Source organism: Pantherophis guttatus, chromosome 4 (genome assembly GCF_059756535.1).
Source record: "Pantherophis guttatus breed Tessera chromosome 4, ASM5975653v1, whole genome shotgun sequence".
Lineage (NCBI taxonomy): Eukaryota > Metazoa > Chordata > Lepidosauria > Squamata > Colubridae > Pantherophis > Pantherophis guttatus.
Window position 1 is genome coordinate 72,972,559 of NC_142066.1, and position 60,948 is coordinate 73,033,506.

At 42.1% G+C, this 60,948-nt stretch overlaps 2 long non-coding RNA genes across 2 annotated transcripts; both read left to right on the forward strand.

Moving 5' to 3' along the window:
• The first annotated feature begins 24,924 nt into the window (after positions 1 to 24,924).
• On the forward strand, positions 24,925 to 39,971 carry LOC117664989 (uncharacterized). Its single transcript, XR_015734338.1, has 3 exons — positions 24,925 to 25,079; positions 35,621 to 35,694; positions 39,700 to 39,971. It is a non-coding gene; the product is annotated as an uncharacterized LOC117664989 (long non-coding RNA).
• A 10,330-nt stretch (positions 39,972 to 50,301) lies between these two features.
• Positions 50,302 to 51,666, forward strand: LOC117664988 (uncharacterized). The gene is made up of 2 exons (XR_004591220.2): positions 50,302 to 50,649; positions 51,518 to 51,666. It is a non-coding gene; the product is annotated as an uncharacterized LOC117664988 (long non-coding RNA).
• Positions 51,667 to 60,948: the final 9,282 nt, after the last annotated feature.

The following is a 60,948-nucleotide window of genomic DNA, read 5'->3' on the forward strand; positions in this document are numbered from 1 at the left end:
CATCCGGCTTCTAATGGTTTGACTGAACGTTTCATAAGAACGGCCAAAGAAGCATTGTCCAGACTAGATAATGGGGACTGGCAGGCCAGGATAGATCAATTTCTAGCTGTCCAGCATGCCACACCATGCACGGCCACAGGGAGAAGCCCAGCCGAACTCCTCATGGGCAGGAAGCTTCGGTGCGTGTTAGACAGGCTTCACACCAATTATACACATGAGAATTTCAAGGGGGAGACCACCGGACTAAGACAGTTCCAGGTGGGGTCCCCGGTGTTCGCTCGCAATTATGCTAGCGGACCTCTATGGGTTGCAGGAACCATAGTGGGCATAACAGGCCCAAAATCATACACGGTAGACGTAGGGGTGGACAGACTCTGGAAACGCCACATAGACCAACTTAGAAAAAGAATAGTCGGCGAAGCAAATATCAATTTAGACATCTCCGAACCTAACTACAACAACTTTCCCAAAACAGCTAACTCAAGCCCGGGTTCGAGAGAATACTTAGCTGACAAGCCCTGGTTCCAGCGCTGCCCCAGCGAGTCGCCACTCCCAGCCGGGGATAACCATGCCCCAGACAAAATCCAGGAGGTTCCATTGGCGGAGCCGGGAGAGACAGAAAGTCCCTCCGACCAGCTCGACGCCCCACCAAATACTGAACTGCGCAGGTCAACTAGAACGAGAACTCGGCCAGGGCACCTGCGAGATTTTGTGTGTACTTATGTAAATATTTGAGTATTAGTGCCTTCTGGGAAGGGAGGGGTGTTATGTATTGATACTTTTCAGTGGGAGATTCAAACCTGCTTAAGTTTCTGATTGGCTGACAGTCCCTCCAGGATTGTATATAAGGAGGGCTGCAGCCTCTGAGTTTTTGCTGAAGTCTCACTGTATATTAAAGAGCTGTTGTCACTTGCCTGCTTGTGCCTCTCATTATTCCCGAACTACTTCACCCTTCCCCTGCCATGCCCACCAAGCCACGCCAAGCCCACCAAGCCACACCACAGAACCGATAGTAAAAATTTTTGAAACCCACCACTGATTTGCTGTTTGCTGCAACAAGGCCAAATTGGGAGACAGAGACAGAGGCAGAGGCAGATTTCTTTTTCTTGTTTTCCTCACCAAAAAAGGAAGGTGCGTCTTATATTCTGGAGCATTTTATACTCCAAAAAATATGGTATTTTGAGATTGCATCAAAGGCAGCTACTACCTAAATAACCTGATTTCTGCCACAGTCATTCTTCTTCTATTTGCAGTCTTTATTGTTATTTTCTTTTTACTATTTTTGCTCTTCTATTCTGTTGCCTCCAAGTATTGCCATGTCTGCTATCCAGATTTCTTTGTCTTACTTATTGACAATTGTTGAGTCGCATGTTATATGACAAGTGCTTATCTAATTATAAAGTCTTAAAACACTTTAGCTTCTTCATTTTCTTGTCTCAGAGAAACAGCTACCACAAATATTAAAATATACCAATACTGGTATATTTTAATTAAATATAAGCATCAGCTCAATGCAACAAACAAACCAATATATAGTATGGTTGCAGTTATAACTGAATATCTAAGATGCAAAATCAGCAAACAAGGGCTAGGGGGAAAGGGGGACTTAGAGTTCCATACTGAGTGTTCCATTATAATTGCTATTTGCTTTTAAGTTGCTTCTTCCCTCTGAGTGAATTCCCCATTCCTGACTACAGTTATAAAAAAAAAGAGCTAAGAAGGAATAAGTAATTTCTTAGCAAGTTTACAAACTGTTTACATACATTTGTTTGCCATTTAAATGAAGTAGAGTAAATTTAGTTGGGAGCAGTTTCCAGATTTAAAACTGAGTCCAATTTCTTGCTCATTTTGAATCTACTATGTTCTTGTATCATTGGGAACATAGTAACTTATTTTTCCTGTTCAATTTGTAAAAAGTTCTCATGCAGTTACATGGCTTTGGTGGTGTGGACATAGCAATAGAAGTCTTTTGTGGAATTTGGGATAATATTAATATAATATTAACCATATGTTTCAAATGGAGTAATAAAAATTAAGCAACAAAATAAACAGAAAATAAGTAGCAGTGTGCAAGTAATAGGCCTTTAATTTCCTTCTGGGAAGTTTTAAGCATGTGTATTCTGGCAAAGCAATATAAGTGAGTAAGCATTTCCAAAATACATGCAAAATGTATTTTTGTATACCAGGTTCTGAATAAAGTTAATGAATGATGTGCTTGATCATCGATTTTTTTGGAGTGACATGAAGATGAGTTTAAGTTTAACAGCAAGTTAAATATTTTCTTTATTTTAATTTTAACTTTATTTACTCAGATTATAATTTGGCTTGCCACATAAAGAAAAAAGGCATAATAAATCATTAGTGGTCTGAAACAATCCCATATTAGGGTTAAAAACCTGAACATTCAGCAAATTCATATGGTGGACTTTTTCTTGAACTTTACTATTTTAAAATGCAAGATGGATTTTTTTAAAAAAATATTTCCACATCTGGGAATATTTAAACTGTGGGTTTAAAGCAATACTTTAGGGATAAAGGTTTAATCAGTCTTTTTCAGATGATATTAATATCATGCAACCTCTAAAATGAAATTTCTCTCTGCATTTTTAAATGTCTATATTCCTGGTTTTCTGTTAGACTCCTTTACTTGCCGTGATACAGTAATATATAGCCAAATATAAATCATTAGCAAATTCTAAACAGTGGCATTGCAGATAGTCTTACTTTGTTCAGATTTTTATACTTTCTTTCTGTTTACATCATGAAACTATACCATTATTCAAGGGAATTATGAATTTCAGCTCTTCCTGCAATTTATTAAAGGGACTGGAGACGTTTCAAAATCAGAGTGTTATATGAAGGTTTGGTGTTTCTGTAAGAGCATATAGAAAGAAGTAACAAATTGTATTTGACAAGTACTCCAAATTTTTGTATGTGTAAAATGATTGTTTATATCTCAAATTTTCAGTAGTAAGCTATAATATACTGTACACCAGCAATCCCCATTTTTTTTTCTCTACTGATTTATAGTGGCGATGGCAGCAGGAGGGAGGGGATGCTTTCATGCATGAAATCTAATCCTACACATGCACAAATGAAGCTCTGTGCACTCCCCCAACTGCTTGCAAGGACTGGTTTATTTATTAGTCCAATTTATATGCCGCCCTTCTCTGTAGACTCAGGGCGGCTTACAATGCATTATAGCAATAGCCTGCATCCTTTTTTGTATATACTGCTTATTAGGGCTTTCGGCCCCCCTAAGCGGTGTTGTTCTATACAAAGTTGGCTTATTGCCCCCACAATCCGGGTCCTCAATTTACCTATCTCAAAAGGATGGAAGGCTGAGTCAACCTTGAGCCTGGTGAGATTCGAACTTGCACTAATTGCAGGCAGCTGGCAGCTGTTAAGTGCTAGCACTTAACAGCACTTTAGTCCACTGCACCATCGAGGCTCTTAACTGGCTGTGGACCTGGGTGTTGGGACCATATACAGGGCTTAGCAAATATAGAACTGGGCAAGAATTCCCAATCAGCTGACATCCAGGTCCGAAAACTAGGCCTACTCATTTTATGTGAATATGGGGGTAGTTTGTTGCAATTCACTCTCCAGTTCTCGAGTATTATTTGGGAAAACTACAGTATTTCTTGGAGTGACTAACCTAGATTCTCAAAAGAAGCAAGTACTCTGAGCATGCACACTGGCTTTGAATGAACCCCATTACTGGAGATTCTGATGGTTGATAGGTCACCGTACAGTGTAATTGGTGCAGAAAAATTCTCTCACTGATTCTCTCTCATCATCATTCTAAATAACAGTAAAAGGCCATTCTTGAAATATAATTGGATTAAATGAAATATAAATGTGTATAAATAATATTTCCACCTATAGCATATTACCTTATTATTTCTGTTTGAGTAACTATGGTAAAATTTTAAGGTTCTTTTTATTGATATACACGTCATGTCTTACAGAACAGTTCATAAACACAAAAAGAGTAATAATGTGTTTGAAAAACAGAATAGTTCCAAATACATTTTATCATCATCATCATCATTTTATCCAACACTTCTATTGTTATTTTTCCAAATTCTAGTTATTTGAAGCATAAAACCAGGTGTAATTTGGCAAAACAATGAACAGTAATTTTTAAGCTTGCTTTTTCCATTCTTTAATTGAAGTGAGTCAGTCCAGAAGATTAATGGTTAATCCTGGCTATTTTCTTACTGATTTTTTGAGAACTAGAATTTCATCATCTTATTTTATGTTTGTGTGTTTGCTTTTTACTGTCCTGGAATCAGAGTTCTAGTACTTCACTAGAAAAGAAACAGTGTTTTTAATCAGAAACTAATAATATTTAACCTGCTAATCCTTCAAGAATACACAAAAGGGAGATAAAGTTAATGAACTCAACAAATGAGAGACAGAATGGAGTAGCCGTGATTGGATATGTGCATGAAACAACATATTTAAGATAAACTCTCATTCCAGTCTATTATACTTTGGGATTAAGAATCAGAGCCAAAAATGAGGCCTTGCAAGCTTTTAATTACATTACTGTTAGGAGATACAGCATGATAGCCATGTATTCAATATAAGTCAGTTCTTCAGAATTAACATTATTGCATAACAACATAATAAATTATAGTCCAAAAACAAATGATATATATAATATCACAGATACTAATCAAGATGTACAGATTCTATCACATTCTTTCTTATTTCCAAAGCCATCCTTAATTAATGCTTCCTTTCTCCCTTTATGCTCACCTTCTTTTGCATAGGCACAGATAGATGGCAAACCTAGCTAATCTTGGCTGAACTCACAAAACTAGGAAAGCCGGGCCTAGTAATTGGAGCAACTAGGAAATTCATGGCTGCAGGCTATCTGCAAAGTTGAGATCTTGACTGCCCATACTTGGCAGATTGTGAGTAGTACCCTTCTGTTTTCCCTTTTTCACATACACTTCACAATAATGTAATTTCATTTTATCAGATTAAACAAAAGCATAATTTCTATAATCATGGTTTATTTTAATAAACTAAAATTAACTGTTTGCATAATACATTGATGAAATTATTCAGATTCACATTCACTGGCTTAATACATACACTAATCATAATGAAACAGATCACATTTTTGGTCAATCCAGTGTGTGAACCAGCCAATATCACTAAACCATTTCTATTTCTTTACCACAATGAAAAGTTCCCCGGCAGTTAAAACTGTTTATTCCAACGAAATAGGAGTGGGACTCTTTCAACTTCCAATCAAGCCTCATCAACCCCATCAAACTGTAAAGAGAAGAAGTAACTAAAGAGTAATTTTTAAAAAAAGAAAAATGGTCAATGTAGACAGAAGGGGCGCTGGTCCTACCTGACACGCACCTTCTCGTTGGGTGGAGACAGCAACCAGAAGTGGGTTCAGCTCATGCAATCAGATGAAGGACTGTGCCTGTCAAACCTAAATCCCGCCCCCATTGCTAGGGGCTCCCAGCTTTGTGAAGGATGAAGACAGGCTAGACGTGTGGAATAAAAAACAAGAGAATAAACACATTAATGTCCAGACTGACAGGGTGGGACTGGCTGCTGTCTTCACCCAACGAGAAGGTGCGTGTCAGGTAGGACCAACGCCCCTTCTCCATTGTGGGGTGGAGACAGCAGCCAGAAGTGGGACATACCCAAGATCAGTGTCCCAAGTCTAGGGAAGGTACAGTCTGGGCAAGCAACTCCCCGTCCCCTCGAACTCCTTGGAGAACTCTCCGCCCGAAGGCAGCCTCTGCAGAAGCAAATTTGTCTATCTTATAATGATGAATAAAGGGGGAAGGAGAGGTCCAGATAGCCACTCTGCAGATTTCAAGTAGCGAAGACTGCGTGGACCAGGCCACTGAGGTTGAAGCACTTCTCATCGAGTGTGTCGTTACCGTGGCAGGAGGCAGTAAGGAATGAAGTTCATATGCTGTAGCAATTGTGCACCGGATCCAACGGCCAATCATCGACGATGACACCTTGGCACCTAGCGAAGCAGGGAGAAAGGACACAAATAATGACTCAGACCGACGAATGTCCGCAGTCCTTGTCAAGTAGATCCGAAGAGCCCTCCGGACATCCAGCATGTGCCATCGACATTCTAACGGATGAGACGGATGAGGGCAGAAGTCTGGGAGAACCAGTTCCTGTAAACGGTGAAAAGGAGAGTTAATTTTGGCACAAATGTGGGGTCGAGTCGAAGGACAACCCGGTCCACATGAAAGACACACAAATCGTCCCCCATAGAAAGTGCAGCGATCTCTGAAATACGCCGAGCAGACGTTATAGCCACCAGGAAAGCTACTTTGTATGACAAAAGACGTAGACTGACCATCCGCAAAGGTTCATATGGTGGCTCAGTAAGAGAGTTCAACACAAGGGAAAGGTCCCAAGTGGGATATCTATGAAGAACCAGGGAAGACAAGTTGGTGGCCCCCCGTAGGAAACGTCGTATAAGCGGTTGGTGAGACAAAGGCTGGAGAGAGTTGGAAGTCAAAACAGACGAAATCGCTGCCACCTGCCTCCGTAAGGTATTGGGCAAGAGCCCCTTGTCCAAGCCCGCCTGAAGAAATCTCAGGACTTGCATCACTGAAGTCTCCAGCGGTGAGATGTCCTGGGAGGAGCACCAAGTACAAAATGCCCACCACGTTGATGAATAGATTCGATTTGTGGAGGGACGGCGAGAAGCCTGGATAGTTCGGATTATTGAAGGAGGGACGTCTCGTTGAAGATCGCACCGCTCAACCTCCAAGCGGTCAGTCTCAGCCACAGTGGGTCCGGATGCAGAATCTGTCCTTGATGAGGCAATCGGAGGGGCACAGAAGTGTCCAAGGAGGAGCCACTGATAAGTGCATGAGGTTGGCGAACCATGACCTCCGTGGCCAATGAGGGGCGATGAGAATGATCTCTGCCCATTCCAGAACAATCTTTCGGAGGACCCTCGGAAGGAGGGGAATTGGCGGGAATGTGAAAAGCAGACCCGGAGGCCACGGGGAGCACAGAGCATCCACTGCCTCCACCTGAGGTGTCCGGAAATGGGAGAAAAATCTGGGGAGCTGTGTATTCTGAAGCGAATAGGTCCACAATAGGATTGCCGAAGTGACTCGTCAACTTCTGGAAGATACAGGGATTCAGATGCCACTTGGAATGGTCTATAGACTGGCGACTGAGCCAATCCGCTCGTACGTTCGCCTCCCCCGAAATGTATTCCGCCTTCAGGGAGATCAAGTGGCGTTCCAACCAAAGACAAAGTCGTCTGACTTCCAACATCAGCAACCGGGACCTGGTGCCCCCCTGGCGATTTATGTGGGCTTTTGTTGAAACGTTGTCAGTGAGAAGCAACACATGTGTTCCGGCCACCAGATGACGAAAGGCCCAGAGAGCGAGAACGACAGCTCATAGTTCTAGCCAGTTTATACTGCGGGAGGCTTCAGTGGCCGACCACGTGCCCTGAGCCACCTGTGTTCTGCAGTGAGCGCCCCAGCTGACCATGCTGGCGTCGGTGGTGACAACAACCCAGAGACGGTCCAGGAAAAAACAGCCCTTGGCAATGGCCTCGGAGCGCCTCCCTGGGAATGGAGATTCTGGTCGACGAGGTGCCTTTCCCCACCTTCTGCAAAGGCAAAAGAAACCACTGAAGGTCTCTCAGGTGCAGTCTGGCCCAGGGAACAATACCAATGGCCGAAACCATCTTCCCTAACAATTTAGATAGAAGCAAGGGTGAAGCACGTTTTTCCCGACTAACCTGAGCCGCTAGAGTCCTCAGCCCCTCCTGGCGTTCCCCGGATAAATAGACCTTGCCCTCGACAGAATCAATGATTGCCCCCAGGTGTGTAATTCTAGTAGAGGGGACGAGATGGCTTTTTTCCACGTTAATGGAAAAACCGTGGGCAGCCAGGGTCTGAATGGTGAGGCAAAGGTCTGAATAGGCCTGAGGAGTAGAAGGGGACATGATAAGGATGTCATCCAGATAACACTGGAGACGAATTGACCTAAGCCTAAGGGAAGTGGCTAAAGCCGCCAATATCTTGGTGAAACTACGGGGAGCTGAAGAAAGACCAAAGGGCAAAGCCCTATACTGAAAATGATTCCCTGCATAGTAGAAGCATAAGAATTTTCTATGGGAAGGTCGAATGGGTACATGAAGGTATGCTTCAGTTAAATCAATTGAACAGAGGAGGTCGCCCCTCCGAATGCTATCTAAGATAGAACGTAAAGATTGCATTTTGAACCTTCTATAGATAACAAAATGGTTCAAACGTTTAAGGTCCAGAATAGGTCTCCACCCACCTGAAGACTTAGGTACCAGGAAAACCCGAGAGTAGAATCCCTGACCCAATTAATTCTGGGGCACAGTTTGGATGGCCCTGATGGAGAGGAGATGATTTATAGCCGAATCCATAAGGGATCTACACTTGGGGTTACCCGACCGGGGACAGCGGAGAAAAACAGAAGGAGGGGTGGAGACAAATTCGATGGCCAGTCCAGATCGAATGGAAGCCCGGACCCAGCAATCAGATGTAGTGCGATCCCAAAGAGCAGCAAAGAGGCCCAATCTGCCGCCCACGGGAGGATCGGGAGCACTATTAACGATGGCGATGGATGGAATGACCCCCTCCCCCTGGAAAGGGCCATCTAGTCATAAAGGATCTGCCCCTCCCAGGTCTATCCTGAAACCCCCTCTGCCTGGGAACAAAATTATTCGTACCATGAGAGGATCCCGAACCCCCATCTGAAGGACAAAATTGGGCGTGAGAGGAATAAGGTGAGTATCTGGACTCCCCCCCTACGGTAGGCCATGGGTAATACTTTTCTCTTGTCCTTGGTTTCTATTAGGAAGGCCTCCAATGGATCCCCAAACAACTTCTCCCCCAGAAAAGGAACGGAGGCCAACCGCCATTTATGCTGGGCGTCAGCTGGCCAATGACACAGCCAAACCAGGCAGCGGGCTGCCACAGTAGAAGCTAACAATTTGGATGCGAAGCGAGCTGCATTCAACGTCGCATCAGCCAAGAACTGTACTGCCGCCACAATTTTGTTGATGTCTTGTCTGAATTTGTTATCCTCGGCAGATAGCTTGTCTTGGATCTGACGAAGCCAGAGAAGGGTCGATCGGTTAAAAAAGGAGGCCGTCGTAGCGGATCGAATGGCCCAGGCGGCTTCAAGATGAGCCCGTTGGAGAACTTGGTCGGAGCGACGTTCTTCAGGGCAAAGGTTTTCTTCAGGATCCCCTGGAACCATAGAATGAGAAAGCAATGCCGCGACAGGGGCATCCACAGTTGGAACCTGAAGCAGGGAGGCCAATTCGGATGAAACAGAGAAGTTCTTCCTATCTGTGGTGGATGGTACGGGAGCAGTAGCAGGAGAGGACCATTGCCTCCGTATAACGTCCAGAAAGAGAGGGGGTGTAGGCACAGCTGTTACAGGTTTAGGTGGTTCTGTAAATAAGGGATTTAGCATGCCCTCAGACGTAGGCGGAGTTGGTTGAGTGGAAGTCCCAAGTTGAGCCGTATTCATGGCTTTAAACAGGAGAGACTGATTGATTGATTGATTGATTGATTGATTGATTGATTGATTGATTTGATTTGATTTGATTTGATTTGATTTCTATACCGCCCTACTCACGGCGGTACACAGCCAAACAATAAAACATATACATACAAAATTTAAAAGTAGAATTAAAATCAAATTAAATAATTATACCGAGCCTGCGGAAAAAGGCCCGTAAAGGGAGGTTGATCCGGAGGGAGACCCTCATCTTCGGACAACTCTGGTTCTTGGAGATCAGCATCACCAAGGCTGAAGGTCGGCTCACACAGGACGGAGCAGGAGAGTAAGATTCCGCTATAGACGACAGCTCGTCCTCCTCTTCCTCGGCCGAGGAGGCGGAGGAGTATGATGCTACCGACAAAGAAGCAGAATGTTTGGATCTGGAAGATCTATGTGCAGCCAAAGACTGTTGCACAGCTGCTGCAATCATCTTTTGAATGTCCTCAGCATGAAGAACAGTCTGTATATGGTCAGTAGCCGGTCTGACTTCCATAGAAGTATGAACCGGAGCAGAAATTGAGACAGGAGGAGACTGAGCAGGTGGAGCCTGGGATGAAGGAGCAGGTGCCAGAGAGGAAGCCACTGGGCCTGAGTCCCACAAGTCCGCACTATGAATGTCCAAAGGGCAATCTTGAAGTGAGACCTGATCCGATGTAGAAGGAGACTGATGAGGCCTTGCTTCAGGGAGTAGAGAGTGAGGCACTGATGCTGGTGAATGTAGGCTGCTGGTGTTATTACCCAACTGCTTCAGAACTTTATCCCTGTGTCGTTCAGTACGCGATGGGATGGAAAAAGAGCCCTTTTCATGTGAACAGGCCTTTTTGGACTTGGAAACAGTCAGGTTGTCAGCCTCAGAAAGGGATTTGGTCCCCAAATCTCTATGGATGTCTAGGGACTGTTGTTGTACCGCAGCCTTGCGCCCATGCTTGCTCTTAGCCACTGCCTTAGGCATGTTGGCCAGAAAGAAGGGAGGGCCTCGATTAAAGAGAGCCTTTGGGGAGTACAAAATGGCCGCTCCCGAACTGCCCTCAGCTATGCCTCAATAAAATGGCCGCCAGCCACAGAAATACAAATGGTCTCTAAGCAGGACACCTCAGTGTCGCAGTGTTAAGGATATAGAGGGCGCAGTAGTGATATAAAAGCCCTGGAGGCAATAAACTTGGCCAAGCCTCTACAGAGACCAGTGGCACGTTCAGAGACTGGGGACCGCAGTAGAAAAACGCCTCACCAGAAACCACGATTTGCGTGGTGAATTAAAATGGCGGATGCGCCCCAGCAGCAATGGGAGCGCGAAGCTCCACAGGAGAGCCCAAAAGCCGACCAAGCGACAGAGGAGTGAAAACGCTGCTCTAGCCGGTAAGGGCGAGCGAAATAGGCCAGGGATCTGCTAATTAAAGCCGGTCCGACAATCAGCTGAGGCTGCGAAAGCCGACAAGCGGCAATTCAAACTGCAAGAAATTTTCCCTCAGCAAGGGTGGCTCTCAAAATGGCGGTCCGACCAGCGTTAGGGAGCATAGCAACTCCACAGCAATAATGAGGCTAGCTCAGTAGAATCAGGGCAGAAAGATGACAAAGCAAGTGGCGAAATCGCCACCTCCCCCACGGGAGCGCGAGGCTCCACAATCCCCACTTACTGACCAATGGAAGGATGATCGTCAACAGTCCAGGGGGGAGGAAACAGGCAAGGAGGCAAATTTACCTCACTGTTCAAATAAGCAGGAGTCCAGCAAGCAGAAGAATAGACAGTATCACAGTCCAATTTTTAAAGCCAAAGGAATCCAAATGAATTAAGAAAGGGTAAAAAAACTATGGAGAGAAATTCCACACTGCAGTCCAGTCTGAAGGACTGAGCAAAGCTGGGAGCCCCTAGCAACAGGGGCGGGATTTAGCTTTGACAGACTCAGTTCTTCATCTGATTGCACGAGCTGAACCCACTTCTGGCTGCTGTCTCCACCCCACAATGGAGAAAAGTAAGATCACTCTGATTCTCATGTAAGAACTGCACAGTGAAAGGCACTCCATCCCCAAGGAAAGTTGCTGATGGACAGCTTGGCTAAAACTCAAAATTTCTATTGCTTTATGGAGCTGAGCTGAATAGCCCAAGCATGTGTGCTAAGTTGCTGTGTTCAGACTCACTAAATCATTTCATGTGTTGTAGCAGATCTGTTGCCTCTATAGGTTCTGCCAAATGAGGTTGGTGAGCAAATGGCACCAGAACTAACCAACAATTTGACCACAGCAACTGTATAAAACCCTTTGCAATAGACTATTTTGTCTATTCAGAAACCCAAGTGCCAATGCAGCACTATGTGTCAAGCACAGTTATAAATACAGAGAAAATCTATTAGCTGAATGCCAATTTAAATCAGTCTATGTTAATTGCTGTTAATTGAGCAGTTGGAAAATTTTTATGGGTGGCATGGCTGAGGCTGGCAAACTGGGGGATGAAAGGAAACTATGTGCAATGCAGGTTAATGTTTCTATTATAGTTTAAAGACAAATGTTCTGAGGTTTTTAAACTGAGAAGCATCTCACTGGGATTCAATTTTAGGACAATACTATTATTTCCTTCTTTGGATAATTTTATTTTCCATGTCTCTCATGTCTCATATGGCTATGTGCACACATGATTAATGCTATTTTCAGAGTCAGGTGAAATCTTTGTGTCAGTGGTGTTTTCCATGTAATAAAATGTAACTCACATAAACCATGAATCAGATTGGAACTGTGCTAAAAATGCTTCTAAATAAATCCAGGAAGGAAAAAATGTAATCTCTGGCACTGTTGCACCCAACTCTTCAGTACGAAGTAATGCTTTAAAATCTTACTTTTGTTGTTGTTTGGAAGCTTTCTGAACTCTTTTGTCAAGAAAGAAAGAAAGAGAACTTTCTTTCTTATTTTGGTTCCAGCCAAAACAAAAACTAATCTTCCCTTATCGGGGACTAGAATTGTCATTGCTAGGAGATGCAGTCATAAAGCGGCACCACATGATCATTGCTTAGCAACAGCAACCTAGGCAGTTATGATTGTAGTCATAACCTCAAGACATGCAGGGAGCCCCAGGTAAGGAGTATGAGCAGGCTTCAGGAAACGAGGGAGGCTCTGGCACATGCTGTGCAGGAGTTCGGGAATTGCCGCAGTGCAGTCTGAATACAAGGAGGCCAGAGAAAGAAAGTGTGGATTATATACAAATGTGTGTGCTAGTGCAGGGATCTCGGTGAAGGAAGGTGCTGCTGGGTGCATGTATGTACAAGGTCAAGGAGATTGGGGAAAGAAGGCATTTGTGTGTGTGTGTGTGTGTGTGTGTGTACAAGAAGGCCTAGGAAAAGAGGGCAATGGTGGTTGTATGAGAGCAAAGGGGGAAGGAGAGCACAGTACATACTATCAAAGAAAGACCAGGGGAAAACTTACTGTAGCCCGTTGTGACTTTCCCCTCTGGCTTGACTTTGCTTTTTAGGAAGCCAGTTGAAATGATTGGCAGCATTGATAACCTGACTAAAGATTCTGCAATTGACCATAATTGCTAGATGGTTGCAAAAAATCTGGATTAAGTTCACTTGACTGAATAGGCATTGCAATGACTAGAATTTTGAAGATAGATCATTCCGTACCATGATAACCTTGAACAGTCGTTAAATAAATGGTTGTTAATCAAGGATTACCTGTACACATTAAATAAATTCATGTGACAAAAATTACAAGGAGGCACCTCTGTATGACGGCAGTGAAAACGGATGTTGTCTTACCTGAACGTCCTTTCTCGGCGCGCTGCTGGAGAATCCAAATCTTGGGGGAGTTCCTCAGCTTGATTGCCAGATTGGGTGAATGTTTCTTTAAGAAACGTCCTTGGCCACTCCTCCCTTGCTTGGCTAAGCTCCAGTTCATTCGCAAGGTCAAACAGAAGATGGTGCTGATGGTGCTGTCAACAATAAACAATAAGAAAAAATAGAACAGTCCTGGCCAGAAGCAGCCGAAGGGATGGGTTGGATTCTCCAGCAGCGCACCGAGAAAGGACGTTCAGGTAAGACAACGTCCGTTCTCCAGCGCGCTGCTTGGAGAATCCAAATCTTGGGATATACCCAAGCTAGTCAGGAGTAGGGTGGGTGGCTGCGTCATCCCGGAGGGGAACAGCCAGGACAGACTGCAGCACTCGACGACCAAATAAAGCTTCAGCCGATGTGAAGGAGTCAATTTTGTAATGTCGAACAAAAGGTGTTAAGGTAGTCCATGTTGCAGCCCGATAGATGTCAAGGATGGATGCCTGGGTAGCCCAAGCAGCTGAGGTGGCTGCGCTATGGGTAGAGTGAGGGAGGATCCTCCCCGGAAGAGGAGTCCGTTTGGTGTGATACGCCATCACGATGCAGGCCTTGATCCAACGACCAATCGTGGATGATGAGACTTTCATGCCCAATGTAGATGGATTGAAAGACAGGAACAAGGCTTCAGACTTACGGAACGAAGCCATTCGCTTGATATATTGACGGAGAGCCCTCTTAATGTCCAAGGTATGCCATTGGTATTCAAGATGATGACTAGGAGCCGGACAAAAGTCAGGTAGAATCAATTCTTGGGCTTGGTGGTACAGAGAGTTTATCTTGGGCAGAAAAGAAGGATCCATACGGAGCACCACTTTGTTGGGGTGGAACACACAAAGATCGGATCGCACAGACAGAGCCGCCAGTTCAGAAACCTGTCTTGCCGAGGTAATCGCCACTAGGAAGGCAACCTTGAGAGTCAGACATCAAAGAGATATAGATGCCAGGGGCTCAAAGGGAGATGACATGAGAGCGGTAAGTACTAATGGCAAGTCCCAAGTTGGGTATCGATGTACAGTAGGAGGACGGAGATTGGAAGCCCCCTGTAAGAATGTCCAAATATGGGGATGCTGGGGCAAAGGCCGATCATCGACAGAAGATAAGACGATGCTAAGGCCGCCACCTGACGCGTCAGGGTATTAGGAGCGAGTCCACGGTCCAAACCCTCCTGCAGGAACACGAGAACATCAGAGGGAGACGCTGCTGTATGGTCCCGATGGGTCTTGGAACACCAGGAGCAAAAGGAGCGCCAGGTGGCATCGTAGATACGGTTTGTTGAGGCACGTCTGGCGGATTGCATAGTGTGGATCACGCTAGCTGGGATGTTGTCCTTCCTCAGGCGGATCCTCTCAAACGCCAGACGGTCAACTGCAACCATTGTGGGTCTGGGTGCAGGATGACCCCCTGGCTGAGAGATATCCTGTCATTGGGAATGTGCCAGGGGCGCTCCACCGAAAGGCTCAGGAGGTCCGCGTACCAGGGGCGATGCGGCCAATTGGGGGCGACCAGGATGAGATCCACCTTCTCCTCCAACAGCTTGTGAATCACCCGAGGGATGAGCGGTAGAGGGGGGAAGGCGTAGAGCAAGCTCTGGGGCCACTTGCTTCGAAGTGCGTCACAACCTTCTGCTCCGGGACAGGGAAACCGGGAGAAGAATCAGGGAAGCTGGGAGTTCAGTTGGGTTGCGAATAGGTCGACCATTGGTAGGCCGAACCACCTTGACAGATCCCTGAAGAAGGATGGATCCAGGCACCACTCCACCTGGTCTATTTAAGTCCGGCTGAGCCAATCCGCCCTGACGTTGTCAACGCCGGATATGTGCTCGGCTGTCAGGGACAGAACATTCTTCTCTGCCCAATGGAGCATCCTCGTCGCCTCTTCCATCAGTTGCCTGGAACGGGTTCCCCCTTCCCTGTTCACATGGGCTTTCATTGTTGTATTGTCCATTAGGACTAGTACATGACGCCCCTTCACAGATGCTTGGAAATGAAGTAGAGCGAGGTGGTCTGCTTGAAGTTCTAACCAATTTATTTCATGTTGTAAGTCCCGAGTGGACCAGCGGCCCTGGGCGACCGATGACAGCAGATGCACGCCCCAGCCGAACTGACTTGCGTCCGTCGTTAGTGTTATCCAATTGGGTTCCAGGAAATAGGAGCCCTTCCGTATGGACGGGGAGATCCACCATCTCAGAGACAGCCGGAATGCAGCCGGGAGGACCATTGTGATTTTCAAACATGCTCGGAGGGATCTCTGATAGGGCAGCAGGAACCATTGCAGAGGACGACTGTGAAGACGAGCCCACGGGACAATCGAGATGCAAGAAATTAGTTTGCCGAGAAGCAAACACAAGGTGATCAAGGGAACAGTTCTGAGAGATAGTACCTGAGTCACCAAGGACTGAATGTTGTGAATCCTGTCGGGAGACAAGAAGACATGACAACTGACCGAGTCTATGACAGCTCCTAGGTGGAGAATGTGAGTGGTGGGCGAGAGCTGACTTTTGTCTAGGTTCAGGGAGAACCTGTGCTGTTGTAGAAGACGAGAAACTGTCCTGAGATCGTGGACAGCTTGGTCTCGAGTGGCGGATAGAATAATGATGTCGTCCAGATAGCACATAACCCTGATCGGGACCTGTCGCAGGGATGCAGCCAAGGTCGCTAGCAGCTTCGTGAAGGTCCGAGGGGCAGACGAGAGGCCAAACGGCATGGCCCGATATTGGAAGTGCCGATTGGAATAGGCAAACCGAAGGAACCTTCGATGTGAAGGACGGATCGGGACATGCAGGTAAGCTTCCCATAGGTCGATTGACGTCATAAAGTCACCCCGTCGGACGCCCTGCAGAATCGACTTGAGCGACTGCATTTTGAAGTGGTGATACCTGACGAACTTGTTTAGGGCCTTCAGGTCTAAGATCCCTCTCCAGTCCCCGGAAGACTTTGGCACGAGAAAGAGGTGCGAGTAGAAACCGAATCCCCGTTGTTCCACCAGCACAGGTTCAATGGTGCAGATGTTGATCAGATGTTGTATCTATGTGTCCATCAACACTCTCTTCTCTGGGTTGCCAGGCACCGGGCATCTGAGAAAACGGTTCAGAGGACTGGAGAAGAAGTCCAAAGTGAGGCCGAGGCTCACAGTCTGGAGAACCCAAGCATCTGTCGTAGAAGAGACCCATTGGGGCAAGAAGTGGAGAAGACGACCGCCAATGGGAAGATCTGCAGTATAGTCACTTGCCCCTTCGGAATGGCCGGCTGGAAGCCCCATGGAATTGCCGCCTGGTGTTAGATTGACCTCTGCCCCGATCCTGGTAGGTAGTCGTTCGGCTGATCGATCGACTCCGCGAGAGTATTGCCTGGAAAGGTAGGACCCACTAGTCTGGACTCCGTCCGAAAGGGCTGTCTTTGGTTATAAGGAGCAAATCTCCTATCTTGGCGTCTGTAAGAGGAACGCATAACTTTCTGTTTATCCTTATCCTCCACAAGTATAGGGTCTAAAGCTTCTCCAAAGAGAAGAGAACCCTTGTAGGGAGCAGATGCCAGCTTCCACTTTGACTTAAGATTGGCCCTCCAGTGGCGGAGCCAAAGGAGGTGCCGAGAAGTAACATTGGAGACAAGGGCTCGAGAGGAGAACTTAGCCGCATTCAAAGACGCATCTGCACAGTACTCAGTGGCTGCCACAATTTTATTTATGTCATGATGGAGCCTGCTGTCATCAGGCGGAAGCCGCTCCTGCAACTGGTGCAACCAGATAAGAGATGCGCGAGCAAAGAATGAAGTAGATGTAGCTGACCTGATGGCCCAGGCAGCTGCTTGATGGGTTTTGCGGAGAGACAGCTTAGACTTCCTGTCCTCGGTCCAGAGACCATCGAGGACATCGTTGGAAATGACAGAAGATGACATCAATTGGGCCACTGGGTTGTCCACAGAAGGCAATTCGATGAGATCCTGTAAAGAAGGATCTGAACAATATAACCGCTTGTCGAGTCCGGTAGGAGCAGAAATGTAAGTAGGATGGGACCAAGATCTTTGAACCACGTCTGTGAATAACTCCGGGCACAGAATAAAATCCTGGTCCGGCTTTTGCAATTGAAAAATATCGTCATGAGGATTAAGAGCTGTCTGCTGAGATGTCTGAGAGGTTGTTAACCCCATGTTCGTGGTAATCTTAGCCTTGTGGAGCAAGGACTTAAACATGGAAGGACAGAAGAGTCCCGTGAAGGATGGCCGTTCTGGAGGAAGATCCTCATCCTTAGACAACTCCATCTCATCCGGCTCCTCTTCCTCCCAGAAAGAATCCTCAGTCAGAAGTGATTCAGGGCGATGGGAATAGCCACGTCACGGATCGCCATACAATGGAGCCAAGGGCGGAGGAGCCATGACAGGGGCTTGAGTCCCCTGGTGAGGGGCAGAAGTCAGGATGCGAGAAATAGTTTGAGATACGAGATCCTGAATGTCCCGGGAAAGAGCGGGCTGAAGGCCCTCCGATGGACAAAGACCAGCAGCCGTAGGCATGAAGGTTGCCTCAGGAACAGACCGACTGGAAGGATGATCGATTGGAACACTGGGTCCTGGAGCAACAGATGGGAATGCCGCCTCCCTAAGGTGTTGGACATCCCAAACGCATTGAGAAACCACAGACTGATCTTGTGTCACCTGAGTAGGCCTGTCCGGTGACATCTGGTGATGAGATGGTTGAGCCCTCTGCTGGGCAAGAAGGTATTGCTTCTCAAAGGCCTTGCGCTTCCTTTTCTCAGCCCTATCCGCAGCAGCAGAGCGAGTGGTAGGATGAGGGCTGGCAGACCTTGCTCTCACTTCTCGATGTTTAGACGCCTTGGCGGGTGCTTTGGAATGTTTCCTAGCCTCAGGGGGGCTGTTGGCTTGCTCAATGTCCGATGACATGTCCAATTCCGACATTGCGAGTGATTCAGACCAGGTAAGTCAATGAGGAAATTAATAGTGAGAATTGAAGAATCAATTGATTCTTCAATGATTAATTATTGTCCTTTTTTTTTTTATGTAAACAGGTACAACAACAGAAGCAGGAACTAAACTGTAATGGAGGTAAGTAAAAGACTTGAACAGGCAGCAATTAATTGATTGCGATAAATCAAGGTGGCCAAGAAGGTGTAAAAACACCTTAGAGCCGCTTCGCCACAGCAGACTCCTCACACAGTCACATGCAATGCCTCTGGACAATGGTGTAAGTCGCAGAACGCCACAGAAAAGATGAAACTGGAGCGGCTGGGATCACTGGAAAGTGGCACGCGGCTCGGCTTCAGTCGCCGATCCAACCGAGCGCCCCTGTTGTATAAGTCAGCGGGATGCAGAAAACAGTTTGAAAATGGCGTGCAGCTTTAATTTAGCCGCCGAGCGCTGTTGCCGCCGAAATCTCAGTGAAGGAAATTTGGCGGGAGGCTGTCAACTGATTCAAAATGATGCGTGGCTCGAATTTAGCCGCCGAGCGCCATTACTGTGTGAGGGAGCTGACAGAATTTGAAGCAGATGGCACGCGGCTCACCCTTTTAAGCCGCCCAGTGCCACAATTAAACAGGGAAGCGAAGCAAAGATGATAGGAGTTTGCTGAGCTATGCAGGGACTCCTGGCCACCAAATCTCAAGTTGGAGCGGTGTGGATGGTGGAGGTGGGAATTCCGGCGATCCAGACCCCAACTCAACCGCCGGCGGCAAATTTCAATCACTCGGAGTTGCCTGGAAAGGTAGTGCTCCGAGGAATCAGAGAAAGCAACGGAGGGGAGCCTCCTAGAAGATCCCCAGGGCTTACTCACCCCCCGCAGCAATAACAAAGCTGGAAACGTGCAGACAGCCAAACTAATGAAAGAGGACCACACCGCTCGTATAATTGGGTAATCAGAGGAAATTGGAAAATGCAAATTTTGGAGAATTCTTCAGCCAAATTGCCAGAGCCAAGGACAAAACCAGTCTCTTGTTTGATTGAGTGAATGAACTGGAGCTTAGCCAAGCAAGGGAGGAGTGGCCAAGGACGTTTCTTAAAGAAACATTCACCCGTCTGGCAATCAAGCTGAGGAACTCCCCCAAGATTTGGATTCTCCAAGCAGCGCACTGGAGAACATTGTGAGTCCATTCAGAGGGAAGATAATGAGATCCCAGACTAGAACTTCAACCACAATAGACTTTATCATCAAGTACATTAACTAAATCGAAGTTTGGCTTGGGGTTTGGTGCATCAATGTAAATTGTTCTCCTGTAGTTTTTTGTTTGCAGATTTATTCTTTTTAAGATTAGAAAAGACTAAAGATTTATCGAAGAGTGGATTTATCAAATTGTGAATACAGACAATCAAAATGATTTAAGTCAAAATATCAAAGATTTGTCAAGTTACAGAAGAAAATAATATCTGTATCTCCAATATCTCAGAGGCTGCCACAAAGAAGAGGGAGTATTCTCCAAACTGAGGGCAGGACAAGAAGCAATGGGTGGAAACAAATCAAGGAAAGAAGCAACCTAGAACTAAGGAGAAATTTCCTGAAGTTAGAACAATTAATCAGTGGAACAACTTGCCTCCAGAAGTGTGAATGCTCCAACACTTTGGAGCACATTGTAAGCCGCCCTGAGTCTTCGGAGAAGGGCGGCATATAAATCAAAATTAAAAAAAAAAAAACTGGAAGAAGATGAAGATTTTAAAGAAGATATTGGATAACCATTTGTCTGAAGTGGTGTAGTATTTCCTGCCTAGGCAGGGTTTTTTTTTCTTTTTTTATTATTTTATTTTATTTTATTTTATTTCGTTAAGCATGTATTTTATGACAGATACAAGTGTAAACCTAATTATAAATACATGAAAAGGATACAAATAAAAGAAAACATTAGGACAGGGAAGGTAGGCACACTGGTCCGCTTATGCACACTCCTTACAGACCTCTTAGGAACGGGGTGAGATCTACAGTAGACAGTCTAAGGTTAAAGTTTTGGGGATTTGGGGAAGAAACCACAGAGTCAGAAACCACATTCCAGACGTTGACAACTCTGTTACTGAAGTCGTATTTTCTGCAGTCTAGTTTGGATCGGTTTACCATGAGTTTGTATTGTATTGTATTGTATTGTACCAGAAGACCTCCAAGGTCCCAAATCTGTTATTCTGTTATCTGTAGCTCAGGATTGAACTGTGGAGTCCCTGATGTTCTCTGAGATTGGTCGTTTGCGTGCAGATGTTGCAATACCCAACTAGGCAACATCATCAGTGTTAGTGGGATGGGGTTTACTCCCTGTTTATATGAAGTGCTTGCCATGCTAGTGTTGGTGGAGGTATGGTTTTCTTTCTCCTTGGTAGATCCTTGTATAAAAAGATCCTTGTATATAGACCCACACTCGATAATGATGATGATAGCTATTACTCAGCTGATTGGTCCTATGAAGTAATGAGGGATAAAGCTTTATGCTTTTTATACAACGTGATGGGATAGAAAAGGGTCTGCTTATGGCAACTTTTATATGCAGCTAATAAAAATTTTGAGGCCTTTGAACTGTGGGGCTGGAGAAGATTCCTGCAAGTCCCTTGGACTGCAAGGCAATCAAATCAGGGGTGCTATTCAGCAGGTTCCGACAGGTTCTGGAGAACCAGTAGCAGAAATTTTAAGTAGTTTGGATAACCGGCAAATACCACCTCTGGCTGGACCCAGAGCGGGGTGGAAATGGAGATTTTGCAATATCCTTCCCCCAGAAGTGGGGAGGGAATGGAGATTTTGTAGTATCCTTCCCCTGCCACGCCCACCAAACCGCACCATGCCCACCAAGCCACACCCACAGAACCAGTAGTAAAGAAATTTGAATTCCGCCACTGAATCAAACCGGTCAGTCATAGAGGAGATCAACCCTTTAGAAGGTCAGATCAACCTCTTTAGAAGGTCAGATCCTGAAGATGAAATTCAAATACTTTGGCCACCTAATGAGAAGGAAGGACTCACTGGAGAAGAGCCTAATGCTGGGAATGATTGAGGGCAAAAGAAGGGGACGACAGAGAATGAGGTGGCTGGATGGAGTCACTGAAGCAGTCGGTGTGAGCTTAAATGGACTCCAGGGGATGGTAGAGGACAAGAACGCCTGGAGGAACATTGTCCATGGGGTCGCGATAGGTTGGACATGACTTCTCAACTAACAACAACAATAATTTATGGCTCTCTGACACATCAGTTGCTGATGAGAGAAAGACAGTGCTGTGTGAATGAGGCAGAAAATGGGTTTTGTCAAGATATGTTTGGGCAATGCTTGTTGACATGCTGAGTTCTGTTATGCACCCAGTTGTAAACCAGAACAATTTTATAGAAAATAACTGTGCTGTATTTGATCGGTGAGAGCTATCTAGTTTTATTTCCTTGGCAAATAGCTTAGTTGCAGTATATAGAAGTTATTCCTTAAACATCATAGGAATGAACAGTGAAATGTAGTTTGTATTCTGATAGTTTGTCATGTACATTCCAGGGAAAGTTAACTACTAAAAGTTTAACAATTTCAATCCAGATTTCTGGACTTTGGTTATTCTGTTAAAACTTTGCTCACAAACAGTTGAAAAAAAATGTGTGTATTTTAAAAGAATGTAAAAACTAAGCATACCCTTATTACATTATGTGCTAAAAATTACCTCAATACAATTTGGAGTTTGCATTAAATCTGGTTAATTAAACTTCCTGTAAATTATCATTAAAGCTCTCCAGGATGCAGAGGAAATATGCAGCAGTCGTGCCTGAGTCCACTTCATAATTCCAACAGATTTGACTCTTGCCCATTAATGTTTGACTATGAAAAGCAACCCAATAACAATAATAGTAATAATAGTAATAATAGTAATAGTAATAATAATAATAATAATAATAATAATAATAATAATAATAATAATAATAATAATAGTAGTAGTAGTAGTAGTACAATACAGATTATGTACAGCAACCCAAAAAGACTTAGGCTTTGGTAAACACTATATAATTGCCAAAACCTCACCCTCTAAATCTCATAAATGGCTCAAAGCATTTTTTTCTGCTTTCCTCATCAGCCATCAGCCTTATCCAGACTTCCCCATCAGCTTTAATTAGGGCCAGCCATCTCATTCCGTATTTTTGAATTTATTAAATTTAATTAATTTATATTTACCAAATTTACCAAAACTAAAGCAAGGGGAATGGGACCTTTAAATAATATACATATCTTAAATATAATTCAACAATCACAGATGGTGATCTAATATACAGATCCGGTTTGCAGATCACATTGTCATTGTTATGTATTGTATATTTATTTATTTATTTATTTATTTTATGTGATTTGTATGCCGCCCTATCTCCGTAGACTCAGAGTGGCTCACAACACTATATGGTGTATAGTTGTCAATTGAAGTTCTCATTCTGGTCCTCTATTGGAGCAGTAAAATACTCTCTCCTAATTGGTTGTTGGCTGATCGGTTTCATATAAAAGGAGCCAGGGAGGGTGGTTGCCTCACAGGCAGTATTGAATAAAGAACTGTAGGAAATAGCTCAGGCCTCACCTCCATTCTTCATCCAGAACATAACAGTCATAAATTTGTTTTTTCATATTTTATCAAATAATTCATATATATATTAAGTTAGAAACAATGGTCCATAAACCAGTTTGTACCACACGCTATGCCATAATGAATGTTGGGCATGTATAATAAAATATATTTGTAACTGAAAGTTGACTAAATACATTTTAATCCATATATAGAATTAGTTGTTCACACACACACACACACACACACACACACACACACACACACGATTTGCCTTAACTTACTTCAAATGTATACCTCCTGAAATTACTTACACATGTAATAAAACTACTTAATTATTACGATATATTTACAGTTGTTCGATTTTTACAGATTAACATAGTTGAAAGGCACTTTGTATTGTAGGTCATCTAGTCCAACCTCCCACCCAAGCAGGAAACTCTACACCATTTCTGACAAATGGCAATCAGTCTCTTCTTGAAAGCTTCCAGTGATGAAGCTCCTACAACTTCTGAAGGCAAACTGTTCCATGGGTTGATTGTTCTCACTGTCAGAAAATTTCTCCTTATTTCTAGGTTGAATCTCTCCTTGATCAGTTTCCATCCATTATTCCTTGTCTGGTCTTCAGGTGCTTTGGAAAATAGATTGACCCCCTCCTCTCTGTGATAGCCCCTCAACCTGTACCACTGCAAATTACTTCCTGATGATGGATATACTTCCAATATGAAGTTATCTGGGGGAGAGATGTAATCTCCATTTCAAGGTTAGCAAACAGCTTGAGGTTCAGCAGCAGCTTAAATAATTTGTCAATGATTGCTTCAGTGACAAATAGAACATAATTTGGAAAGTATATTTGATGTTATTAAGTATAAGAATGAATTAAAGATGAATAACTGAATGCATTCAATCTTGCAAAGACAAAAGGAAAATAGGAATATAAAAGCAAAAAAACTGGCTAGTATAATCCTTGATTAGAAGCTCAAGTAGACTAAATCAGGCATGTCTTTTCCTTATTTGGTAAAAGAACAAGAGCTGCTCAGCTATTCCATCCCCTTCAAGAAAATGTCAGGCAGATCCTGCTGCACAAACATCAACGGAACCCGTTTATTATGCTTGTTTCTCCTACCCCCTGCTACTGCTAGAGCAGCTAAACCAAAAATATACATTCTTTTTTTTTTTTCAATCCTGCATTCCTTCTCCTTTCACCCCCTTCCTAGGAAGGATATGCAAGCCATTCAAGATCTAACACAATCCTTAATTCACTACCCATACAATTATTCTTATTTTTACTATACTACCATTTGATCTTCTTTAAGCTTTCTTACTTTCTAAATATTCACAGAGCCTCTCTAGAGGTTGTAGCTCTGTATCAGCCCCATACTGATTATTCTTACAGTATTCAAATTTAGGTCATTTGCTCACCAAAATTATTCACCCCACAGTGCTTTTCAGGAACCCAAAACTTTATTTTAAATAAAATAAACATTTTTTGGGGAAAAGTACCAGCTCCATCACCTGCATGTAGCCTTAGTTCTTAGAAAACAATTAATAGTTGCAGCTCAGTCTTAGAAACAGAGAACTTAGTTCTCACATCATAAGGTACAAAATTATTTATATAGTTTGAATATTGTAATATTAGGTAGGTAGAACACTAAGAGAAGACAGAAAGTTTATTTATTAGCTGTTGATTGAGAAAAATACTATTAACAGATTTCCTTAAATCTTTTCAAGCAAGCAGCAGCAGAAATGTAAGTACTTATTAATGAAAGCTTAAATGCAATTCTTTTAAATGAAAAGGTTCTAAAAGAATTATCTTAATTGCAAAAAACATATGTGTTGGAGCATTTAAGAATCATATGTGATCATATTTATACGATATAATAATACATATTGTTTTTACTGAATTTTCTATTTTGTTTTATTTTATAAAAGACTGGCAGATCGGAAAGCAGGGTTTGACAGTCTCATTCTCTTCTCCGAGTCTGACTCTTCTGCAAATGGTGTCATAAAAAACATCTCTTTGTTTTGCAGAAATGATAAGTTGCAATCTATTGCCTATGAGGAATAATAAATGCCACATCTAGGGATGCTGATATGAAAGAGTAAAGATCAATCTTCATATTCACTACTAAATTGCCAGTATGGAATTTTTACTGAGAGAGACCAAAACTGAAGGAAATTGCTAAACTGCAAGGTATCTTAACAATGCTATTATTTCAGATATGAGAGAAAAACATGTGATCACTGCTACCTTGCAAAGGTTTAGTACTTAGCCAAAAAAAAAAAAAATGTCCAGAAACATCTGGAATATTTGTAGTTAATATTTTGGCATTAGAATTATTATAAATATGATAACAAATAAATATTAATTATAATACTTTAATTATTACTAAGGCAGTTCTTCTAATTTCCATGAATGCATTTTAAGATTATTTGAGGATATTTGAAACAAATGCACCAGTTCTGGAAAGAACAACATCCAGAATCAGAAATAACAGAACAGAGGCTAGCAGATCAACGTCGATTTATAATACGAAATAAAGTATTCACAGAAGCAGAATTGGAAGAACTGCAAAGGTTCACCCAGGGCAAAGAAATCAAAGCCTTGCCAGAAGTAATTCAGAATGTATTCTGCAAACCAGGGAGAGTTGGTAGTAGAGGAATCCAGCAGAGATATACACTTGTTTTCATTTAGAAACCGGACACCGTCTCCTCTGCCTCAGGAAGAATGATGAAAGCATTAAAAGAATTTATTTATTTATTTATTTATTTATTTATTTATTTATTTATTTATTTATTTATTTATTTATTTAAATTTATATACCGCCCTTCTCCCTGAGGACTCAGGGCGGTATACAGCCAGAATTAAAAAACATAAAATCCTAATATTAAAAAACAATTAAAATATATATAAATTTGGCCCAAAATTAAAAATACAAACCAATTAAAACATTTAAAATTTCTTCTTAAACCAGCCGGGCTTGCTGGAAAAAGTGGGTTTTAAGGGCACGGCGGAAGGCACTAAGGTCTTGGATTCTCCTTATCTCTGGGGGCAACTGATTCCAGAGGGTAGGTGCCCCCACAGAGAAGGCCCTCCCCCTGGGGGTCAGCACCCTACATTGATTGGCTGATGGCACCCTGAGGAGGCCCTCTCTGTGGGAGCGCACGGGACGATGGGAGGTCGTCGGTAGCAGCAGGCGGTCTCGAAGATAGCTAGGCCCGATGCCATGGAGCGCTTTAAAGGTGATAACCAGCACCTTGAAGCGCACCCGGAAGACCACTGGGAGCCAGTGCAGCTCGCGCAGGAGCGGTGTTACATGGGAGCGCCATGCTGTTCCCATCACTACCCACGCTGCTGCATTCTGGACCAGTTGGAGCCTCCGGGTGCTCTTCAAGGGGAGCCCCATGTAGAGAGCATTGCAGTAGTGAAGGCGAGAGGTGACGAGGGCATGAGTGACTGTACACAGGGAATCCCGATCAAGAAAGGGCCGCAACTGGTGAATCAGGCGAACCTGACAAAAGGTCCCCCTGGTTACAGCTGTCAGATGTTCCTCCAAGGACAGCTGCCTATCCAGGAGGACTCCCAGATTGCGAGCCCTTTCTGTGGGGGCCAAAGAGTCGCCCCCAATAGTCAGTGATGGAGTCAACTGACTATATCGGGATGCCGGGAGCCACAGCCACTCAGTCTTGGAAGGGTTGAGCTTGAGCCTGTTCCTCCCCATCCAGATCCGCACAGCCTCCAGGCACTGGGACATCACTTCAAGGGCATCATTGGGGTGGCCTGGGGTGGAGATGTACAGCTGGGTGTCATCAGCGTACTGGTGGTATCTCACCCTGAAGCCACGGATATCTCGCCCAGTGGCTTTACATAAATGTTGAACAGAAGCGGCGAGAGGACCAATCCCTGCGGCACTCCACAGATGAGAGGCCTCGGGGTCAACCTCTGCCCCCCTGCCAACACAAACTGCGACCGGTCGGAGAGAAAGGAGGAGAACCACCGCAACACGGTGCCTCCCACCCCAACTCTTCCAGCCGGTGCAGCATGATACCATGGTCGATGGTATCAAAAGCCGCTGAGAGATCTAACAGGACCGGAACAGAGGAGCAACCCCTGTCCCGAGCCCTCCAGAGATCATCAACCAATGCGACCAATGTCGTTTCCGTGCTGTGCCCAGACCTGACACCTGACTGGAATGGATCTAGATAAGATGTTTCCTCCAGGAATTGTGGGAACTGTCGCGCGACCACACTCTCCACAACCTTCGCCATGAAGCGAAGGTTGGAGACAGGACGGTAGTTGGCCAATATTGCCGGATCCAGGGACGACTTCTTGAGGAGAGGCCTCACCACCGTCTCCTTCAAGGCAGCGGGGAAGTGGCCCTCACTCAGTGAAGCGTTGATAACACCCTGGAGCCAGCCTCGTGTAACCTCCCAGGAAGCCAGTACCAATCAGGAGGGACACGGGTCCAGTAAACATGTGGCCGCACTAAGTCTCCCCAATATCCTGTCCACATCATCGGGAGTCACAGCGTCAAACTCCTCCCAGATAACATTCTCATGACTATTCCTCGTCACTCTGCCCTGATCTACCCAGTCAGAGTCCAAATCCCCCCGGATCTGAGCGATTTTGTCATACAGGTGTTGTCCAAAATCCTCCGCCCTGCCTTCCAAGGGATCCTCCCGCACTCCCGGATGGAGCAGGGAGCGGGTCACCCTAAACAGGGCAGCCGGACGATTCCCTGATGACGCAATAGAGGTGGAAAAGTAATTAAACTTTGCCGTCTTTATCGCCACTAGGTAGGTCTTAATATGTGACCTTACCAGTGTTCGATCAGATTCAGCGAGACTGGCCCTCCAACCGCTCTCCAGGTGTCTTTTCCGGCGCTTCATTTCCCTCAGCTCCTCGGTGAACCAAGGAGCCGCACGGGATCGGCACCGGGTCAGAGGCCGCAAAGGCACGACTCGGTCCAAGGCCCCACCAGCCGCCCGATCCCAGGTGGCTACCAGGTCCTCGGCCGAGTCATGTGCTAGAACCTCAGGAAATGGCCCAGGCTCCATCTGGAACCTCTCAGGATCCATCAGGCGCCTGGGGCGGATCCATCTAATTGGATCCACCTCCCTGTGGCGGGGGGCAGCGGTTCGAAGATGTAGGTGAAGGAGTGAGTGGTCTGTCCATGACAAGGGTTCCATGTCTATATCCCCAATAACAAGACCACTCAACCACTGGCCAGAGACAAAAATCAGGTCCAGAGTGTGACCTCCCCTGTGAGTAGGGCCATGAACTAACTGGGTCAGGTCCATGGCCATCATGGAAGCCATGAACTCCTGAGCCGTTTCACCAACTGATGGCAAGTTGAAATCACCCATGACTAAAAGCCTGGGTGTATCTTCTGCCACCGTGGCTATCACGTCGAGTAGCTCAGGTAGGGCTGTTGCCACGCGGCAGGGAGCCAGGTACGTAAGCAACAAGCCCATCTGAACCCCATGACCCCACCTCACAAGGAGGGACTCACATCCGGCTATCTGAGGCACAGTGGTCTCCCTCGGACCCAGATCCTCGTTAATAATAACCGCCACCCCCCGCCCCTCCCCTGGGTCCTCGGCTGATGGAATGCTCTGAAGCCTGGTGAAACAAAGAATAACTGAGCATCTAGAACAGCACAAAAACATCAGAATAAGACTGCCTGCATTAAAGCTTCTTCCAAAGAAATAGCTAGCACAAGCATTAAAAGCTGCAAATACTGCAATATCAAGTATAAGCACCAATTCACTGCACGAAACAAATCCACTAAAGTACAGTACAGCTGCAGTTATAACTGAATACCTGGGATGCAAAATCAATAGGAAAGAGTAAAACTAAACAGCGCACCACAAAAATGGAAGATTAGATTGGAAAATAAGATCAGCAAGTTAAGATCAGATGCAAGCAAGCTAAGACAGATGAAAGAAAAGAAGCTGAAGAACAAAAAGACCAAATAATACATAATCAAGAAAGATTACTTAGAAACAAGAAAGGTCAAGGAAGCACTGGATTCTAAGATTACTTAGAAACAAGAAAGGTCAAGGAAGCACTGGAAATAATAAAGCAGCAAATAACAATATAGCCAAGAAGATAGTAGGTACAAACTTTGAATTGCAAATCTGAAAAGGAAGAAACAGTGCAGTTCTGGATGCAGATATGGGATAACCCAAAGGAATACAACAAGGATGCCGCTTGGTTAAAAGAGGTGGCTAAGAATAAAAAAGAAGTTGAAATGAAAGAACTAGTAATAACAGCAGAAATGGTAAGAGAAAGAGCAAGAAAGATCAAGAATTGGTCAGCACCAGGTGAAGATGAACTGCATGGTTTTTGGTTGAAAAATCTAACTGGTCTCTATCCACTCACTGCCAAGCTGTTTAACAACATACTACAAGGAGGTGAAATTGAAGAGTGGCTAATATCTAGGAAAACCCACCTGATAATGAAAGATCCAGCAAAAGGGGGAAGCACCAGGCAACTCCAGTTACCTGCTTACCAACAACTTTCAGATTGTTAACTGGTATGGTAGCTGATGCAGTCCAACAGCATCTAGTTGAAAACAATCTCTTTCCACCTGAGCAGAAAGGTAACTGCCCCAATAGCAGAGGAACAAAAGATCAACTCCTAATTGACAAAATAATTTAGGAAAAGTGATAGAGAAGGAAAACCAACCTGAATGTAGCATGGATTGACTGCAAAAAAGGCATTTGACTCTCTGCCATATAATTGGAAAATCAAGTGTTTAGAAATTACAGGAGTCGGTAGAAACATCAGAAGCTTTGTGCAAAGATTGAAGGCATAATGAAGGACACAGTTGCTGGTCAATGGTGAGAGATTGGGAGAAGTTACTATCAAGGTCAATGGTGAGAGATTGGGAGAAATTACTATCAAGAGAGGAATATTTCAAGGAGATTCACTATCACCACTACTATTTGTCATTGCACTGTTTCCTCTGCCAACAGTACTGAATAACTCAGGCCATGGCTATCAAACATCAAAAACATCTACCAGACTATCCCACCTCCTTTACATGGACGATCTAAAGCTGTATGGAAAAACTCCATCTGAAATAGAAGAGCTGCTTAGCACTGTCTGTATATATAGCCAAGATATTGCAATGGAGTCTGACAAATGTGACACATTCACTATCAAACAAGGAAAAATAATGAAAACTGAAGGAATCAAGATACTCCATGAAAATAACATTAAGAGTTTGAATGAAGATGAGTACTATAAATACCTAGGTATCAGTGGTGAAATCCAATTTTTTTTACTACTGATTCTATGGGCATCACTTGGTGGGTGTGGTAGGAGAAGGATACTGCAAAATCTCCATTTCCACCCCCTCCAGGGGAAGGATACTGCAAAATCTCCATTCCCACCCCCTCCAGGGGAAGGATACTGCAAAATCTCTATCCCCACCCCACTCCAGGGGAAGGATACTGCAAAATCTCCATTCCCATCCCACTCCAGGGGAGGGATACTGCAAAATCTCCGTTCCTTCCCCACTCTGGAGCCAGCCAGAGGTGGTATTTGCCGGTTCTCCGAACTACTTAAAATTTCCGCTACCAGTTCTCCAGAACCTGTCGGAACCTGCTGGATTTCACCCCTGCTGGGTATCCTTTAAGCTGACACCATCAAGCACACTGAAATCAAGAAAAAGGTTAGAGGTGAATACATCAAGAGAGTGAAGAAGATCTTAAAGTCCAAACTCAATGGAGAAAATACCATCAAGGCAATCAACACTTGGGCAATTCCAGTCATTAGATACAAAGCAGGAATAATGAATTGGACTCAAGCAGAGCTAAAAGCAATGGATAGGAAGATCAAAAAAATAATGACAATGATGCCCTTTATCCTCGCAGAAACATTGACAGATTCTACCTACCAAAGCAAATAGGTGAGTGTGGAATGTTGCAAGTACATCAGATGGTTGAAGAAGAAAAAGGGGCTTTGGAAGAATACCAGAAGGACAATGAAGAAGATGCACTGAAGTTAGTATGCCAGGAAGGCTTGCTGACTACTGGAGAGATCAAGCTGCCCTATAAGAAAAACCAAATGAAGAACAGAAGCACTACATTAAAAAAAAAGTAGCAGGGAAAGCAGATAATAACAAGACCTGGCAAAGGCTAAGAGCAAGAAAGTTAAAGAAAGAGACAGTGGAATTAATTCTAGCTGCACAAGGACCAAACCTTAAGGATAAATCTTCCAGGGGGACTCACTTCCGCCACTTCTGTTCAACATCACATTAATTCCACAGACAATAATCTTACAAAACACAAAACTGGGATACCAAATCTCAAGCCAACATGGCAAGATAAACCATCTACTATATATGAATGACTTAAAAATGTATGCAAAAAGCCCCACTGAACTTAAATCAATACTCAACACATTTCAACTATTAAGCAGGGACTTCAAAATGAATTTTGGACTTGAAAAATGTGCTATATTATCCATGCAGTGAGGAAAAATGGAAAAAAATAGAAAGAATAGAACTGGGAAATGGAAGCATCGTGAAAGCATTAGCAAAGGATAACGGTTACAAATACCTAGGCATATTGGAAGCAGATAACATCTGCTGAAATGGAAAAGTCAAAGAGTCAATGCAAAAGGAATACATTAGGAGGGTCCGCAAAATATTAAAATCAAACCTGAATGCTGGAAACATAATTAAAACCATTAATACATGGGTAGTTCCAGTGATATGCTACCCAGCTGGAATCATCAACTGGACTTTGGCTGAACTGGAAAACTTGGACCGGAAAACGTGCAAACTTTTGAATATGTACCATGCTTTACATCTACAAAGTGACATCGACAGGTTGTACCTGCCAAGAAGAATAGGGGGCAGAGGGCTATTGCAAATCCATCAAACTGTAGAAGAAGAAAAACGAAGTTTGAATGATTATATGAATCAAAGCACAGAAAGATTGCTGCAGGCTGTGAAAATGGAGAACATTATAAAAACAACAGAAACAAAAGCAGAATATAAGGAAAAACAGTTGGATGACAGATTAAATGGAGAAAAAAACCAAAGCTTTACATAGACAGCACTTGAAAAACATTGAAGGAAAATGTGATAACAACTTGACATGGGCATGGCTTTTACCATAGCCATGATGGACAAACAGGTTTAAAAATAGCTTCTACCCATGGGCTGTCAGACTCCTAAACACAATATAGCACCACAAACAGATTAATATGACGAATTTCACTGGTGCCAGTGTAGTGTGTACTATGTATATACCTTGATATAAGATCAGATACCAGAGTAATATACATGTTGCACAGAATATGACGTACATACGGAAACATGTGACTAGTTTTTTTTTCCTGACTACTTGTGTAGGGATTATTCTTTGTATTGTTCATGTTGTCTTGTATTCTTGTATGGACTGCACCAGTAGAGGCTAAACCAATTTTGTTGTATACATGATGTACAATGACAATAAAGGCTTTGAACTTTGAACTTTAAGATGGGAACCATCAAGAAAGAAACAGAAGGTTTAATACTTTCTGCTTAAGAACAAGCACTACAAACTAATGCCATGAAAGCGAAGATACAAAAAACCACTGACAATCCAAACTGCCAACTTTGCAATGACAAAGTTGAAACTGTTTCACATTTAATATGTGAGTGCAGCAAAATCACACAAACTGATTACAAAGCTAGACATGACCGAGTTGCTAAATTAATCCACTGGCATTATGTAAAAAATACAACTTACCTGTATCCAAAAAGTCATGGGAACGTAAAGTGGAAAAAGTTATTGAAAATGAGAAGGTAAAGATCTTGTGGGACTTTCGAATACAGATGGATTGTCATTTGGAACACAACATGCCAGATATCACAGTTGTCGAAAAGCGAAGTGTACAGTTTATTGATATCGCTGTAACAGGAGATGCCAGAAACAAAGAAAAAGAATTGGGAAAAATTACGAAATATTGCATCTGGCCATCAAAACTACGCAATTATGGATGAAACATGTAACAGTGATACCCAATGTCACTGGGGCACTTGGTACTATGTCCAAGAATTTTATAAATACATCAATAAATTACAGATTCCTGCAATAACACCAACGGAACTGCAAACAACTGCACTACTCGGAACATCATACATCTTAAGAAAGTACTTGGTTGATACCTAGGATGCTGGCAGCAACCCGTATCAACCATCAGCGCCAGTCAATGATATTTGTGATACATTTTTAAATGTTCAGTTGACTGAGTTTCATGTTTAATGAATAAAAGATAATAATAACAACAACAACAATAATAGCCTCTGCTGAAGGAAGTGAATAAAGGAAAGCTCTTGAAAACAACAAGATTGAAAGCAGAATATTGAAAGGAAACAACTGAGCTTCTATGTGGATAAAGAAGCCTATGCACAGTCAATACCTGAAAGACATTGAAAGAAAGGTAGACACAAAGGTAACATGGAGCTGATTGAGATCAGGAGTGCAGAAGAAAGAAACTGAAGGCTTCATTTTGGCTGCCCAAGAACAAGCTTTGCAGACCAATTCCATGAAAGCAAATGTCAGCAACAAAAGCAAAGGTCACTTAGTTCAATTAAACAATGTATTAAAGATCTGGAAATCCAACAAGTGTCAGACCTCCCCCAATCTGATCCCTTAGGAAAGAAAAGCCTTAGATTCCATTTGGTTAAAGCAAAGAGTTCTTTTACAAAGAGTATTGGTTGCAGTAAAGTCAAGCCAGCTCTGAAATTACCACGCTTGCAGGATACAAAAATAAGGTGTAGGGTTTGCCCCCATCCCATCCCTCCCCCCTTGACCAGTCCATTTCCAGCCAACCAGAACTTGCCAAGATGTTTTGAGAACTCTGAGGTGTTGGGGGGTGTTCTGCATATTTCTCAGGGTGCCTGGGCATGGGATGCTGGTACAAACAGGTTCCAGCTATTCTGGTCCTTCTCACCTGTCATTCCCCCTCCCAAATTCCTATCATGTACACACAAAGCTTTATTGCCCTTTCATCTTTTCCCCCATTTTTCGCTTTCCTCCTCCCCCTCCCTTCTTCTTTTTATGGCAAGATGCCATAAAAAGGATGCCTTGTGAGGCCCCAAGCCAAGCCAGGCAGATCTGACAACAAGATTGGGCTGCTCTTCCCAAGAATGTTTATTTGAGCAGTCAAACTCTCCCTTTTAAAGCAGCAAGATATTTATATCAAATAACAAATCTGAACGGCATTAACTTTGGCACACTGCAATGCAATTTCCATGGCAGGGCCAATACAAAAAAATACCATGAGTTTATTCTGTGCCCTTGTGGTCAAGCGGCTATTGAAATTATAGCTCACATCCTGCTATACTGCATTTTCTGTAAGGACTCATGGACTCAATTTGTAACACCTTACCTAATAAAATATCTACAGTAGATATCTCTTGGCCAAGCCATTGTTTCAGTACTCTTGAACAGGAATCTGTGATTGGTATAGAGAGAATTATGGCTTGATATACTGTATTTAGAATATCATAGATCACGTAATATCAATCTGAAATATATCTTCGTCTTCAAATGTTAGCAGTGGTATTAAAGGCCACTCCATCCCACTCCCTTATTCAGTTACCATTCAAATATGCTATTACATTTGGAAAAGTAGTTAAATTAAATGTAGCATTTTAATTCTACAACTGGACTATAATTCTAACTCTACCTATGTTAACTTCAATGAAAACCACAGTTTAAGTTTCACGGGAAATTGCTATAGTATTTTTTATTTGGTTTCTTGAAAGAAGAAACCAAGTATATTGGAAAAGTACAATACATAAGCCATTAATATCTGTTTAGACTGAGCAACTTTGGCTTATAGACCACAATAAGAGCATTTCAAGTAAATTAAAACACTACACACATTATTTTACTTTATCCTCAATGGATATTGTTGAAATTTACTGCAAGTTCTCACAGCAGATAAATTGTTAGACTGAATAGAACATTCTGAGCTTGCAACATTATGAATTCAAAACACAGTGCATACCTCTAGCATGTTCTGAAAAAGAAGAAAAGAAGAAAAGTGAGGAACATTTTCAGGGAGGCCTTGAGGGATTAGCAAATGGTGTTTTGTTGAATTAATTAATTAATTAATTAATTAATTAATTAATTGGTTCAATTTATATGCCGCCCTTCCCCGGAGACTCAGGGCCGCTTACAATGCGTTAAGCAATAGCCTTCATACTTTTGTATATACCTGCTTAGTAGGGCTTTTGCCCCCCCCCCAAGCGGTGTTCTTTTTTATACAAAGTCAACTTATTGCCCCCACAATCCGGGTCCTCATTTTACCTACCTCGAAAGGATGGAAGGCTGAGTCAACCTTGAGCCTGGTGAGATTTGAACTTGCAGTAATTGCAGGCAGCTGGTGCTACTTAACAGCACTTTAGTCTGCTGCGCCACCAAGGCTCTTTATTCTGGTTATGTTCCCCTGGCTGCCATTTTGTAAATGAATAAGACCTCAGTAGCTATTTTACCAAAGACCTACAGTAAGTTTTCAAAATTTCAGAAGCGTTCTGTGATTGAAAAGGGTTAACGAAGTCTCTGCCAAAAAATAAAAATGCCATTGTTTGTGATGGGCTATCATTCATCATCTTCGTTGTTATTGTTTTAAATAGTTTTAAATGGGAAAAGTAAGTGTGCTCAGTTTTGTTTTGTGGGTGTTTTCATACTTGTTTTGTTCCATCATCTTTTTGTTCATTATAGGTGAAAGATCTCAATTAAATTTCATCTGATTTCAAAAGACGGAGAACACTTATGGAACAGAACCAAAATAAATGGTATAGGAAATATATGTTACATAAATAATGTTGCAGGAAATAGGGAACATATATCTTTAAGAGTATTTTTTTATATGTTATTTCATGGTTATGAAAGACATAAATTAAAAGGATTCAAGACCACAGAAAGTTTTAAGAGCTAGAATCAGGTAGCAGAAGCAGATTTGGAAAGTCCATATAAGGATTTAAGAAAATGTCCTGCATGATTGTTACAAGTAGTAGGGTTCATGCAGAAAATGGAATGTTGGTACTTTAAAGCAATTTCCGTAAACATTTGGTTATTTACAGATAATACTACAGTATATTAAAGCTACAGGAAAATAATTGCATTGGAAAACAATAGCAAAAATTGATAAGTGGTCCTAATAGTATTTTGCTTGACCAGAGTTAGACTTCATGTTGGAATCGTGATCGGAGATGCCGTCTCTCTATAAATACTGGTGGGGAGGTGGGGAGTGCTGGCTTTGTTGTTGTAAGCGGGTTGGTTGGCTTTGTTGTTACATCTTGATTAGTTGATGGAGTTGATGTTTGCAGATTAGTCGGCTGTTTCGTGACATCCTGTGTGGGCGAAGTCCTGGCTGTGTGCCCATTAGTCTTTTGTGTTATAACGACCTGGGTAATGGGTTGTGTGGTAGCATCCTGAGCTCTAGTATTGTGACATCCTGAGTTCTGTGATGTATTGTCTTGAGCAAATGGCTGTGATGCAACATCCTGGGCTTTGGTTTGGCTCCGAGTCTGAGGTCTTGTTATGTGCTCATGGCATGTGTTAGTTTGCCCTGTGTGGGGAGCGCAGCAGCTGACGATGCCGCCGTGGTCTGGCCTCTGGACGGTGGCTGCACGTCGTCCATGGGATGGAACTGGGTCTGAATCTGATGAGGATGATTGGTGGTAGCGTCATGTGCCATCCTGGGTCTGGTGTCAATGCTTGTGGCTGGGGCTCATTTGTTGACCAGGGCTAGTTTCCAGATGTCTGGTAGGCGGGAGGTATCATCACGTTTATTCATGTTATGGGGGTGTTTCTCTATTTCGATGGCTTCCATAATTATTCTCTTGTTGAAGTGTTCAGTTTTGGAGATTTATTTGGTTCCTTCAAAATCAATTTCATGTCCTGTTGTTTCAAGGTGCAGGAAAAGGGAGGAAGTTTTTTCTTCTTTTCTGACTGCGTTCTTGTGTTCTGTGATGCGTGCATTTATTCTCCTATTGGTTTGTCCAATGTATGTGGCTGGGCAGATTTTGCATGATACTTCATAGACTCCTTGGTTTTCTAGCTGGATCTTGTCTTTGAGGTTTCTTAAGATGTTGGCTATTTTTTGGTCAGGGCAGAAGGTTGTCTTGATGTTGTGTTTGTGGAAAATTTTGCTGATTTTATCTGTGGTGCCTTTGATGTAAGGGAGGAGGGTGATGCCATTGTCTTGTTCTGTGTCTCGGTTCTTGGGGGGTGTCTCCCTTTGGATTAGGTTGGTAATTGTGTTTTTTTGGATCCATTAGAGATTAATACGTTTGTGAGAATGTGTAATTCAGTTTTCAGGTGGTCTTTGTCGGCTAGGCGTTTGGTTCTGGAGATGAGAGTCTTGGCTACAGAGTTGATCTGTGCAGGATTGTGATGTGATTGAGCGTTTAAGTAGTGGTTTGTGTGTGTTTTTTTCCCGGTAGATGGTGCATCCTAGGGAGCTGTTAGGTTTTCTGTAACTAGGACGTCCAGAAAGGAAAATTGGTTGTTAGCTTCTATTTCCATAGTAAATTGTATTTTGGGGTGTAGGTTGTTGAGATGTGTGAGGAAGTTGTCCAGTTTTTTCTTTCCATGTGGCCAAATTATGAAAGTGTCATCTACATATCTGAGCCAGAGTTTGGGTTTATGTTCAGATTTATCTAAAGCGTTAGTTTCAAAGTGTTCCATGTATAGGTTTGCGATGACGGGTGAGAGGGGTCATCCCATAGATGCTCCTTCTATCTGTTTGTATCTTTGTCCATTGTGGATGAAGTATGTGTTGGTTAGGCAGTGGTTGGTCAGATCTAGGATGTGCTTAGGGCGGTTGTATTTGTTTTGGATAGCTGTCAAGGCTTCTTTTATAGGCACTTGGGTGAAGAGGGATATGACATCGAAACTCACAACTGGGCCCCTGGGTTGTAGGTTTTGTTTATTGTTTCTATGAAGTGGAATGAGTTTTGTACATGTGAGGTGATGGATTCTGCGTAGGGCTGAAATTGTTTGGCAAGAAATTTGGCAAGATTCTGTAGAGGTGAGCTATGGAGCTGACTATGGGTCTGAGTGGTGTTCCTTCTTTGTGTATCTTGGGGAGGCCATAGAGCTTGGGGCATCTGGATGATTTCTCTCTGGGGATGGTTCTTTGCTGGATCTCTTCACTGATAGGAGAGGCTTTTATTTTGGATTTGGTGGTTTTTTTCCAGGTAGGTGGTGGGATCTGTGTTTAGAGGTTTGTAAGCGGGGTCTTGGAGTAGGTTGGATAGTCAGATGTGTTCATCACCACTGTGGCATTACCTTTGTCTGCTGGGAGAATGATTATGTTATTGTCTTTCCTCAAGTTGTTAAGTGCTTTTTGTTCTTCTTTGTGTAAGTTGCTTCTGGGTGGATTGCTGGGGCAGAGGACATTGGTGACTTCAAGTCTGATTTTATTGGCTTCATCTGGGTTGATTTTGGTTAGGCTAGCTTCAACTCCGCATATGATGTTTTCAGTGGGGATGCGACTGCAAAGTTGAATCCTTTAGAAAGGACATTGGTTTCTGCTATGGTGAGGGTCCTGTCTGATATGTTATGTACTGTTTGTTTCATGAGTTGCTGTGGAGGGGGGTTGGGCTTCTGGTGTTTTTCTAGTCTGTGCAGTTTGTTGGTGTGTGTGTCTGTCTCGTGGGAGGTTTCTGTTTCAGCTCTCCAGAGGGCTAGTTGTTTGGATTTGTCCCAGAGTGCTGGGTGGATTTTGTTACTGAGTTTGAGGTGAAGAGTGAGTAGGTCTCTGTTGGTTTGGTCTAGTAGGATCTTTTCTGTGGAGTTCGTTTCTGATTAGGGTTAATTCAGTTCTTTTCAGGATCCTTTTGGTGGCCAAGGTTTTAGAATGGAATTTTAGTTGGAAGCATATGGGGATTACGTTTTTGTCTCGGCAGTTGCGTAGGAATGTGAGGTCACGTAAGATGGTAGCTCTTTGGACTTTGAGTTTCTCATTGGTCCTGGTCAGCAGGAAGGTTTCCTCCCTGTAGAGGTAAGATATTTGTTTTTGTAGATTTTCACGGGTACAGGTATGCAAGTCTTGGCGTATTCAGGTCTTTTCCCATGTAAGATTGAGAGTATCTTGGTGACGTTTCGATGAGGTCCCACTCGTCATCTTCAGGCTGATGTCTTCGGCTTCATGCTTGTGCGAGCAAAGCGTGATCAGAGCTGCCATCTCTCTATAAATACTGGTGGGGAGGTGTGGGGTGTTGGCTTTGTTGCTGTGAGCGGGTTGGTTGCCTGTGTTGTTACATCTTGATGAGTTTGCAGATTAGTCATATGTTTCATAACATCCTGTGTGAATTAGGTCCTTAATGTTTGCCCATTAGTCTTTTGCGTTTTAACGACCTGGGTAATGGGCTGTGTGTTGACATCCTGAGTTCTAATGTTGTAATATCCTGAGTTTTTTGATGTAATGTCCTGAGAAGATGGCTGTGATGCCACATCCTGGGCTTTGGTTTGGCTCCGAGTTTGAGGTCTTGCCATGTGTTCATGGCCTGTGTCAGTTTGCTTTGAGTGGGGATCAGAGAGGGGGGGTGCAGCAGCTGGTAATGCCGCCGTGGTCTGGCTTCTGGATGGTGGTTGTATTTCGTCTATGGAATAGATAGACGAAATACAATCACCATCCAGAAGTGTTCTATATATAGAAGTAGTTACCAGAATGAACAAATAAAATATTTGCTGTTAAGTGTACTTCGAAAATTTAAAAAATTGGACCTACCTCTGCCCTTACAATTAAACATTTTTTTGATTAGAACTCTGTTGCTCTATTTTTGGTGCAGCAACAGGAAACAGGACATCTGAACACCCCAGTTAAGGACATCAAGCAAACAAGACATAAGTGACATGGTCCAAAGTTCTAGTGTTGGACATAAGTCAAAGCAGATGTTTTCATTCCTTTTCTTCTGAGTACATTGACCTGTTTCCAGAAGATGCGCCTACGTCTATGAACATCTGTGTTTGCATTTAAACACAGGTTAAAAGAAAGTACTTTGTTTACAACCTAACAGTTTGTATCTAGTGCTCCAGGCCAAGTAAATAATACACCAAGGACAATTTGTGCTCATTTGTCATTTCTTGGAAGTCTGGGTTTAAGCTTATCTCCAAAATTTAAGTTTACTCTATGAAAGAGATGATACAAAGAACAGGGCTGCACTACAAATGAAGAGAAAATGTGAAAATTTAATTTGAAAAGCAAGATGACAATAATGCTTTATGATTTCAATACAATATATTGTTGCCTAGATTTCTGACCTACAACCAGTGATTGATTCCACTCAATCAAGTGACATTGGAAGCTATCAAAACACCAAGTGGCCAGGATACCCACCTAACCAAAGGGTAATATACAACTGCTGAAAAAACAAGCGAAATAAACAGATGTGGTGGAGATATAGAAAGTAACAAGAGGAGAAGCAAACATAGCATGAGAAAAATAAAATCTAGTTTAGAAAGTGTATGCTTGCTAACAGAAGTGCCTTAGAAAGGCTTCAATCTATTTTCCCCCATAACTATGTTTTGCTATGTTCCTGTTTAAGTATTGGAATATATTTCATCATTGTTATTTGCTTTTTTTCTCAAGGCTTAGTGCCAGTATAGGAATTACCATATCAGCAATGCCACAATACTGATAGGCACCTTCTCTGTGCAAAGAGTCATATTGTAATAGACAATGATACAAAGTGAACAGCACTGTGTCATGTATATGCAGTGATGGGATTCAGCCAGTTCGCACCACTTCGGGAGAATCAGTTGTTAACTTTCTGAGCAGTTTGGCAAACTGGTTGTTGGAAGAAATCATTAGAGCAGAGAACCGGTTGTTAAATTACCTGAATCCCACCACTGTGTATATGGCATGGACAGGATTTAAAAAACAATGAAGACATTGCAGACACTGTTGGACGAAGGGATTAATTTAACTTGGTTACAATATAATCAATTACAATTGAGATGGAAAGAGGACCAAAAAACTGGTATTATGTTGCATGAGGAAGAATTGGTTAGACATATAAGAGAGAAAGGTCCAATGCATATCAAGAGGCTTTATAATGTTTTGCTAGAAAGGGACTCAGAAACTGAATTAGTTAAAGATTGTATGATTAAGTGGGCACAAAATTTTGAAGAACCAGTGATGTTGGAAACATGGGAAAAAATTTGGGTTCAGAATGTTAAATTTACACAGTCGCAGAACCTGAGGGAAAATTTATATAAAATGTTTTATAGATGGCATTTAGATCCCAAAAAGTTGTCATGTATGTACCCTAATGTTCAGCCAAAATGTTGGAGATGTGAATGTTTGGATGCTACGTATTATCATGTTTGGTGGACCTGTAGGAAAGTTAAGGCTTTTTGGATAAAAATTTGGTGGGTCATGCAGAATGTTTTGAAGAAAAAAATTCAATTCTCTCCACAATTGTTTTTATTGGGTATAGTTAAGGGTTTTACATTGGGTGAAACAAAATTGATATTGTATATGATAACAGCAGCAAGATTGTTGATAGGTAAATACTGGAAGAATGAAGCTTTGCCCACTATCGAGGAATGGACTTTGAAGATGGCCAGTTTTGCAGAGATGGCGAAGATTTCAGCATATTTAAAAGATTGTTCACAAGAGACTTATGAATGGGAATGGAAAAGGTGGATAGAATATGTTCAGAACAAATATCAAACTAGAAAGTATCAAATAGCTTTTATTTGAAAATAATGTATTGGAAATATTTTAATGTAATGAGGTAAAGAGAAAAATTATACAGGGGAGGGAGGGGTTCAAGTTTATATATAAGTGTTATATTAAGGGTTTTTTATGAGTATGAGTATATTATAGGGAAGTCTGGGGGGAGGGTTAGGGAGGGTTAGGGAGGTTGGGAAGTCTGGGGGGGAGGTGGGGGGGGAAAAGGGGTGAAAATGTAATTGTAAAACTTTTGCAATAAAAAAAAACAACTTTCTGAGGTGGAGACAGTTTTTAGAAGCTAGATAAAATTTATGCAAGATATTTCTTTTAGCTTTTATATGATTCTATTTAAAAATGGCAGGAAAGCCAGTTGTTCATTTTCAGCAGAAGTGGTGAAGGGTTCACTGGGGGCATCAAAACAGCATGGGAAACTTTTCAAACTGCATGTCTACTTCTTCCAGGCAGCGATGAACCTATTGGAGCCTTGTTTTCTTAATCTTGAATTGATGCTGTTTATGAGATACCGTATTTTTTGGTCTATAAGATGCACCCCAAAAAAGTGGGTGGAAATATCTGTGCGTCTTATAGAGCAAATATTGCCAAAGCCCTGCCAGCCATTTTCGGCCTCCACACGCCCCGTTTTTGGCCCATTCCAATGATAGGCAGCAGTGGTGATCGGCAGTGATAGCCGGCGGCAATCGGCAGCGATAGATGGCAGTGGGCGCCCCCGCTGCCTGGGACAGATAAAAAATGGGACATGCAGAGACCAAAAATGAGGTGTGTTGCACGGAGGCCAAAATGGGGCACATGGAGGCCGAAAATGGGGCATGCTGAAGCGTCAATGGTGGCGGCACCATTGGGCAGCGTTGATCCCCACAGCCTGAAACATCTGATTGGCGGTATTCCAGGAGGCCGATCCAACCACGAATCAGCTGCTCATGCTAAATCAGGCTGCAATAACGTGCTGAAGCTGACCAGGCTGTTTGCTGCAAGGACGCTAGAATACCAATGGATGCTGGGAGGCAGAGGCAGATTTTTTTTTCTTATTTTCCTCCCCAAAAGCTAGGTGTGTTTTATGGTCTGGAGTGTCTAATACAGTGGTGTGTTCCTCCCGGTTACGCCCGGTTATGCCCGGTTACGCCGAGCTGGTAGCGGTGACGATATGATGTCACCGAACTGGTTCTGCCCCCACCGCCCCCACCCCCATGTTATTCTTACCTTTTATTTGGCCCCACCCCCCAATCTATTGCTGCCTCTTGAGTCCCAGCTGATGGGCAATAAGGAAAAAAACTGTTTAAACTCTTGCCGCGGGGCTTCAATGGGCAGCCCTAGAGCTGATCAGTGGTAAAAGGCAGTTTGGTGGTAGACCGGTGTCTCCAAAAACAAATGAGTAGACCGGTGTCTGCAAAAACAAATGGATAGACCAGTGCCTGCAAAAATACATGAGTAGACCAGTGTCTGCAAAAATAAATGGGTAGACCAGTGCCTGCAAAAATAAATGAGTAGATCAGTACAGCTCTGCAAGCAGTTTAAAGCCTGGTAGACCAGTACTCTGCTAAATCCTAAAGAATTGTCACATGACCATCAAGCCATGCCCACAAAATAAGCCACGCCCACAGAACCGATAGTAAAAAAATTTAGAACCCACCCCTGGTCTAATAGTGCAAAAATACGGTATATCATTTCAGAGCACCGAAATGACCTTAAAGAAATAATAAAAATAATAATAACAATAACAACAACAACATTTAATACTCGCTGCTCAAGAACAAGCACTACAAACTAATGCCATTAAAGTGAAGATACAAAAAAACATTGACAATCCAAACTGCCAACTTTGCAACAACGAAGTTGAAACTGTTTCATACTTAACATGTGAGTGCAGCAAAATCGCACAAACTGATTACAAAGCTAGACATGATTGAGTTGCTAAATTAGTCCACTGGTCTAATGGTGATCCCATTGCGAACTGGTAGTAAAGGTAAGTAGAACCCACCCATGGTATATAAATTTTATTAAGGCCACTGGCTGATAAAATACTACAGAGAATTAAAATAAAATACAACATAAAAGACAATTTTTGAAATGAATGTCATATTAATAGTTCCTAAAAGTTAATGAAGTAATTTTTTTGTAGAAAGCAATGGCAGCTGAAAGAAATTAGGAAATTCTCCTAGAAATATTAAGGCTTCTGTCCAATGTAAGGTGCAAATGAAATCATTATCTATCTCATACCTTGGGATATTACTGTTAGTAGGCAAAATTTAAGGAATGAGTACAAGTTGCGAAAGAAATAATGTTTAACAAATACATAGCTTGAGTTTCAGGTTTCTCCAAATCTCTAGAGCAGGTTCCCTTCACGTTGTTGTTCTATATTCCCTCCAAAATTTAAAGACAGAGAATTTAAAGTGGGCTAAAGAAATGGCCTGCAGTGTATTGGGCAAATAATATTGAATGATAATTGGCCAGTGTAAAAACAATTTCTATTTGTAAGTTTTATAAATGTTTCTATTAGTTTTTTGCTTTCTAGAAAGAGAATAGATCAAGAAAGAAAATTGATCAGGCAGGGATTTGTTAATAAAGTGGATTTTAAGACAAAAGTAAAGCCGACATATGTGATCCCTTGATTCCAGGAAAATCAATTCTATTTCTAAACAAAGTGCTGAATTCAAGAAGAAGCAAGGTAGAAATAGCACTCTTAGGAGTGCTATTAGGAATTTTGACTAAATTAATGTAAGGGTAGTAAGTGATATATACACATACCTGGGAGCCATGTAACATCTGGGAAAGATATTTAACTTTAAAGAGATGTGCCGGCTACATATACTATATGCTCTTGCCTTTTTGATATAAGTTGGGTGTAGAAGTTAAAACTCTAGGCTAGAAAGTGAGAGGCCATGAGTTCGTCTTGGCTAATGCTTCAGCCATTAAAGCCAGTTCGCTTTGAGCTAGACACTGTTTCTCAGCCTTATCCACCTCATAGAGTTGTCGTTGGGAAAACAGAAGGAAACTGTGTTGTATATATTTGCCACCTTGAGTTATTGTATAAATTGTATAAATAATAAAGGCTGGATACAAATAAATAAGTAAATAAATAAAACACACCTTAGCATGTTAGCATTATTGAAAATAAATTTCATTTGTTCATGAATTAAATATAAAATATTTGAAGACTGGAATCTGGTCTGAAAGATTTTTTTTTAACTCTAGCATTTCAATCTGGGAAGATCTTTTCTAAAAACAATTTATTTTGAATCGCTGAAGCACTGTCGGATAAAAATAAAAAACAATTGGGATCTTGAAAGTAATGGAATATTAAATTCAAAGATTTTCTTAATCTTTGACATCTGTTAATTGTAATTAGCATTCACTATTTTGTTTTACCAGAGACTACAAAAGTTAAGATAAAACGAGTATAAGTAGTCTTCGACTAAGTAAACAATTCATTTGGTGACCTTTTGAAGTTACAACAGCACTGAAAAAAGTGATTTATGACCATTATTCCCCCTTTCAACTGTTGTTGCATCCTTGTGGTCTTGTGATTAAAATTCAGATACTTGGCAACTAACTCATATTTATTGCACTGTCATGTGATCACCTTTTCCCACCTTCTGACAAGCAAAATCAATGGGGAAGCTAGATTCACTTAACAACCTTGTTACTAACTTTATAATTTCAGTGATTCACTTAACAACTATTGCAAGAAAAGTCATAAAATGGAACAAAATTCACTGAACAAATGTTTTGCTTAGCAACAGAAATTTGGGGGCCAAGTGAGGTCATAAATTGAAGACTATGTGTAAAAAGAAATGAAGCTGCTTTAAGTGTTTGATTTGATATCCTTATGATAAAAATAGAATTAAACTATAGTGACAGCCAATGCACCAAACTGTAATAGACCATGTTTCTATAACCATAGGAATCTGAATGTTTGCTAAGATTCCTTAAAAACAGCTAGTCTATAGTTGTATATTAATTCATTCACATTTTCATCATCAGATTCATCTGATTTGCAGTTGGAGAGGGAAGTGCATATATTTCAATACTCTTCAAAAGAATAAGGGTAATTTAAATATCAATGGATTATACCAAATGTTCATGTATACTTATCTCAATTTACTAGGAATTCAGTAAGTAAAATAAATGAACTTGAACCCATATGCTACTAAACTTTCCTTTGTGTTTGTAATGGGACATCATAGAGCAATAATTTTGAACCAAGGACTCATTACTCCAGTGTAACTGAAATTGCAAGGATCTTCACACCAATTACCGTATTTTTCTGAGTATAAGATGCACCTTTCCCCCCTCCTAAAAGGAGATGAAAATTTAGGTGCGTCTTATACACCAAATGTAGCCCTGCCCACCCACTGACCCCCACCCTTTGGCCTCTGCCTTGCAGCAGTTGCCTCCTTGCAAGCAAACAGCAAGAAAAAACAGCTCCTTTCAACTTCAGCACAGGCTAATTAGCACAAGTTGATTGGATCGGCCTCCTGACTCTAAGCTGCTTTGCTCTCATCTGTTTTCCTCACCAAAAAAGGTAGGTGCGTCTTATACTCCGAAAAATACAGTATATTGCAAAGTTGTGCTCACTGCAGTGTCACCACAATTAGCTCAGGTCACTAGATTGTGATTTCCAATCCCACTCCCCAGAAACCCATAGATTGCATGATACAAGGGAAGATGGAAAGGCTATACCTCACCTTCTTTCTGCCTCCTTCTGGAGGGGAAACAGCACCAACTTATATTATTTGTAGAAGGAAGGATGGGTCAATAAGTCATGAGTTATCTAGTGAATAATTAGAATTGCTCTGAACCAGAATTTTAGAAGAGCAACTTACCGTACTTACTTTTGTTTCGAACTTGGAACAAAACAGCCTCCACATCTGTCAAAATACAGTATTTCAAATTGGCTCTTCTGATGGAAGAAATTCAGAATGTCTTCAATAGTCTGGAACATTGAGAAAATTCTGGCCAACAGTAGGAACTTAGAATTCATTTCTGTTTCCCTTTCTTCACTTCTAAACCACAAGAGTGGGTGGAATAGTAATCCATGTTGAGTGTTATCTACCACTGAAACTATTAAAAATTGGCCAAATGAATGATTTCTAAAACATTTTTGAAAAATAAATTTAATGAATTCCTACAGGAAACAATAGGAATGTAACACTATTTTCACACTGCAGGGAAAAAGGAATTACAATCTATTGCTGAAAAATATCTCACATACACATGCACCTCTTTTTAAACAGAGAAAACAGACAAAGGCATTTTCAATTTCTTTACATGAACTCTGAATAGCTCAATCCATAGATTACAAGAAAAAATAGCTGTTTTTTTTATTAATACATTGAATTTATATACCACGTTTATTTTGTGCAATTTAAGGTAACAGCTTTTATTTTCTTCACAAAACAACTCTGTCAGGTATGTTAAAATCAGAGAATGTGCGGCCCAAAGTCACACAGTCAGCTTCTTAAGGGAGGACTAGAATTCATGGTCTCCCAAATTCGACCTGAGCAGTTAACCACTACACCAAACAGGCTCTGTAATTTCTCATTATTTTGTAAGAAGACCATGAGGAGAGCACACATAAGTTAAACCTCAATAATTCCAGTGAAATCACAAAGGAAGCCTAAAGCTCAACATCCACAGATCACTAGAACATACACAGAATTCACACACACAAAAGTTTAACAGACACTATTTGCAGAATTTCAGCAACCCTAATACTCTGTGTATATGAAGCACCATAATGCTATTATGGATACACAATACACAATGTCTTATCTATCTATAAAATAATTCAGCAATCTTGCATTTCCACATAGCAATTTTTTAAAAAAGTAGGAGGAGAGTTCCAAGCCATCTTCTTTTCTCTGGTCATATGCTTCATTTCTTTTTTGTCCTCAGCACTGTACTTATACATCACCCAAACCATCTACAACAGCATGACCCAAACCCAAACCATCTACAATAGCATGACTAATTTCCTCTGCTGTTTTGGGGTGACTAGAAAAAATGCCAATTTCGTAAGTCACAAAATAAGAGCCCTATCTCAGTGTACTTGGAATACTTGAAGCAACCCAGCCAGAAACCACCCAGTTTGTGTTGCAGGTGCAGAGCTCTCAAAATCAGCTGTTTGAAGTGTGTGTTTTTGCACTTTCTTCGCTAGCTTTGCTTGAAAATATCTTTGTCTGATTCATCATTTCAACAAAATCTTACCTCTAAAGGGTCGCCATTTCTCTACAAAACAAAAAGCCACACTTCCAACCATCTGTTACAAGTTTTCTAAACTATCTTGGTAATGCTAATGATTTTGTAACAGCTCTTTCATGTTGGTCTATTGACTGGCTGAGCTCAATCTGCAGCACTATCTCCCTTGGTACAAAGACAGAGGCCTCTGAAGTCTGTAAAGAAATTTTGCTAGAAAGACAGCAGACCCTCCTAGAGTAACTGAACTTCCCCAACTTTTGTACTTCCAAAGGTCCAACATCACAAGGGAGATAAATCATTTACAAGTGCACATTTTAATTTTCATTGGTACATTCCTGATGGAGGGAATGACTTTGGTTCATGAAAAAAGCAGTGAAGGGAAGGGTTTTTTTCCCTTCTTCCAAACATGTGTAGTCATGCATGAATGAATATATTCTTTTTAGCCAAAAGCACTTAACTGAATAATAAGAGCAGTGACTTCATGGGAAAATTACAGGAGTGCACTAAACTCCTAGGTGGTTGAACAATGTGGATTTATGGCTCTGAATAAAAGCATTGTTAATGGCATCTCCAGATGTTTCAGTGGAACAACAATAACAATGATTAAACTTAAATGGGGGGGGTTCTCTTTTTTATTTGAGTGTAGGAGATGATCTGATGTGAGATCACAAACACAAAATCCTTATTTTAGGGGGGGGGGTTTCTTGGTTTTTTTTTTTTTTTGATGTTTTTGATTTTTTGATACACCATACATGCAATGAATATGGCATTGAATACATGTGAACAGTCCAGTCACAAACTAAATATCAGAAATAAATGTCCACAGCATTTATTTTCACCACAAACATAAGGTAATAATTTATTTGTTTGTTATAATAATTTATATTCTATCTTTAAAAGTAGATGTCCCAATTTGGTTTATAAGCGAATCCCAGAAAAAGAATAAATTTGCAATAATTATACATTCATCTGTGAATTAGTCAATAACAACATACAATATAACAGAATCTTAACATAAGGGTTATAAAAGATTTACATTAATTAGAAACTATATTCCATAACTTTCAGTGAAATTTATAGTCCAATCTTATGCATATCCAGAATATGTTCCATTGCATTACATAATCCTCTCTATTAAATAAGTGTGGAAAGATTTTTTTTGGAAAACATTTCTAACAGAAAATTGTTCATGCAACAGATTGAAGTAATTCAGACAGAATTGCAAAAGAATCTTTTGGGTTTTTTTCCCCCTGAATTAAAAAACCATGAAGAAATGAATTGAAAAATATCTGCTGGGGTCATTTTCTGTTTGCTTGGAACTAACATCTTTGCTTTCATTGAACAAATCACAATATTGGCAACATTGATAAATAATAGATTTTCTTTAAAAAGAATGATGAATGGATGCATCTCAGAACTTTTTTGGAAGTGCCAAGAACAATTAAAGTTAGCCTGAAGTGGTGGGGAACACCTAGGAATTTACTGTGTTTGGCCAATGACTTTCCCAAATACTGGATTTTAAAGGTTATTGAAATCATATTGGCCATTCATGGCATTCCACTTAAAAATCTGTGTTTTTTCAATTGCATTCGTATCAAAGAAAAATACTCTTACCAAGCAGATGTCCTATTTGAGTACCTTATTTTTCGGAGTATAAGACGCACCTTTCCCCCCCAAAAAGTGGGTGGAAATGTTGGTGCCTCTTATACACCAAATACAACCGTTTTTGGCCTCCCAAGGCCCCGCCCTGCTCGTTCCATTTTTGCAAAAAACAGGCCCATTTTTTGCTCAATTTTTGCAAAAACAGGGGCGTTTTTGCCCTTCCCCAGCCCCCAGGAGCACTTTGCAAGCCTCCCAAACCCTCTGAGCACCCCATTTTTCACAAAAATGGGCCCGGTTTTTGCCTGTTTTTCTGAAAAATGGGTCACACAGAGGGTTTGGGAGGCCTGCAGAATGCTCCTGGGGGCTAGGGAGGGCAAAAACTTTTTTTTCTTTTTTACCTCTTCGAAATCTTGGTGCGTCTTATACACCGGTGTGTCTTATAGTCCGAAAAATATGGTAATTCAAATGCAGTGAAACATTTTTATTATTTTTTTGTCGATCATAGTTCTCATTTCCCAATAGAGGTAGTCGTTGACTTACAATAGTTCATTTAGTGACTGTTCAAAGTTACATCATCACTGAAAAAAAGTGATTTATCACCATTTTTCACACTTATGACCCTATGGTCAGCATTCCTATGGTCATGGGATCAAAATTCAGATACTTGGCAACTGGTTCATATTTATGACGGTTGCAGTGACCTGGGGTCATGTGATCACTTTTTGATAAGCAGAGTCAATGGAGAAACTGAAAAAATTGTGATTATATGAGGTTCATGCTTAATGACAGTGTACTTTTCCCTTAACCATGGCAACCAGATTCTGGAATTGTTGTCGCTAAGCAGTACAGTCAAGTGATTTCATGTTTTATGACATTGCTTAGCAGTGAAAATTCTGATCCCAATTACAATTGTTAACCAAGAAATTCTGATCCCAATTACCATTGTTAACTATGTGGCAACCAAAAATATGTTTGGTCAGGAAAATATCACTACTGTATTATTGTCCTTAATGAAATTATTTTGGAAATCTGAGCACAAAAGTCTAAGCTTAGAAGTTAAACCTTCACTTTCATCATCAGTGGATGGCATAGAAAATTTCATAAAATTTCATATGTGGAAATGCTCTATCTTTGTAAAAATGGCAATTTTGAAACACAAACTTACATTCTACATATTTCAAGTTCTGTTAAGACATATAAAGATCTATCTCTTAACTTCATTCCCATGACAAACTGGAGAAAGGTATGTACAATTTTTACTAGTAGATAAGTAATAAAAACTGTTTTTGCAGGTGGTAAAACTCTCATATTGCAGATGGCCAAATAGTGCAAGCATGATTGTAAATTTTTAGATCTTGTATGTCTTATTTTATTTTGTACATTCTGTTTCGTAATTCTACTCTGTAGGTTTTATTCAGTTTTAATTAAACTGGATTGCTGACCTGTAAATAAGTATTTGAAACATTGACTTTCAGAAACAGAAATGTAGCAACAAACATCAAAAACTTACACAGCTAATAAGCAATGTTTCAGTTCATGAAATTTGAGGATGGGGAAGAAGGAAATAAAATGGAGAAGATATTAAAAAAGTGGAGAAGATTAAAAATGATGTGAAAAGAGAAAAAAAGCAGAGGAAAATGAATGAAAACATTAAATTTTAGAATTTTGGTTCTCTGACTAATTCAGAGATAATATAATTATGCTACAATGGGCAGGTGAGTCTCTGAGGCAACCTCATGAAACAATTTTATATTTGAGATATAATCTACAATGTTCTATTTGTAATATTGAACTCAGTACATGTGTATATATTTTTAAAAGACACTTTGAGTGGTCAATGGTCAAATTGTGTGACTGCCTTTGGATAAATCATCTTTCATATAGGTTGTCTGTAGTGGCTTCTGTAAGAAATTGTGCCAATGACAAAATGACAATACATGTATCGTAATTGTGCAAAGATACAAAACCTTCATCAGACATCAAACAAAAGTATGTTAGTTGTGTGAATATGCACATCTTATTACTTGTTCCCCTGTGGAAGCCTATAGTTGCTTGCTATCTAGTCAGCAGTTATGTGCTGTTTATAAATATTTTCACTGATTATTTTTCAGATCTACTCACAACACATGCTGAATTCCTATGGAAAATTACAAAAATTAGTGTCTTTGTTCAAAAGAAGGTACACTATCTTGAAAAAAGCCTCTGTTTAATGTAAAGGCCATGTATGCTATAGTGAAATAAACTGGATTTGTTTCCTATATGTACAGTATTTGATTACATCTCTCATAAACAATATACTAGGACAACTGTAAACCAACATATTGGTGAATATCAAATAGAAAGGTTAATTTAGGAATAATAATAATAACAACAAAGTCAGAATTGAGAAAACAGCAAGAGACAGTAAGTGTCTGCCTTTGCATAGGCAAAGAAGCTGAGGAAACAGTGGACCACCTAGTAAGCTGCTGCAAGAAGATCGCACAAACTGACTACAAGCAGTGGCATGACAAAGTAGTAACAATGGTGCATTGGAAAATCTACAAGAAATATCATTTGCTAGCAAGCAAGAAGTGGTGGGACTATAAAATAGAGAAAGTCATAGAAAATGAAGAAGTTAAATTGCTCTGGGACTTTAGAATTCAGTCAGACAGGCACCTGCCACATAACACCCCAGACGTTGCTAAGGGATAACACCCGTTGTCGATAAGAAAGACAAAAAGACAAAAATGTCTGGATAGTGGATGTGGCAGTGCCTGGAGACAGCAGACAGTGCCTGGAGACAGCAGAATAGAAGAGAAACAACTGAAGAAGATAACAAAATACAAAGATCTACAAATAGAAATAGAATGACTGTGGCAAAGGCAAGCAAAGATAGTACCAATAGTAATAGACACCTTGGGTACAATCCAATTGGAGCACCACTTAAACACCATAGAAATTGACAAATTCACCATCAATCAATTGCAGAAGGCAGCTTTACTTGGAATAGCTTCCATCCTGCAATGATATCTGTAATACCATCAAACTTCCAGATTTGCTTATCCCATGTCCTTGGTAAGGACTCAATAGGTAGACAAAAATCCCAAACCCAATCTGAACATCTGGTTGACTATGCAATGATCAATAATATCTTTGTGGCCATAGAAAGGAAGTGACATCACTGAAATAAAATGCTTTCCCACTTCTTTTTGTGAGGTATATCCACCTAAGGATTGTGCCCAGATCTGGACCTCTGGGACCTCATTGTGTGGGCTGTTTCAAACTGAAGTTAAGGATACTCTTTGGAACTTATGCAAAGTGCATTTCATCATGAAAATAAAAAGAGTTGGCGACCACAGGCAAAATAGCAAATAAAAGGAAAGATGCTAGACAAAAAGGATTTGGATGTAAAAACAATTTTGCACACAGTTCTGTGGATGTTTATTCTGAAATAAGGCTTAAATAACAGAATAATGTGTCAAGTGAGATTTATTTTCCAGAAAATCTGCACAAGACTGAAGACTTCCACTTTAATTTTAAAGGCATGTACTTGAATACAACGAATACTAGAACTCAGTCTGAAAGTTATTCCAGGTTTCCATATATAATAATAAAACTGGATGAGTAGAATTTCTTCTTTTGAAACTCTGCTATTCAGCATAACATACATTTGGGGCCTATAATAAATGTTTCTGTACATCAGCTTTTAAGAAGTCTTGTCCAGAGTTCTCAGAAGCACAGCAACCAGGCTTTTCTATAGAATATTGTATATTTTTAAAAGTTTTAAGCAAATCAGTTCTCACAGGGTTTTTTTTCCTTATCTTTTTTGTAAGCTACCACTGAATATTCTGGACTTTTGGGAAATCATCAAACATCCCCAATGAGTTGATTTTATGCAATCAACTCTTTTTAGTGAAACATAATGTTCCATAAGGTTTACGTGAGCCTAGGGTAGAGTGAGCCTGCTTCCATTCCATTTGAACTTCCCAGAGGCTGCTGGAAGGAGCTGCTGGCTGTAAATGGGGGAGACTGAGGGGGAGGACAGAGGACAAAGGTATATGGCATGCAAATCATATAACTATAAAACAAAAATAGCAATAATACATTCAGGGTAAATCCACCTGAGATTCCGATTTTATTTTATTTCAGAATGACTGGCTTAGTTCAGTGCAATACTTGTTTTGCAGCTGTCTTTCGCAGTACTCTTTTCCAATTTGGACACTGTCCTCTTTGTAAATAAATTACTAGTCTACATGGACAGATTACCTATCTAGAGTATCTAATCTGTGCTCTTCAAGCAGAAATTAGGTATCTAATTCAGCCACTCCACTCTATTGAGCTGCCACGCTATCAGCCCCCTCCACCATAAAGATCCAGCTATACACAGCGGTCTGTTCTTTCTATAGATCAATATTTACAGATATTTAAATATAAATTTATTTGACGTTCATTTTCTACTTTATATCATTTCTTCTTTACTAACAAAAGATCATACATATTTCCCCCTTCCTTTCTTCATTCATTTAACTTATTTCCTTATGTTTCAACCATTCATACCATCTACTCCAAACCTTATAATACTTTGATTCTTCTTTCCCCTTAATTTCTTTAGTTAATTTATCTAATTCTGCATATTCTAGATTTTTTTTAATTAAATCCTCTTCCGTTGGTAGTGCTTCCTTCTTCCAATATTGTGCATATAGAATATGTGCTGCAGTCAATATATGCAATATAAGGTACTGTATTTCTTTAGTATAATTATCTATTGAGATTCCTAACAGGAATTGTTCCAGTTTTCCCTCTATTGGATTCTGAATTATTTCTACTATCCAACTTTTGATTTTCTTCCAGAATTTTTGTGCCATCGTGCAGGTCCACCATTGATGATAGTATGTTCCGTAGCCAGTCTTGCACTTCCAACATTTCGGGGAGTTGGTAGGGAACATTTTCGCAATTCTGGCCAGTGGGAGGTGGCATCTATAAAACATTTTCATCTGGTTTTCCTTGTATGCTATCACAATTGTTAGCTTCATATTCGTTTTCCACATCCTCTCCCACTTCTCTAGTTCTGTGTATAGCTGAAAATAAAAGTGATCTTTTTCTTTTTTGTGTTATTTTTTGTTGTATATACATGTTTGATTTTTAATGTGTTTTTTTTATTGAAAAAGTTTTACAAATACATTTTCTCCCCAATTTCACCCCCCTAACCCTCCCTAACCCCCCCGACCCTCCCTGACCCCCCCCAACCCTCCCCTCCCCCCCGGACTTCCACAGAGTATAATCCAAATCAAAAACATATTTTATAAAACTTGAATCCCTCCACCCCCTATATATTCTTCCCATTTTCACAATCCAATTATTCTATCACTATATAATACATTCAATTAAAAGCTATCTGATATTTCCTAGTTTGATATTTATTCTGCACATAATCTATCCACTTTTTCCACTCCCATACATAAGTCTCTTGTGTCCGATCTTTTAAATATGCTGAAATCTTCGCCATCTCTGCAAAACCAGCCATCTTCAAAGTCCATTCTTCAATAGTGGGCATAGCATCATTTTTCCAATATTGACCTATCAGTAATCTCGCTGCTGTTATGATTTTTAATGTGTTTTTAATGTGTTTAAAATAAAATAAAAACTTTTTTTTTTAAAAAAAGACAAAAGGACAAGTATAAAAAGTGGAAAGGGGCACATAACCAAGGCAGAATATCAGCAAATAGCCCAACCTTGCAAAGATGAAGTGAGGAAAGCTAAGGCTCACAATGAACAAAGGCTTGCAACAAAAGTAAAAAATAACACACAAAAAAAGCTTCTTTCAACATGTTAAAAACGAGAAAAAAGTCAAGGAACCAATTGGTCCATTGCAGGGAGAAAGTGGCAAGAAGGTGACAAGCAACAGGGAGAAAGCAGAACTACTTAACTCATTTTTTGCAACTATCTTTACACAAAGGGGGAAAAAAGTCCAACCTATCAAAAACAGCACCACAAAAAACAGATTAAGGACACAGGTTAAAATAGGGAAGAAAATGGTAAGTGAGCACCTGTCTACCCTAGACGAGTTAAAATCACCAGGACCAGGTAGATTACACCCCAAGGTTCTGAAGGAACTGGCAGATGAGATCTCAGAACCACTGAACTATATCTTTCAAAGATCCTGGAGCACCGGGGAACTGCGGGAGGACTGGAAAAGAGCTGGTGAAGTTCCCATCTTCAAAAAAGGAAAAAAAATAGATCCAGGAAACTACAGACCTATCAGCCTGACCTCAATACCAGGGAAGAGTCTAGAAAAGATAATCAAGCAATGAATCAGTGAACACCTAGAAGCAAACAAAGTAATAGCCAAAAGCCAACATGGGTTTATCAAAAACAGATCATGCCAGACTAACCTTATTGCATTCTTTGACAAAGTGACAAAATTCCAAGAAGCATCGTAGATCCTGACGGTCGACGGACGTCTAGCTGCCTGTATGATATGGATAGCGTCCCTCTAAATGTTATTTTTCCTCAGGCAGATCCGCTCAAGCGCCATACGGCTAATTGAAGCCACTGGGGGTTTGGATGGAGTACAGCCCCCTGGCTGAGCAATATCCAGTCCTGAGGAATGCGCCACGGCCGATCCACGGAGAGATTCACCAGGTCGGCAAACCAGGGGTGCCGAGGCCAGTGAGGTGCGACCAGAAGTAGATCTGCCTTTTCCAGCAACAGTTTGCGGATCACTCCCGGAATGAGTGGGATGGGAGGAAAAGCATAAAGCAGACCTGGTGGCCACTGACACTGTAGGGCATTGCAGGCCTCGGCTCCCCGGCAAGGGAACCGTGTGACAAACCTGGGCAGCTGCACGTTGTCCTGATGGGCGAAGAGGTCCACCAGCGATTGACTGAATCGATGTATCAGTTCCCGAAACAGCTCTGGATGCAACTTCCACTCCAACAGATCCAGGCATTTTCTGCTGAGCCAGTCTGCCCTGACATTTGCAGTCCCCGAAATATGTTCCGCCCTCAAAGACAACAGGTGAAGCTCCACCCAGTCCAATAATGCCTCTGCCTCCCGCATGAAAGGGAGGGATTGGGTGCCCCCCTCCCGATTTATGTGGGTCTTTGCTAACATGTTGTCCGTGAGGACAAGGACATGACGGTGAAACAGGGTCTGCTGAAAATGGATCAGCGCCAAGCGCACAGCTCTCAGCTCCAGTACATTGATATTGTCCCGAGAGTCTGTCCGGGTCCAGAGCCCTTGGACCATCTGAGTCTCCAGGGACCCCCCCAGCCGGAGAGGCTCACGACTGTGGTGAGCACTATCCTGGTGGATTCGTGAAACTGGCAGCCCCTTGCGAGGGCCCCCGATGCCCACCACTGGAGGGACACACGTACCTGAGTTGGAAGCGACACTGTGATCCTGGAGGAACCCTGGCCCCGTCTCTGGAATGGCAGAAGGAACCACTGGAGCAGTCTCGAGTGACGGTGTGCCCAAGGTACGATCCCTAAACAGGAAATAAATTTGCCAAGCAACTGAGATAAGCTTATCAGAGACACTTGCCTCAAAGTCAGGGTATGTAGGACCAAGTCCTTGCTGTTCTGCTGATGCTCTGCCGAAAGAAAAACTTGAAGCGCCTCCGAGTCGATCCGAGCACCGAGATGGACGATGGACCTGGAAGGGAGGAGATGACTCTTCCAGTGATTTATGGAGAAGCCATGACGTTCCAGGACCTGACAGACGGTCAGCATGTCCTGCTGTGTTTGGAGGGGGGAATTGGACAAAATTAAAATCTCGTCGAGGTAACATAATATGCGGATGGGAATCAGCCGAATGGTGGCCGCCACTGCAGCCAACAGTTTGGTGAAAACCCTCGGAGTAGACGATAGACCGAACGGCATCACTTGGTATTGGTAATGCCGGCCAGCGTACACAAATCTGAGGTACTTGCGATGATGAGGGTGTATCGGAACATGTAGGTAAGCTTCTTGCAAATCGATCGAAGTCATTACGTCCCCTTTTTGAATACAACCCAAGATGGTCTTGAGGGACTGCATCTTGAATCTCTTGTACCGAATGAATTTGTTGAGATGCCTGAGATTCAAGATAGCCCTCCACCCCCCAGAGGACTTTGGTACCAAAAACAGGATCGAATAGACTCCCTTCCCTTCCTGCGAAATTGGAACCTTCTCTATTGCCCCTATTTCCAGCAAGTGCTGTATCTCTGCCGTGAGATTGTCCTGTCTGTCCTTGTGCCGGGACACTGAGGAGCGAATGAAAAAAATTCTGGGAACAGTTAAAAATTCTAGAGTCAGTCCTATCCCCACTGTCCGATGAACCCAGGGGTCAGACGTGGAGGACTCCCACTGGGGCAGAAAATGAAGGAATCCCCCAATGGGAATGAGCGGGAAGGAGTCATTTGCCCCATCTAGTGGAATGGGCGCCTGTGCCCCTGAAGGGCCTATGGGAGGTGGATTGGAACCTCCCCCTATCACTACTTCCCTGTCTATTGGCGAAATGGTCAAACCCTTGAGAAAACGATCTATTATAATAGGACCCCCTGGGCCCTGACTCCGCACAAAAGGGCTGCCGCTGACTATAGGGGGTAAACCTATGTTCTTGTCTGCTGTATGTAGTAGGTAACACCTTCCTTTTGTCTTTCGCCTCTACTAATATAGGCTCCAGAGCTGCCCCAAAGAGAGAAGACTCTTGATAAGGGGCGGAGGCTAACTTCCATTTTGACTTGGAATCAGTCTTCCAAGGCTTAAGCCACAGAAGTCTGCGTGAAATGACAGACGACGCCATTGCTCTGGCCGCAAATCTGGCTGCATCTAAGGATGCGTCTGCCGAATACTCTGTAGCGGCCACTAACTTGTTAAGGTCTTGGTTAAGTCTGGTGTCATCCGGGGGCAACCTTTCCTGTAACTGGCGAAGCCAGATCAAGGCAGCTCTATTAAAGAAAGTTGCAGAAGTTGCAGCTTTCACTGCCCAAGCAGCCGCCTGGTGCATTTTCCAGAAGGAGACTTCAGCCTTTCGTTCCTCGGACTTCAGAACCTCCACGGCGTCCGAGGACAAGACAGTAGATGAAGACAGGCTGACTACCGGAGGATCTAAAGGAGGTAAACTAAGAAGATCTTCCAGTGTCGGGTCAGCACAATAGAGTTTTTTGTCGTGTCCACTAGGGGCAGATAGAACACCCAGTGAATCCCATTGTCTCTTAATAACGTCCTTAAAAAGATCAGGACACAGGATAAAGTCCTGATCTGGAGTAGGCACAGCAAATAGTTCGCCATGAGGGTGTGCCTCTGCTGACCCCTGGGCGCTCGGATTAACAATCATGCCCATGTTCATAGCAGCCTTAGCCTTCCTGAGTAACATTTTAAAGACGGCAGGCCTGAACAAGGTGGTGAATGCCAGCCTATCCAGTGCTAGGTCATCATCATCTGAGAACTCAGGCTCAATCTGATCCTCTCCTGCAGTGTATGAATCCTCACTAGGTGTTTCTAATGGAGCCTGAGATACCGGAGCCGGTATGGGAGGAGGAAGTGGTATGGGAGGAGGGGGCAAAGAAGCTGATATGGGAGGAGGAGGTAATGGCATCTGCCAAGCTGGTATTCCCGACTGAGTTTGTCTCCCTTGCTGTAGCCCAGAAGTAATTGCCTTGGCTAAAGCATCCATGAAGAGGGCTTGAAAATCCAATTGAGGGGGCCAACCTAGTCCCTTTGGTGGACGGAGGCCAGCAGCCATAGGTGTAAAAGTTGCTGAAGGCCCCGATCTACTAGCCAACATGGCTTCTTGAAATGGAGCAGAAATGTCTCCCCTGGGGACAGAACTTGCAACTTGAGATGCCTGAGGGGACAAATCCGATCCCTGACCGCCAACAATTTGCTGGTTAGAGGAGATCTCCTCAACTATCTCCCTGCTGAGCTGAGCTTGTTTTTGAGCTCTGGTAAATTGCCTTTCCAAAGCTTTGTGCCTCCTCTGCTCCTCCCTGTCCATGGTAGAAGAACTACTGGAAGGCTGCCCGGTATTGGAAGCCAGGGTAGTAGAAATGGTTGAGGACTGGGCCCTAGACCTCTTCTTGGAAGTTTTCTTAGGCCTGGGAGTAATTGGAGCCTGCTCAGGATCTGATGAAAATTCCTGGTCAGCCATGGTAATTATCCAAGGCAGAATACCAGGTGCCTGAAATGGTGCTAAGCTTGTAATGAATAGCCACCAAGTTGGTTCAATGTCCCAGGTTCCAGCCACCACAGTTTAAATGGGAGTAAAATTCCCGTTAAAATTGCCGCCAGGCCCCAATGGTGTCCAAAAATGGCGCGGAGTCCCAAGGGTAAATTCGCTACTCACGACAATGCAGCCTCTGTTGGTGAGTCTGGATAATATGCGCAAGGGGCAGACAGTCCCTGAAAGCGCAGCCTCACTTAAATTAGCCCACAAAATGGAGCTCGAAAAAAGCGCGCAAAATTCCAAACAGCTCTGCAGTCCTTTCTCTGCACAAAAAACGCTGAAATTGTCCGCTAAGGCTTGACAGACAAGGCGCGAGAGACAGCAGTCCCTTAAGCACCGCGAGGCAAAATCCAAGACAGAGTGTGAACTTGGAGCCCCGAGCAGGTACTCTGTAGCCGCCGACTAAGGAGGGAACGAAATGGCAGCAGAGGGACAACCAGCGGACCAGCGATCCCAAACTGCTCACCGGCGGCCAAGAAATACAGCCTTCAAGCTATTCAGAGTTTCGAGGAGGAGAAACTCCGCTCACTGCAAATTCTTAACGGGACAGTCAAGCCAGCTTCCCAGCGAAGCCCACATCAGCAGCCGAAGGTTAGCTGCCTCCGCAGGAGCCTCACACTCGTTCACGCTCCCACACTTAATAAATTTTTTAAACTTTTATATACACAAACTATTTACACTATCTACAAAAGCAACAAAGCGCTGAGCAAAAAAAAAAAAAAAAAAAGGCAAAACCTAGCAAAGGTGAGAGAAACTAAACTCACGTCCCTATACTAAGACTGAGAGAAATAACTGACGAGCCACAGAACCAGGGAAGAGTGGCCAGAGGAAAATTTAAAGGCACAGTACACTCTCAGTCCCTATCAAGCAAGAATGAGAGAACCCACCAATGAATTGCGTAGCATCGCCATGGAAAAACAAAATGTACAGGTACAGTATACTATATGTGGTACCTCGCTCAATAGTATTAACTGTGAGAGGGATCTTGGAGTCCTAGTGGACAACTATTTAAATATGAGTCAGCAGTATACAGCAGCTGCCAAAAAAGCCAACATAGTTCTAGGCTGCATTAACAGAGGGATAGAATTAAGATCAAGTGAAGTGTTAATAAGGCCACACTTGAAATACTGTATCCAGTTTTGGTCGCCATGATGTAAAAAAGATGTTGAGACTCTAGAAAGAGTGCAGAGAATAGCAACAAAGATGATTAGGGAACTGGAGGCTAAAACATATAAAGAACGGTTGCTGGAACTGGATATGTCTAGTCTGATGAAAAGAAGGACTAGGGGTGACACGATAGCAATGTTCCAATATTTCAGGGGCTGCCACAAAGAAAAGAGAGTCAAGTTATTCTCCA